This window comes from Leucoraja erinacea, chromosome 1 (assembly GCF_028641065.1).
Source record: "Leucoraja erinacea ecotype New England chromosome 1, Leri_hhj_1, whole genome shotgun sequence".
Lineage (NCBI taxonomy): Eukaryota > Metazoa > Chordata > Chondrichthyes > Rajiformes > Rajidae > Leucoraja > Leucoraja erinaceus.
The window spans coordinates 145,268,079-145,340,167 of NC_073377.1; positions in this window are offsets into that span (position 1 = coordinate 145,268,079).

Here is a 72,089-nt window from a genome sequence, read left to right on the forward strand (position 1 = left end):
GCTGGAGTTTAGAAGAATGAGGGGGGAACTCATTGAATAATACAGAATAATGAAAGGCTTGGAGAGAGTGGATGTGGAGACGATGTTTCCACTAGTGGGAGGGTCTAGAACTAGAGGTCATAGTCTCAGAATTAAAGGACGTTTTTTTAGGAAGTAGATGAGGAGAATTTGTTTTCGTCAGATGGTGGTGAATCTGTGGAATTCTTTGCCACAGTAGGCTGTGTAGGCCAAGTCAATGGATATTTTTAAGGCAGAGATAGATAGATTCTTGATTAGTAGGCATGTCAGAGTATAGGTGGAGAAGGCAGGAGAATGAGGTTAGGAGTGAGTGTTAGATCAGCCATGATTGAATGGAGGAGTAGACTTGATGGGCCGAATGACCTTTTTCTACTCCTATTCCTTTTGACCTTACGACGTCTGTCAACATCATCGAAGAAAAGAAGAGCATGCACTATAAGCAAAACCCAAACGCGGGAGGAACTCCGGTGGGTCAGGCAGCATCTGGTGAGGGAACTCTGCATCCTAACTCCCCACACCAGTATTCAGCGCCAAGCATCAACGATTTGGCTCACTGCTTCATTCCTTTTTACACATTTTATAGTGGCGGTCAAGGGAGCACCTGAATCCATTTTTTGGGGGCATTAACTCAGGACTGTAGGATTCGCTTGGACAAACATTTCACATGGCTAGTACCTTGAATACTTCTGCTGAAGTTAACGAGATCATATTTCCCCTGTTGCAATCAACAGCAGGGATACGAGGCCAGAATTCTTCAATGCTTACACCATGGTGCCCTCTTCCTGAACCTTCAGTGCCAACATTTATTTAGATCGAATAAGATCAAAGCCTGCGTTCATGAAAAAAAAAAGAAAATGAAGCATGTCTTTGGAGAAAATCAATTGAATATGAAGCATAGCAATCTGAAATCAAATTGAAAATGATTTTGCAAGGACCGCTGTTAATTTTTCACATTTGCACATTTAAGTGGATATCTTAATGAAAAATGTCATTAAATATTTAAAACAATTTTGTTTGTTTATACTTCAAGGACTGGTGTAAGATGAAAGCTTTTATTATGGTAGGAAAATATATTAAAAACACACTTTACCATCATCCTGTTTATCAGCATTCCTTTTCTGCATCCCAGTGATTCAATTTAGGACACGCAGCAATAAAATATAACAACACGGGCTTTCATCATGGGAGGAATAAGCAAAATGCTTCAATTTCATAACTAAAATTCGTGCTGCTACATAAAAATGATTTTTAGTTACCCTCGAGCCTTTCAAACAAATACTGCTATCAAAGAAAATCTCAAGCCTTCATTATTATCCTGAACTTGGTGTTTACCAACCAAATACTTCAAATCCTTACTCCCTTTCTGAGCCCACCTCACCACCATCAGAACATTATAGACTTGCTGTTTAGAATTACCCTGCCGCTTTCCCCATGAGAACTTTCTCTGCTAATGGGGAGCTTCAAATCATATTCTTGAAATTACTAATTCCAATGTATAAAACAAGTGTCTGAATTAATTTATGAGCATATAAACACTCTGTGAAATTTATTTTTGTCATAAGCTGAGAAAATACATTTTAAATCATTTTATACCCAAGATGATATATAACCACTTTTAAAATGGGCCCTACATTTTGCACAGCTGATAGGGACATTCATGATTTCTTATTCTGTCCTGTAGACTGTTTGAACCATTGTAAAACATAGAAACATAGAAAATAGGTGCAGGAGTAGGCCATTCGGCCCTTCGAGCCTGCACCGCCATTCAATATGATCGTGGCTGATCATCCAACTCAGTATCCTGTACCTGCCTTCTCTCCATATCCCCTGATCCCTTTAGCCACAAGGGCCACATCTAGCTCCCTCTTAAATATAGCCAATGAACTGGCCTCAACTACCTTCTGTGGCAGAGAATTTCACATACTCACCATTCTCTGTTTGAAAAATGTTTTTCTCATCTCGGTCCTAAAAGACTTCCCCCTTATCCTTAAACTGTGACCCCTTGTTCTGGACTTCCCCAACATCGGGAACAATCTTCCTGCATCTCGCCTGCCCAACCCCTTATGAATTTTGTAAGTAAAACTATGCAGCTTACAATATTTTTTTCTAGTTGCCACATTTATTATAAATCATTTAGAGACTGTAACAGATTTTAACAGAAAGAAAGAGAGAAGAGTACAACACGTTTTTGACCAAATTATTACAATAATATCAGTAATATCTAGTACATAGAACATGTACAGCACAGGAACACACCCTCCAAAGTCTATGCTGAACATGATGCCAAGTTAAACTAATTTCCTCTGCCTGCACGTGAGCAATATTCCTCCAGTTAATTCATAAAGGTTTAAATTGGGCGACATGTCACAAGGCTTTCAAAAGAATGTAGAAGAATTAATTACAAGATCATTGAGTTTAAGTGGCACCTAAACACCATGTACATGCTAATGTCAAATAGCAATACATGATGCACATGTGCACTCTCAACTTGATGGAGCACATCTGGGCAATTGCAATGATCCCATCTTCCCATCTAGCTTAGTTTAGTTTAGTTTAGAGATACAGCACAGAAGCAGGCGGTTCAGCCAACCAGGTCCACGCCGACCAGCGATCCCCGCATATTAACACTATCTTACACACACGAGGGACAATTTTGTTTTACATTTAACAAGCCAATTTAGCTACATACCTGTACGTCTTTGAAATGTGGGAGGAAACCGAAGATCTTGGAGAAAACAGAGGCGGTCACGGGGAGAATGTACAAACTCCGTACAGACAGCACCCACAGTCGAGATCAAACCCGGATCTCCGGCGCAACAAGCGCTGTAAGGCAGCAACTCTACCGCTGCGCCACTGTGGCCGCCTTAGTTGTAGGCAAGCCAAATTAAACATATGGCTACAATAATGCATTGTCAATTTTAGAACCTGTATCCCTCTGGGAACAGTGTAGTTATAACATTGTAAGATTATTGAATTGCCTTTTTATTGTGCTGACGTGAAATTACAGCAGCAGACAAAGTATTAACAAGTTCATATGCTAATGTGGCAATAAATGTTATATATTGACTAAAATAGATTTCAGACAGCAGAGTCCCACTGCTGTGTGAAAATGCAGCGAGAGCAATCAATGGATCAATATATCAGGCCTGTGGATTGACAATTAATAGATTAGATGGGTTTATTTTTATTGTAATGAGGTTTGTTGGAGGAGATGACATTTATTATGGGGTTTAAAAAAAATAAATTCAAAGTTAATTGGTGAATGAGCTGTATTTTCTGAGTAGAATCTTAACATTAAATGTAGATCTAAAATAATTAACAGTAAAAGAGCAAATGAGGACATTTTAAATAACCAACAAGAACACGGAAAACTGGTCCAATAGGGACGATCGTCTCTGAATACAATATGTAATAAAACCATACATAGATTTATAAGGAATGTGCTCACAATGTTTTACTCATCATACACAGTGGAAGGCATTTTTTTATTGTGTGTATAGGGAATTAAACATAGACCAATAGATACATACATATTCTACAGAATACAACCAAAGGTAACATATATGCATCTTAATATACATCTTACTTTTTGCATTATCTGCTTGCAATGAACCCCATGTCCTGCTCATCATAGTATCATATAAGTGACCACTCAGCCCACTCTGCCTCTGCAATTCCATTGTAAATTGCTTTCTAATATCTCATTCCATCAATCATCTCTTACAGTCTAATATTTTTCTCTTCAAAGATGTATTCAATTCAATTCTGAATGTCAGTATTGATTCATTCCACCATCATTTCAGGCTGTGTTTTTAGGATCGTAACTTTGCAAATAAAAACATAAAAACATAATCTCCTTGTCCCTTTTCACTGCCTAACTTCCACCTGCAGCTTCCCTGCAGCACCAGAGGATCAAATACCTTTGACCACTGCTATGCCACGATCAGAGATGCATATCGTACCATCCCTTGACCTCACTTCGGTAAATATGGCCACACAGCTGTGCTGCTTCTTCCTGCATGCAGGCAACAACTGAAGAGCACACCCCATGCAGTGAGGACTGTACAGAGCTGGTCAGGGGAGGCAGTGGAACAACTGCGGGACTGCTTGGAGTCAGTAGACTGTGCATTGTTCTACAACGGACCCGAATGAATACACCACAGTTGACTTCATAAGGAAATGTGTGGATTGTGTTCCTATGGAAACCATCCAGGTTAGCATGCAACAAAAGCTTTTCACTGTACCTCGGTAGACATGACAATAAACTAAACTGATCTCCCCTATCTGGTCGATCCATATCCCTCCATTCCCTGCATATCCATGTGCCCATCTAAAAGCCTCTAAAATGCCACTTTTGTATCTGGCTCCATCACCAACCCCAGCAGTGCATCCAGAATCCTGTTAGTACAGGACTCCAGATCTAGGCTCAAAATTAGTTGCAGAGAAGCAAATTATCATAAATTGATAGTAAATCTTCACACACAGACAACTAGATCTCATTGTGGGGACGGAACAGTGATGCAGCTGTTAGAATTGCTTCCTCATGGAGTTTGCAGGTTCTCCCTATGACCACGTGAGTTTCCTCCAAGTGCTCGAGTTCCTCCTACATACCAAAGACAAGCAGATTTGTAAATTAACTGGTGTCCATAAATTGCCCCAAGAGTGTTGGTAATGGGTGCAAAAGAGGGAAAAGATAGAACTAGTGTGAACCGGTGATTGATGGTTGGAATGGACTCGGTGAGCCAAAGGGCCTCTTTCCATGCTGTATATTTTCAATCAATCAATCAATGAATCAATCAATAAGAATAAGGAGTAAGCCATTTAGAACGGAGACGAGGAAACGCTTTTTCTCACAGAATGTGGTGAGTCTATGGAGTTCTCTGCCTCAGAGGGCGGTGGAGGCAGGTTCTCTGGATGCTTTCAAGAGAGTTACATAGGGCTCTTAAAAATAGCAGAGTCAGGGGATATGGGGAGAAGGCAGGGTACAGGTTGGGGATGATCAGCCATGATCACGTTGAATGGCAGTGCTGGCTCGAAGGGCCAAATGGCCTACTCCTGCACCTATTGTCTATTGCCTAATCAAAGTAAATGCATTCTGTTATATGATGATCTATTCATCTTTGAATAAATAGAAAGCTGCTTCCTCCACCACATTTATCACAGTCTTTATTTGATATTATGCACTGAATAATACTGCTATTAATCATAATAATTTTGACACAGTTCTCAGATGTAAATGAGCCTTTTGCTGAAAAGCCTCTTGGAAACAGCTTTGAAATGGGGAGTTTGCTTGTGCTGTATCATGGGGATTTTCTCACTGTACTAGGCTGATGAACTGTTGAGGCAGGCAGTAATGCTCTTCTTCATCCTATCAGTTCCTCCTATCATCTGAATAAGGGGATTTGAGCCTTTAATATATTTGCATTTTCTCCCATTTGCTGTTAGCTATTAAAATGAATTAATTTAACATTTTGTTTTTTTTTCATTATATTCACATACAAGCAGTCAGTCAATAGCCTTCAGAATTTGGTACTCAGCCTGGTTGCTGGGAAGGAGAAGCAGAATCCAACTTCTGCGTTTTCACAGAGCCGTTTCAGCTTTTGAAAGAACTGGAAGGAATGGAATACAGTATGCATCAAATTTACTTATTTTGTCCTGATGCTCCACTTCTGTCCTGAAGGGCAACTGCAGTATTAAATAGAATTGCGAAGATGGTGAGTGCAGATGGATATACAGTATATTCCAACATCTCTTTTTAAAATGGCCCAACTTTCCCATTTGTTAAAGTGTTTTCAGATTCCACAATCTTGTAACAGATGCTATCGGTCCAGTGGTTAAACAACTCAATCATACGCAGTGTGATCAGAATTTGTATTTGCTAATTGAGATCTGATGCTCTCCCGATAGTGATATGTAACGTTAGAAACATTACTGTCTGAAGAAGGGTCGCTGCACAAAATGTCGCCCATTCCTTCTCTCCAGGGATACTGCCTGTCCTGCTGAGTTATTCCAGCATTTTGTGTCTATTTTCGATTAGAAACATTAACGAGGGGTAACTGAGCATAGGATTAGTAACCAGAAGAAATATATATCTTAAATTTGCCAGTAAAGTACGACTAATAATTTCACACGCCTGGTCTTTTGATGGTATTACTTATCTAGAGATATCTGATTTCCCTGCATTTGGCTGCATATGTCTCTTTAGGTGTTCACATCCAGCTGAATTAGATTGTGTGTGGATGTTGGAGGATTGACGGCAATAGATGTCTGTAGACCATTTGTTTGGACAATTTGTGTCACTTACTTGGAGAAGAGATCTTTCGTTGTTCTTTGGATCATAGACTTCTTTCAGTGCCATCATTGACAGAGATTCCAATTCAATACATTTCAATATCTTCTGTGAATTTGTTCGCTGGCTCATGATTCTATTGCTAGCCACCTCACTTTAATGTAAACCTCTACAACTGGAACTACTCCTAACTACTCATCTTATGGAAATTTGTGCATCTCAAAGTATTTAGACAAAATATAAAGTGGGATGGCACAGGTCATAAGATTATAAGATCATGTGTTAGGAACAGTATTCTTGAGAAGGTGGTGATGAGCTGCCTTCATGAACCACAAGGGCCTGTCCAACATAGAGATGTTGGGGAAGTCCAGGACAAGGGGTCACAGCTTAAGGATACGGGGGAAATCCTTTAAAACCGAGATGAGAAGAACTGTTTTCACACAGAGAGTGGTGAATCTCTGGAACTCTCTTCCACAGAGGGTAGTTGAGACCAGTTCATTGGCTATATTTAAGAGGGAGTTAGATGTGGCCCTTGTGGGTAAAGGGGATCAGGGGGTATGGAGAGAAGGCAGGTACGGGATACTGAGTTGGATGATCAGCCATGATCATATTGAATGGCGGTGCAGGCTCGAAGGCCTGAATGGCCTACTCCTGCACCTAATTTCTATGTTTCTATGTTTCTATAGAGAATTTTTCAGTGGACTGCCGGCGACTGTCAAGTTCCCGGCAGTCGCCTGAAAAAACGGAAACTGGAATGGCGACTGTCAGAGTGGAACACACACACACACACACACACACACACGCACACGCACACACACACACACACACACACACACACACACACACACACACACACACACACACACACACACACACACACACACACACACACACACACACACACACACACACACACACACACACACACACACACACATCGCAAAGACAGGGGGCAGGGGCCAGGGGGCAGGGGGGGAAAGCGGGGGGAGCACTGTCTGAAATTCACACGGTGTAAAGCCAAGGTGATACAGACGCACACCGCGATGAACAGAAAGGTAAGACGGCTAGTTAAAAGAGCGGGGGTGGGGGGAGGGGAGAAGAAGAGGGGGGGGGGGAGAAGGGGGGAGATAGGGGGGGGGGGGGGGGGGGGTAGAAAGGGGGGGGAGGGGGGAAAAAAGACACTTTTAAGAAGTTTCACAACTTTTAATAAGCCAGAGATACAAAGCTGTGAAGTTTGGCGGGCATTTAACATTACCAGTCGGTTATCCTTGGTTCAGAAAACTATTGCTTACATTTATTTTCCCCAATGAGCCAATGAAAATGCCCGGTCAGCAAAGGCGATTAACTAAAACTACCTACGACTACCTCGACTATCCATAACTACATGGCGACCCCACTACAACTGCACCTATGACCACAGGATTATCGATTTTCCCCAAGGCGACCAATTTTTGATTGCAGAAAATTTTCAACATGTTGAATTTGCGGTTGCGATACTGAGGCCATGACTATTTCCAAGATTGTGGGAACTCCTCGCGACCATGAAAAAGACTCACCAGAGACCACCAGCGAACATGTGGCAACCATGTGGCGAGCGCAGAGTCTCCTGCACTCGCCCAAAAAGTCACCTAAGTGGGACAGGACAGGACGCCCTACAGAAGAACTTCTGGTGAAGACATCTCAGGATTTAACCAAGAAGCAATGAATTGTAATTGTAATTGTAATTCATTTATTAGCCAAGTATGTAAAAACGTACAAATAATTTGATTTGCCGCACAGTCATACCAGAAATGCAACAAGACACACAATTACATAAAAATTAACTATGATGGAAGGCAATAACATATTATCTTCTTCTCTCCTTTTCTCCCGCAATCGGGGCAGTCAAACCATCCACAGTCGGGATGATTGAAGCTCCTGCAGCCGGTGATCGAAGCTCCCACGTTGGGACGGTCGAAGCTCCCACAGTTGGAGCTTCCGAAGTCAATCCCTAACCAAGGGAACGCGAGCTCCACAATGTTAAGTCCGCAGGCTCCCGTGGTTGGAGCTCCCGAAGTCGATCCCCAGCAAAAGGACCGCCACTTCCATGATGTTAGGCCGCAGTGCAGACGGGGATATGATACGGAAAAAGTCGCATCACCTTCGAGGAAAGAAAAAAAAAAGTTTCCCCCATTCCCCCTCCCTCCACCCCACACATAATACAAAACTAAAGATACACTAAAACATACATTTAACAACAGAGTAAAAACAACAAAAGAAGAAAAGGACGAGACAGACTTTCACTATATATCAGTGTTGTATTTCCAAATCAACTTTGAGAGAAATCTACAGGCAATGATGCACCTGTGCCTCTACTTGGTGCCGATGGAAGTGAGATGATATTAAGTTGCATTGTGTGAGCCGCACCTGCTTCAATTAAGCCAACACAATATAATTTGTTATTATTTCATCTTTTGTGTTGTTTTCTTCTGTGAAAGTAAATTGTCTTCATATGCAGATGAGGCATATTGAGCAGCCTGCTTGCTGAACATGCAATGTGCCTCAATGTGCCACAGGTACATTAAGTAGTAGTCACACATTCACTCACTTGGTCAGAGGGTGGTGAATCTGTGGAATTCTTCGCTACAGAAGGCCGCCAATGGATATTTTTAAGGCAGTAATAGATAGATTCTTGATTAGTAAGGGTGTCAGGGATTATGGGGAGAAGGCAGGAGAATGGGGTTAGGAGGGAGAGATAGATTGACCATGATTGAATGGCGGAGAAGACTCGATGGGCCAAATGGCCTTATTCTATTCCTATCCCTTATGACCTTATGACATTAATATTTAGGGATGGTCTTACCACCATTGACCAGATCCAGAAAATGAATTTGAAAAGAAGTTTCTGAAATGCATATGACAGAAACAGCAACAAGATGAGCCCTTGTCACTTTAAGAGGCAGCCAGAATTCTTGTCACAGACCACTATGAGGTGCTCTGGCCATTTTGGGGATTTTCACAATATAGCACTGAGCAGGCTGTGTCACCTCCTCCAGTATACCCAATCCAGGGGCAGAATGTATTCATATACCAATGGTGAAACAAAGTTGCTCAGGACCCTCTGGTTCAGAGAAGGGGGGCCATGGTTACAAACTAAGTAGAATTAGATAAATACATATGCTTGGATTATGTTGGAAGAAAATAGTAATGATGAAGGGACATCTTCACTCCATATCACACAGGCATGCATCAGTTCAGTGTCTGACACTACACTAGTTTTATGGTTAGTTTTGTGGTGGCCAAGCAACTCCAGAAGCTTACAACTCCAGCAGCAAGGTGGCGCTGTGGTAGAATCGCTGCCTTACAGAGCTTGCAGCGCCGGAGACCCAGGTTTGATCCCGACTACGGGTGCTGTCTGTACAGAGTTTGTATGTTCTCCTCGTGATCGCATGGGTTTTCTCCGAGATATTCAGTTTCATCCCACACTCCAGAGGCGTTTGTTGGTTATGTGTAAATTGTCCCTAGTGTGTGTAGGATAGTGTTAATGTGTGGGGATGGCTGGTCGGTGCAGAGTCAGTTGGCCAAAGCGCCTGTTTCCGCGCATTATCTAAATTAAACTAAACTAAACTAAATCACATGCATCAGTGCAACAGTTCAGTGTCTGACACTGCACATAGTTTTATGGTTAGTTTAGTGGTGGTCAAGAGACTTTATAAGCTTACAACTTGGCAGAAATTAACAATAGCACTGGTGCCTGTTCCTTGGATGCAACAATTGTACTTGAGTTTGATTGCAAAGGGTTTGAGGATTCTGTAAGGTAAGTGACGATTACAAATTGCTGACTAAATATCCTGGTTGATGCGACAATGTATCAGAAGCAATGTTGCAAATCATCCTCAAATGATCACGCTCACGCACAAAATATACTACACATTATTTTCCATAGAAAAGTAACAAACCCTTGACAACAAAAACTACCAGCATATATTAAATTATCTCTATCAATTTTTTTACAAACAATGAAAAATGACATACATAGCTCAAATTTTACACTATATAAAGCTATCGACCATAAATTTAGCAAAACAGAAAGAAATAATGTTCTTATCCGCTAAACTACCACACAACTTTGATATAGGCTGGACATATATTCACCTGATATTGAAAGAAAACTTAAAATGATTTCACCAATAATCATCAGTTATAATGCCATCAAATTTGACAAATTCCCCTCGTTTTGGCCAATTTCCCTCTTGAGATAAATAAAGTTATTTCGTATCGTATCATAAAATATAGAAACAAATTAAAATAAGTAAATTGACCCAAATTTCCGGACCCTATAAATAAACATAGTAAGATAAGAAGAACTAGGATACCAGTTGACCTTTATAAGAAGGTGGGCATGGAGGGCACGTAATCCCTCGACGTAACTCCTCATAAAATAAAGTTCAAACTTCAAACTGGTAAGTTCCCGTTTAATCTTACTATTTTAGTTCGGAGTCACGTGAGTGACTACGTGAAGATTTTAAAGATCTGTGATTTCATGCCGTGGAACAAATCCATGCTTCACTCACTGCCGAAGTAATTTAAGGGAGGAAGTATGTTATCGTAATTAAACATGAATCAATTTTTTTTAAAACAATAACGATTTATTTTTTAACAAAGAAAATAATGCTCCCTCAGGCTAAATTATATTGCAGAACTTATAATACTTTCTGCAAACACCGCAGGTTTGGCGATTGGCTTATAATAAAACATTTGTAAAGTCTTTTCCATAGACCATCCTGCTGTCGCCAGGATATGGTCCATTGGTACCTCCATGTTTCTGGCTGCCGATGTTGCTGCTGCCCTGGTGGAGTGAGATTTAAAAATGTCAGTATCCACCCCAGCAGCCCCCAGAACCTGTCTCAGCCATCTTGAGATGGTCTGTGCTGACACCCAGCCATGAGGTTGTTTGAAGCATTCCCATGGTGCAATTTCACTTCCTCTTAAGGTTTTTGTTGTCTTAAGTTAAAGCAGTAGCTGTGTCATGACACACAAATGGAAGTCAGGTGTGTATGCCAGGAATTCCAAACTCAGTCCCAAAGTTCCTGGTCTACTTTGTTTGACCAACTCCAAGATCCGGAAGGTTATCTTGTCAGTTGATGTTTTCATATTGTCCAATCTTAATTTGTATAGGGACTGGACCCTTTGAGCTGAGACCAAAGCCATCAGCATGACTGTTTTTAGTGTGAGCTATTCCAGGGACAGGGACATTGCTGGTGACCAACCCCTTAGCAATATCAGTACAACACTGACGTCCCAGATCTGGGTGTACCTTGGTCTAGGGGGATTGGTGTTATAGATGCCCCTCATTAGTTTGGCAACTAGAGGGTGGGATCCCATGGACTGCTGTCCCGGTGCCTGCCATAAATATGCTGACAGAGCACTCCTAGCACTGTTAATAGTGCTGTAACTCAGTCCTTCATCAAAGTGAAGGCTGGATAGGAACTCCAGGACGTTGGTAACTGTAGCTGATTTGTATGCTACCCCAGTCCTTGAGCAGTACGATTCCCACTTCCGTATGCTGGAGAGGTACTGCTTCTTAGTCGATTCTCTGTAGGCCGCCGTGATCATGTTCATGGTCCTGTCCGATAATCCCAGATCCAACAAAGGTCTTTTCAAATTCTGCAAGCCAACAGATGTATCCTGTCATGGCATGGATGGCTTTCGCCCGTAACAGGATGAACCAAAAGATCTGGTCTTTTGGAAATGGTCATGAGTGGTTCAGAGACCATGTCGAGGACCACAGGGAACCATGGCTGTGTAGACCAATCGGGTACTGCCAAAATACCTGAAGCTGTGTCCATTTGTATGTTGCATAGGACCCGAATGATGAGGCAGAAGTGGGGGAATGGGATAGATAAACAATTTTCCCCAATTCAGCGAAAAAGCGTCCATCGCTGCTGCCTCGGGGTCTGGTTCCCAAGCGACATATGTTGGTAACTGGTGATTCAGTCTGGATGCAAAGAGATCGATATCAGGTGTATCATACACCTGTAATATCAGCAAATACTTTGTGGTTCAACATCCATTCGGAGTTGTCATTAAATTTTTGTGACCTGGTGTCTGCCACTGTATTGAGCTTACCTGGTAGGTAAGTTGCTGATAGCCAAATATGTCTGTAGACACACCATTGCCAGATTGGGTTGATCAGATTGTCACATGATATCGATTTTATTCCACCCATATGATTAATACAAGCCACCACCATGGTATTGTCAATTTGTAGGCGGACATGCAAATGGTGCATAGCTGAACAGTAAGCTTTTAGCCCATAAAACGCACTCAACATTTCTAAGTAATTTATACCCAGTGTTTGTAGTAGTGATGATTCTTGTATGTACCATCTACCACCAGTAGTACTAGATATAGTGTTAGTTGCTCCCCAGCCCTGAGCACTGGCATCCGTTTGTAATGTGAATGATGGGTTACTGATAACGATGGGGCTGGAATAATGCCAAATATTTTCCTTCCACCATTGTAACTACGAAATTGCTTTGGCTGGTAATTGCATAGATCGATCAAAATGACCTGCATGGTGTTTTAGCGCTTGCACCTTTGCCCTTTGTAAATTTTGGTAATGCAAAGGTCCAAATTGAGTAGCTGGAAATGCTGCTACTAATTTTCCAATCACTCTTGCCACCTGTCGAATAGATGGTTGATTATTAACGATCAATTTGTTGCAGGCTTCCACTAAATCTGCTGCTTTGTCCTTTGGCAATGTTACAGACATGTGGACAGAGTTAATTGGGAATCCCAGAGAGTCCATAGTTGTGGATGGTGTCAACTTAGATTTATCTGGATGGATGATAAACTCCAGTGTTTCAAACAGATGTTTGGTAGCTAAGCCGCTGATTTAGCTAATGCAGGGTTTTCCCCACAATCAAAATATCATCAAGATATGCCATAACAATATGTTTTTGTTTCCTTAGTATTGCAAAGGCTGGTGTCAATATCTTGATAAATAGTCTTGGGGCTGATGTTAATCCATTAGGCAATGCTTTATACTGCCATTGTTGCCCCATCCAGTTAAATTTTAGGTATCGGCGATGATCCTTCTGAATGGGTACTAATAGTATGCATCTTTTAAATCGATGCATGCCATGAAGTATCCTTCGGAAACTAATTGTTTGGCAGTAACAAATGTTTCCATTTTGAAATGTATATTGTTGACAAAAGTATTCAGTCTAGTTAAATCAATGATGATGCAATATCCACCATCTTTCTTGGTTTTTGTAAAAATGTTTTATAGAAATTCCAGAGAGTCATGCACTGTCCTCTCTCTAACTCATTTAGCATGTAACCTCACCAGTTCTGCATGTCCTTCCAACTTTTCCCGTTGTGACAGTACAAACTCCCTGTCAGGTACATGTTGAACTTGTGGCATATGTTTTTTGGATTAAATCAATTTTGTATCCCTGAATACTTTGTAGTATATATTTATCAGATGCAATAGTCATCCATGGTTCCCAAAGCAAGTGTAATTTTCCCCCTGTTAGTACTGGACCTACACCTTTTATGTTCTGGAAGGAACCAGACCCACCTACCTCCATGGTTACCGGTGGTATGTTCATTTATTTGGCCTCTGTTTCGTCACTGGTCAAGGCGCCGGAGTGTGGGGCTGGCGCATCTTCCATGAGGGCCGCTCTGGACCTTGGCCTAAAAAAGACCTTTGTGGTTGACGTGCGGCCCTCATGCTTTCAACAATGTTGATGCCTGCTGGTGGATGGATAGGGGTGCTGCCGTCTGGGTTGTGTGGTTTTGCTCGTTCCTGCAGCTGTCTCATAAGTCCAACAGCTTTAGACTCTTCGTCCAGTTATTTTACTTGCTTGGACAAGTCATTCCCAAACAGCAGTATCTGGGGTTGTGCCGTTGCAGTTTTGCACAACCCTGCGAATTTGGGGTTGAGGGCAGGTTTGATGGCGTTCTTTCGCAGGCAGTTTATTTCATACTGTGTATTACACAGTAGGGCCAGTGTGTCCTGCTGGTTATCCGTCATTTCGACCCCATCAACGGAACGAACATAAAAAGTTATGGCTGAAGCCAGAAGTTTTAATATTTTCTGAAGTTTCACCTCCTGGGCCCTAATGCCCATCCCAATGTACCCCCAGATTTGGCTGTTGACAGTGGGTACATTTAACGAGATGCAGTTCTCTGGAGGTATGTATTTGTCCATTGTTTCATTGAATACCTGTTCCTGCAGAGGTTGGAAGGATAGGTAGTCTATGCTGGCCAGCAGTTTGGCCTGCAACGGCTGTCCCGCTCGTGGTGGTACCGCAAACTTGTTGACCACTCCCAACTGCTGGTATCTTCAGCCATGAGCCCCTCTTCCAGGCCAGCCAAGCCCTGGCCCCTCACGCTCCCCTCTATCGAGGGAGATGCGATGGACAGCACCGAATACAGTGCTGTTGTGGGTGTGCGAGCACTCCCATGGCGAGCTTGCTCCATCTCCCGGAGCAAGTCTCGCTGGAGCATCTGCTCCATCAACCGCTCCATGCGGGATAGACGGTCACCTTTGCTGCTCTCGGGCAGCGCGTCATCCTGGCCGGACTCATCAGAGTCTTTCGGCCGGCCCGACTTCTGCTTTGCCTTGCCTCCAACCCGCTGGCTGGTTCGAGCTGAGCAGCTTGCGTGTTGGACTCGGCTGAGCATGGTGTAAGTCGGTGACAGTGGACCGCAGGGAATGTGGTTCAGATGCCGCCGGTCACCCCCCACTGCCGGAACCTACCTGGTCCACCGCAGTCACACGGGATGCGACCCTCTTCATTTTCTTTCTCTTGTCCATAGTTGCTGAAACGCAAAACACAGCAAAGGCAAGAAACAAACTACCTCAGAATAAGATTAACTTACCTGCCGGTCCCGTTTTATACGTTGCCGCGGGAGAGCTCTTCCTCCGCCCGTCCCTGTTGCAATGCGTGAGACGCTATGTCGCACATGTGTGCAGGCAGGGTCTTCACGTAGTCACTCACGTGATTCCGAAGTAAAATACTTGTCATTCATCATCTATCGCAACACTATATTCCTGCCCTCTCCCCATCCCACGATGCATTTTTCATGTAGAAGTATGTCTATCTTCTTCTTAAATATGTTCAGCACTTGGCTCTGAAGCCTTACAGGATGTGGTAACAAACTCCAGCCTCAGTGAAGAAAGGTCTTCTAATATCAGTCCTAAAGCTCTTGCCCTGTGGCAGTGACCTGATTAATTTCAATCCAACTGGAGAACGGTCTGTCTCCAATTTGTTTAGCTTTGGCAGAACTTTATACGTTTCAATGTGATCCCCGCTCAATCTTCTAAACATTAGATGCTCAGTAAACCAAAGTGTTTGCAATTATATATTGTTGCCAAATACTCACGTATCATAAACCCAACACAAAACCATTTGTCTGAAGAAGGGTCTCGACCCGAAACGTCACCCATTCCTTCTCTCCAGAGATGCTGCCTGTCCCATTGAGTTACTCAAGCATTTTATTCTATCTTCAACTGCTCGTTGGTCCAAAACCCAAAGCGGAATAGCTCAGCAATTCTCCCTCCAAGAAAGTGGCCACGGTGGCACAGCGGTAGTTCAAGTTCAAGTTTACATTTATTGTCACTGTATCAATTGGTACAGCGAGATTTGACATAGTCATACATACAAATAAAAAGAACACAACACATAATAGAATTTAACATGAACATCCCCACATAGCCGAATCAACGTTTCCCACTGTGGAGGGAAAGCAATAAAAGTTCAGTCATCTTCCTCTATGTTCACCCATGGTCGGGGGCTATTGTGGCCTCCGCTGTCGCCGCAATGGCGGCCCGATGTTCAGGCCCTCTCACTGGATGATGGAACTCCGGCGTCGGAAGAACACTCGCAGCTGCTTGGAATTCCGAGTCAGCCGCTTCCTACCGGAGACCGCGGCTTCTGAAGCCCACAGGCCGAGCTAGGTGGAGCTCCACACAGCAATCCTCAGCGAAGGATCCCAGGGCCTTGCGTTGTTAAAGTCAACGCCGCCCGTGTCTGGAAGCTCCGCAGACCACAGCTCCACGATGTTGGTCGGCAGTCCCAGCACTCCGGAGCTTCCAACATGGCGACCCCAGTAAGGCATTGCCCGCTCCGTGATGGTTCTCAGTGCTGTATCGCTGTTGAAGCTGAAGCTCTGACCAGTCTCCGGCAGGAAAGGCCACGCCAATCCAGATGGTAGGCGACCAGGAGGGGGCGAAAATGCGGCTCGGAGAAAAGACGCATCCTCGACCAGGTAGTGACTAAGAAAAACAGTTTTCCCTTCCCCCTCCCCCCTTCCCACACACAAAAAGACTAAAAGAGCTCCAAAACAAAACCTTTGATGGACTAAAAATGTTTTAAAAGATGAAAGGACAAACAGCTGCAGGTGGGGCAGCCATACTCAACGGCGCCACCCACCATGGTTGTTGTTAAGGCCTCTCAGCGCCGAAGACCCAGGTTCAATCCCGAGTACGGGTGCTGTCTGTAAGGAGTTTGCATGTTGACTGCATGGGCTTTCTCCGAGATCTTCAGCTTCCTCCAACAATCCAAAGATGAACAGGCATATAGATTACACAAAAAAGCTGGAGAAACTCAGTGGATGCAGCAGCATCTATGGAGCGAAGGAAATAGGCAACGTTTCGGGCTGAAACCCTTTTTCAAACCCCAAAACCCCGAAACGTTGCCTATTTCCTTCGCTCCATTGATGCTGCTGTACCTGCTGAGTTTCTCCAGCTTTTTTGTGTACCTTCGATTTTCCAGCATCTGCAGTTCCTTCTTAAACACAGGCACATAGATTAATTGGCTTGGTGTATGTGTAAATTGACCCTAAATTCCGGACTGTCAAAGCTGTCACAGCCAGACATAAAAACAGTTTTTATCCACGAGTAGTTGCTCTACTCAACAGCCAAAAATCTGTAGCCTCCCTTTGATCTGGTATTTTGTTGGTTCACATGCTTGATCAATGGTGTTTTATCATTAATGTTTTATTATTATTAATGTTTAGTGTTTTCTGAGTCATTCGTAATTGTCATTGTATGTCATGTTACTTGTCGGCGGAGCACCAAGGCAAATTCCTTGTATGTGAATACTTGGCCAATAAACTTACTTACTTACTTACCTACTTAGTGTGTGTAGTATAGTGTTAATATGCGGGGATCGCTGGTCAGTGCAGACTTGTTGGGCCGAAGGGCCTGTTTCCGCACTGTATCTCTAAACTAAACTAACCTAGACCAATGTCTTGTAAATGATGCTTGCATCCCACATGCAGCGTCGACATCTGCCAACTGGGCATTCAGTGCTCTGACCAACATGATCCTTGCTCTGATCTGCAACTTCACTGATCACCTTTCATTGTTCCCAGAAAACAATTGCGTCCAAATTGTATTATTTACTTTTGCAATTTCTTGGCACGTTGAGAAATTTGCCCTAATGTGCCAGTGGTGTTCATCTACACCAAAGAACCGCTTTGAGCACTTTGTTTCAAATTGACTGAGTGAAATCACTTACCTGCAGTTCCTGCTGAGTCAAGGTTGTGTTTTAGATTACAAAAAAGGAAGCTAGAAAAGTTGAAAATTGCATTTTCATCCCCACAGAGATTAATATGAAAACCAATAGATTTAATGTTCAAGATTTTATAAGAAACTTGTAAAACTGGTAGACTACTGAAGTTCCTGCACAAATTCTAGGTGCCTATTGATTTTATCGAAGCAAGAAAAACACAAATTAGCTTTCAGGAACTTATATATGAAGGTCAAGGCACGTTTAATCCAAATCAGAGGAGAAAATTAACACTAATTTTTAAAGGTAGAATGTTAAGATTGCCATACAAGTGATGAAAGAAAAAGACCTCAAATGCCATAAAGCAGATTGGAAACAAGATCCGCACATTAGTATACTGACCGCACAGAGCATGGCAGCTCAAGAAAGCTCCTCATCAGCACCAAGGGCAATTTCAGATGAACATTAAGTGCTGCCCTCGCCAATGACCTCCACATCCCACAAGTGAGTAATGAAATGGATGCTTTAAGTTGAGTGCTGACATAGCTTCTAGTTAATTCAAATACACTTGCTTGCAATCTTTGGTTGCATGAATCAATTATTCCTTACTTTGCTACTAACCAGCAAGGGCTGTTAATACCCTGGTCAATTTGAAGAGTGAGAAGGCAAAAGAGGTGCATTAAAACAAAATTAAAAATAGAAAATGCCGCCCAATAATGCATTCAACTTTCAGCTTAAAGAGGTAGATTGTTGAAGCAACTAATTTGATATTCCCTATTAATCTCACTCCACTTTTGTGATGCCCCATACAAATGTCTTCTCAGTTCAATGGAATGGGACCTCGATCATTGCCAGGCCCTTTCACACGTTCAGACCATTAAGTATCAACACCTTCTCTGGCTATTTTCACTCAAGTGATTTATTCACCTCTCCGTCTCTCACTTCCTCTCGCCAATCTCTCAACCACTGAGTGACTTGTTTGCAATGGGCTCTCAATCTGGTTAGTTGCCAATTGAGAAATTTAGAGCAGAATCCCATACTGTTGTTCAGTTCAAGAGTCAAGAGTGTTTTATTGCCATATGTCCCGCAGATAGAACAATGAAATTCTTACTTGCAGCAGCACAACAGAATATGTAAACATAGTGCACTGTAGACGATACAATAAATAAGAGAGAAAAAAAGGTCTATGCACACATACTCACGCATACATATACTGTATATACATATCATATACATACATATATATTTCATTTAAATATACACGCACACATCCTCAGAATAATTGCGAAACCTACATTGCAGCAGGTTTACCTCCACAGAAAACCATTCCTCCCACTTCCTTTCCACCATTGCAGTAAATATTAGTTCTCATGGTTTTATCTACAGATAAAGCCTTGAGTAGGTAGTTAACACTTTAACTCCACCTCCCATTCCCACATTCTGTCCTGGGCCTCCTCCACAGTCAGAATGAGATCCAACACAAATTGGAGGAACAGCACCTCATATTTCGCTTGGGCAGCTTACAACCCAGTGGTATGAATATTGTTTTCTCCAACTTTAAGCAACCCTTGCTTTCCTCCTATCCCCATCCTTCATCCACCCTAGTTTTCCAACTAGCTTCACTGTCCTCCTCATTAATTTTACGGAGTGTATGCCTCCTTGTCACCTTCCCCTCAGTTAACAAGGAATCATTCTACATTTCCTTATCATCGTCATATGTAACGGGAGCAGAATTAGGCCATTCAGCCCATCACGTCTGATCTGCCATTCAATCATGGCTGATCTATCTCCATCCTAACCCTATCATCTGCGTTGACCTGTTGTTTTCACACCATACCCTTCCATATCTCTAGCTACCCTCTTCCCTGACACTCTGTCTGAAGAAGGATCTCGATCCGAAACATCACCCATTCCTCTCTCCAGAGATGCTGCCTGTCCCGTTGCGTTACTCCAGCATTATCTGTGTATTTGGGTAGATTCCATTGGCCATTGGAAGATGTTTCTGATAATGTTATCCATGTTTCTGATAATACTGGGCATTTTAAGTGCCTGACAAAATGGAGGATTTCTGCCTTTGCAAAACCTGCTTGGCATCTTTTTGCAAAGGCTGCAAAGACCATGAGGATCATGGCTCCAGAATGTCTGTGGCCTGGGAGGAAGTTGAGTACAGGGTGATGTCCAGATGTCCTTTAATTGATAATATGTATGAGGGTTTTGCAGAAGGAGTTGGGTCCTGCTGCGGATCAGGATTGGCTGGGAAATGATGGTTTATAATATTATTGTCAACTATGTTGCATGGTCTTTGCACTGCTATTTGTGATTTGTCAAGGAGAGGGGCCTTGCCCAAATTGTTTACATTAACTGGTAAAATGTTTCTTTACTTAAGGGAACTGTTTTGCATTAAGAACGTTCTGTAGAATCAATGTTATGGGATATTCTGTGATTGGGTTAGGGAACAGTCAATTAATGTATTGTATGATCTTTATTTATGATTGGCTTGTAGAGGTTGCCCCCCATGTATTTCGTGCCAAAGGTCCGACAGTATAAAAGACGGGAGAGCACATGAGTCTGTGTCGATCTTCTGGGGTAGCACTTGGGACTGTGCTGACCATCTGGAGGTGTCTATTCGCACGAGGCTGAAGGGCTTTGACGAGTGGAGACAAGGATCGCAGTGTCGGTTAGGTATCGTATAGGTAGTGTGTTTGTGTTTGGAAAATAAAGTTAGTTGATCCAGTGATTGCCTCAGTGTTTTACTGAACCAGACTAATGGGGTGAGGTTAGGACCGGAATCACATTTGCACCAAGATGCAGTACAGAATGCCACAGGAGATCCTTCTTCCCTGTGCCTATCAAACTGTGCAACTCCTCCCCCTTATGTCGTGGGGTCGACTGACTCTCCTCCACAAAAATCTTTGCACATCCCCAATCCTTTCTACTCGTCACTTTAATTTAGTGTTTCATGTATTTTGTGGTTTATGACTGTTGGCAGATCAATTTCCCTCATATCTATCATATCGTATCATATCGTAACATTACGTGTCGTATCCTATCCTATCATATTGTATGTTTTAATGAACTTTAATTTCATATTTCATGTATCTCGTTGTGTTTTTATGTCTGTTGGCAGAACAATTTCCCACCTGAGGAAAATAAAATTCTATCATATCGTATCGTATAACAAAGTATGGTATGATATTGTATTGGATGTGTTCTGCTGTATGTGCTTATTACCTTGTGGGGACATTTTGGAGGTGAGTTCATCATGCTGTGGAAGTTATGCTATTTTTTTTGCTGACCTCCCAATTGAGAAAATTAAAAGCCACATTGACCAACTTAGGTGGATGGACATTAATGTTTCAGTGCTTCTGCTCAATATTTGTTCCTGTCATAGATGAATAAGCTGTTGATTCACAATTGCCTAGTTTTCACTACCACCTCAGTTAAATCCGTACAACAGGATGGCATGGTGGTGCAGCGGTAGAGCTACTGTCTTACAGCGCCAGAGACCAGCGTTCGATCCTAAATACGGTGCTTGTCTGTACAAAGTTTGTACGATCTCCCCGTGATCTGTGTGGGTTTTCTCCAGGATCTTCAGTTTCCTCCCACACTCCAAAGATGTACTGCTACAAAGATGTTTGTAGGTTATAAATGTAAAATGTAAAAATTGTCCCTAGTATGTGTAGGATAATGTTAGTGTGTGGGGTTTGCTGGTCGGTGCGGACTTGGTGGGCCGAAGGGCATGTTTCTGCGCTGCTTCTCGCAACTAAACTAAAAAGTAAACTACATTCAATATGTACTTTGTGAAAACAGAAAAAGCAAGAAGCTAAAGGCTATTGCTCAACTGAATTTTCATTAATGAAGTCTGCAAAGGTCATGCTTCAGCAAATACATTTAAACTTAAGATACTCATTCATTCAAAACTCGAGCAGATATCACCTATTCTGTGTGTGAGAATGTATTTCTCATTTCCATCAAGATTTTAGTTGTTAATTCCAGTACCAGGTTGATTTAAAATGAATTGCATCCTATAACTTTCCGGTTCAGCAATCCTTGAAGTATGTTCTAGCGTATCACTTATGATGTCCCACTAAACCTTTTTTATCCATGCACCTGTCCAAGTGCCTTCTAATGCTGTCATAATATCTGGCTCAACTACTTCCTCTGGCAGCTTGTTCCATATACTCACCAACCTTTTCTCCATGCTTTTACTTCTTTGACATTCAAATCAAACAAGCAACAATGCAACTTGAATGTATTGTGTGACCACATTAATCTTCCCATTTTAAACTCTAAAATGTGGAAATTTTGATTGTTTTACACCAATGTATCAATACAAATTCAGATTTAAAAACATCCTCCCACGTCATAAAGCACCGTGACAAAGAAAAAAAAACAAATCTCTGTTACATTGACAACTGCATCGGTGCTCCCTTCCGGACTCATCATGAACTTCATTAACTTCACTACCAATTTCCATCCTGCACTCAAATTCACCTGGATAAAGTCCGACACCTCCCCCCCTTTCTTGATCTCACCGTCTCCATCACAGGAGATAGACTATCGACTGGCATCTATTATAAATCTACTGCATCCCACAACTGCTGAGACTACACTTCTTCCCACAATGCCTCCTGCAAAGACTCTATCCCCTACCAATTCCTCCATCTATACCCTAGATGAGGAGATGTCCTATTCTTTAGAGAATGGGGGTTCCCCTCTACCATCATAGATGAGGCCCTCACTCGTGTCTCCACAGTACCCGATCCCTCTTACTCTCCCACCCCCCAGTCGCAACAGGGACAGAGTCCCCCTACTCCTCACCTCTCACCCCACACAGCACATAGTCCTCCAACATTTTTGCCACCTCCAACGGCATCCCACCACTAGTCACTTTTTATAATCTTTCCGCCTTCCGCAGAGACCGTTCCCTCGGCAACTCCCTGGTTAACTTATCCCTTCCCACCCCGTCCCCAGGTACCTTCCCCAGCAACCGCAGAAGATGCAACACCTGCCTCTATACCTCCTCCCTTGACTCTGTCCAAGGATCCTGGAAGTTCTTTCATATTAAACAGAGGTTCACCTGCACCTCCTCCAAACTCATCTACTGTATCCGTTGTTCCAGGTGTGGACTCTTATACATCAGTTAGACCAAGCGTAGACTGGGCGGTCGTTTTGCTGAATACCTTTGCTTAGTCCGCCTGGGCATACCTGATCTCCCGGTTGCCAAAAACTTTAACTCCCCTTGCCATTCCCACATTGACCTTTCTGTCTTAGGCCTCCTCTATTATCAGAATGAGGCCAAATGCAAATTGGAGAAACAGCACCTTATTTTCATTTGGGCACCTTACAACCCAGTGGTATGGGTATTATTTCTCTAACTTCATGTAACCCTTGCATCCCCTCTCCCTCCATCCCTCCCCCACCCGAGTTGCTGTACTAGTTTCACCGTCGTCTTGGTAAGTTTCATCATCTGTATAACTCATTTTCACCTTGCCATCAATGGATTGTTTCATTGATTATCATTTCATTTTTGCATATCTTTCAGTCATTTGTTCTATATCTCTCTATATCACTGTCTGTATCTCTCGTTTTCCCTGCCTCTGACTCTCAGTCTGAAGAAGGGTCTCGACCGTAAATATCACCTGTTCCTTTTCTCCAGAGATGCTGCCTGACCCGCTGAGTTACTCCAGCTTTCAGTGTATATCTTCGGGTTTAAACCAGCATCTGCAGTTCCTTCCAACACAAAATAAATAGTTTAATTGTATTTTATTTACGTAATCATGCCACATAAAGAGACATTAAGACAGGAAATAAAAGTTACGAATCTGCAGATGCTGGAAGTCTGAAATAAAGAAAGAAAATGCTACAAACAATAAAACAGATCAGCAGCATATGTGAAAGAAGAAACAGAGTTAACGTTTCAGGTTGAGGACATGGAGAGAAAAGGACAGTTTCAAGATGCATTCAAGAGGGAGTTAGAATTAGCTCTTAGGGATAACGGAATCAAGGGATTTGGGGGATAAAGTAGGAACGGGGTACTGATTCTGGATGATCAGCCATGATTGCATTGAACGGCGTTGATGGTTCAAAGGGCCGAATAGCCTACTCCTGTATCTATTGTCTATGTGTCTATGTTTCTATGACAGTGTCTAAGCAGCAGCTTAAGAAAGAGAAAGAAGTGTAGAGGTTTGTATTTACATTTGTCTGCTTTTGGCAACAACACTGAAAGCAATAGATATTGCAATCTCTGGACTACATTTCAAACTAGCCTACACGTGTAGCCATCAGCAGCACATCGTCTTCATTTTTTACAGCCAATTCAACATAAACTAATCCAAAAATATGAATGGTTTCAATCAGTATGTTTGTTTTCAAACCTCCCCCCTCCCCCCCCTACACACATGAATGGAAACTGCCTATTGATTGCTTTACTCGGAACCAATGTACCCATAAGATTGGACATTTCAGGCACTACATCAATGGCTGCGAGGCATTTTGCACTGAAGTCAACATTTTAATACATGGTCCTATGGCTTTTCCAGATAAGCAATAACTTTTTGGAAATGACTGCCATGTGCAAATGTGGGATATGCATGTAATGGGAGATAAGGAATGCATTGCAATTGGAACTAGTTTATATCTTACCCAGCAGAGTGTTTTCCTTGGAGGTTTTTAAAATGATTTTCTTCTACCTTTCAGTTTTGATATAGTGGGTTCTATTGTACATGCAGTCTTGTGATGATTGGACCGCCACCACTTTACTGTCTCTTTAATATGCCACCTGCAGTCTCTTTGAATTGCAGGCATGCTGCCTCCCTTTATAAACTGTGGTCAACACAATCAAGTAAAATTTAATTGCCCAAGATTTTTGCATGCATGCTGCAATAATCATGTATTAAACATCCAAATCTTTGTATTTCTAAATGCTGTAGCACGGACTTAATTAAACAAAAACATTTTGGGAAATGAGTCTTCAGAGGATTTTTTGAGCAATAAAATATAGGTTGCAATACATGTACTTTGTAATTCTCAAAAGGTTTTAACACCAGCTGTGCATTCAGCTAAGAGATGCCTGCAGCTATAAGTGTAAAAAAACACATTAAAGGCTTGGCTGAGAATATTCTTTTTCCAGTCATATGTCTATTAGAGTGTTATTTCTTAATTTACAGTCCATTTGACAACTAGATTGAAACATTATTAATACACTGCTGTATTTATACACAAGTCTAATGCAGTGTTCAGCAGACAATCACTGTTTTTCTTTACATGTCTATTATCTACTATTATCTTCTCAAATATTTAAATCTGATCTCAGGTTAAGTATGACAAAATGGTATGGTTTTCTAGCATTAAATACGTTTATACATACATATATATATATATATATATATATATATATATATATATATATATATATATATATATATATATATATATATATATATATATATATATATATATATATATACATACATATACATATATATATATATATATATATATATATATATATATAGTATATATATATATATATATATATATATATATATAATGGAGCGTAATATGATAAATAAATATAACAAAAGTTATAAGGAGAAATGTGTAGATATGCCTGCTCATTGGGAATTATTAGATTACAGTATAAACACAACTAGCTGTACTACTATCTAACTCATTGGTGACCCTCGGACTATCCTTGATCGGCCTTTGGTCATAAGGTCATAAGTAAGGTCATGTTATTGGAGTAGAATTAGGCTATTCAGCCCATCAAGGGAAATTGAAACGTTAATCAAAAACAAGAAGGATGCATGGGACAGGTATAGGCAACTGAGATCAAGTGCATCCCAGCTGCCTAAGGACAATCCAAAAGATTTTACAGTATAAATCCATAAGAGGGAAAAGGGTAACTAGAGAGAGAGTGAGACCTCTCAGGAATCGAAGCGGTCACCTCTGTGTGGAGCCACAGGAGATGGGCAAGGTCCTAAATGAGTATTTCTCCTCTGTATTTACCGAGGAGAAAGACAGTAGGACGGAGGAAGTGTCTTGAGAGCAGTCATGGTTACTGTCGAGGAAGTACTGAAGGTACTGTCGTGTTTGAAGGTAGACATATCTCCAGGTCCTGATCAGGTATATCCGAGGACATTGTAGAAAACCAGAGAGGAAATTGCGGGAGCCCTGGTTGAAATTTACGAGCCGTCCTTAAATACAGTAGAGGTGCCGGAATACTGGAAGGTGGCAAATGTTGTACCTCCTTGCAAGAAGGGATGCAGGGAAGATGATGGGAACTATAGGCCGGTGAGCTTAACATCTGTAGTTGGCAAGTTGCTGGAAAGTATTCTGAGGGATAGGATATACAGGCATTTGGACGGGCAAGGGCTGATTTGGGATAGTCAGCATGGTTTTGTACGTGGGAGGCCATATCTCACAAATCTGATTGATATTTTTGAAGACGTGACCAAAAAGGTTCATGTGGGCAGAGCTGTAACTGTTGTGTACATGGATTTCAGTGAGGTGTTCCACATGGTAAGCTGCTCTGGAAGGTTAGATCGCATGGGACCCAAGGAGAGTAGCTGAATGTATAGCGAATTGGCTCCATGGAAGGAAGCAGAGGGTGATGGTGGAAGGTTACTTCTCAGACTGGAGGCCTGTGACCAGTGGTGTACCTCAGGGTTCGGTGCTGGGCCCATTACTGTCTGTCATCTACATCACTGATTTGGATGAGAACATACAGGGCAAGATTAGCAAGTTTGTTGATGATACAAAAGTTAGTTGTTTTGCAGATAGTGAAGATGGTTGTGAACGATTGCAGCAGGATCTGGATCAATAGGCCAGGTGGGCAGAGGAATAGTTGATGGAATTTAATACAGAAAAGTGTGAGGTGTTGCATTTTGGGACTTTGAACAAGGGCGCAACCTAGGTAGGCCTCTAGGTAGTGTTGTAGAACAGAGGGATCTAGCAGTACAGTTGCATTTTCCTTGAAGGTCCAGTTGCAGGTAGATAAGGTGGTCAAAAAGGCTTTTGGCATTTCGTCCTTCATCAGTCAGAGTATTAAGTATAGGATTTGGGTGGTCATGTTGCAGTTGTATAAGACATTGGTGAGACCGCATTTAGAATATTGTGTTCAGTTCTGGGCACCATGTTATAAAAAAGATATGGTCAAGCTTGACTCGGTTCAGAAAAGATTTACGAGGGAGGATGTTGCCAGGACTAGAGGGTGTGAGCTATAGGGAGAGGTTGAGTAGGCTGGGTCTCTATTCCATGGAGGGCAGGAGGATGAGGGGAGATCTTATAGAGATCTATAAAATCATGCGAGGAATAGATTGGGCAAATGCACAGAGTCTTTTGTCCAGAGTAGGGGAATTGAGGACCAGAGGACATAGGTTCAAGGTAAAGGGGAACAGATTTAATAGTAGGTATGTTACAAAACCTACCTGAATCATGGCTGAGCATCTGCCCCACCCCTTGTGTGTGATTTTGGCGCTGTTTAGAGGGGGTGGGTTTAAAACGCGATTTTTACTAGGCTGTTGCAATCAAAAATGTTCAGCCTAGTAAATCATTAACGGAAAATCGCTGAAAGACCCCATCGCAAAAGGTATTATTAGTTTTTATGGCCTTGTAAAATAGTTAGAGTAGTTTAAAAAAATCACTCTCTAAACTCGCAACCTCTCGCGGCCCCAGGGTTTTATAAAGCAAACAATTAAAGGTATGTACCTTATTTTTACATTAAATGGGGCTTCTTAAGAACCCTGTCAATAAAGTTTTCTATAGCGAATAGTTCATTTTGGGCTCTTTATATCCCGCAGTATTTTTCTGGGAATTTGAGGGCACAAATCCAGTGCAATGTGAACGTTCGAAACCAGCGCGTTCACAGGAACCCACTAGAAACCCGATTTAAATTGACTTTAATTTACAGCAATTGAACACTAAATTCCTTCCATTTGGCCTATAAATTGATGTAAATGAGATTTAAAAATCATGTTTTATAGTGAATTATTTGTGAATATTATTTGGACACTTGGGCTATTTAAAAATGTTAATCATTTATTAAGAAATGGATAGATGTTTAGATCTAGTAATTGAAGTTTGAAATTAGCTACAATTGGGTAACTAACTAATTATATGCTTTAATTTCAGGTCATCCAAGTTAGATTATTTTACATTTGTTTCAGAATGGTTCAATCTATGATAACTGAAAATTTCATTCAGTTCTCTTAATTTTTAAGAAGGTTATGTGCTTTTGACTGTCCACGATCACAGCTTTTTTATTATGTCCCTAGAAAATCAATAGGGAACAAGATGCTAATTTCCGAGTATGAAAATGGCCATAACTTTTTTTATTACTTGAGATATGAAAGTGAATTGAGTGTCAAATTAAACTTATTGTTATGCTTTATCTGATGGGATAAATTGCAGACTTGATTTTTTAAATCTCAAAATTTTGTAACATTGCTATTAATAGGAATCCGAGGGATAACTTTTTCACACAAGGGGTGGTGGGTGTATGGAACAAGCTGCCAGAAGAGGTAGTTGAGGCTGGGACATATCCCATAGATATCTGCATGGATAGAAAATTAGTTTCATGGAAAGAAGCAGAGGGTGATGGTTGAGAGGATGTTTTTCGGACTAGAAGCCTGATTAGTGGTGTGCCTCAGGATTCGGCGCTGGGCCAAATTGTTGTTTGTCATCTATATCAATGATTTTGATGAGCACATGCAAGGCAAGATTAGCAAGCTTGCAGATGTCACTAAAGTGGGTGGTATTATAGATAGTGGAGATGGTTGTCAAAGATTACAGCAGGATCTTGATCAATTGGCCAGGTGGGCTATGGAATGGCTGATGGAATTTAATACAGAGAAATGTGAGGTGTTGCATTTTGGGAAGTCTAACACCAGCAGGACCTTCACAGTGAATGGTAGGGCTCTGGGGATGTTGTAGAGCAGAGGGATCTAGGAGTGCAGGTACATGGTTCCTTAAAGGTAGCATCACAGGTGGATAGGCTTGTTAAGAAGGCTTTCAGGACATCAGTCTTCTTCTGTCAGAGTATTGAGTACAGAAGTTGAGCGGTCATGTTACAGTTATGTAAGACATTGGTGAGGCCACATTTACAGTATTGAGTTCAGTTTTGGTCATCGTATAGGAAAGCTGTTGTGAAACTTGAAAAGGTTCAGAGAAGATTTACTATATGTTGCCAGGACTCAAGGGTCTGAGCTATAGGGAGAGTGTGAACAGACCAGGGCTTTATTCCTTGAAGAGCAGGAGGAAGAGGAGTGATCTTATAGAGTTGTACAAAATCATGATAGGAATAGATCGGGTAAACGCACAAAGTCTCTTGCACATAGTAGGGGAATCGAGAACTGGGGAACATAGATTCAAGGCGAGGGGGAAGATTTCATGGGAACTTGAGGGGTAACTTGGATAGGGTAGGTTTAGAGGCATATGGGTCAAAAGCAGGCAGGTGGGACTAGTGTAGATGGGGCATATTGGTTGCCAAGGGCAAGTTAGTTCGAAGGGCCTGTTTCAACACTGTATGACTCTATGCAAGCAGTGACCCCATTCACAATCATTATGTTAATTACAATTACATTCAGTACTGGTGGCATCAATGAGAACCAATGACAAAAAAAGTATGAGAATTTAGTAAGTTTACATTTATAGAGCAGCATCATGACCTCTTGACTCTTAAGGGCCTGTCCCGCTTGGACATCATTTATGCAACATCATTTACACATCACGAAGCATGACGAGTGCATTTTGAAGCACATGTGACACGCGCATGGCGTGCATTACGTGCGCATGGCGTGCATTGGCGTGCATTACACGCGCATGGCGCGTGGTGGCGTGAGCAGTGACGCGCGGTCGCGCACAGCTCCCACGATTTTGGGATTCACAAAATCTTCACACGCCACCTGATCCGTGATGCGCAAATGACGCCCAAGTGGGACAGGCCCTTTATACTCAATGCACATACCAATGAAGGCAAGTGCAGCATATGCCTAGTTTACCACTCGATCTATTTGTATTGCCACTTTCAGGGAGCTGGGGACCCTTAAGATCCCTCTGCACATCAACACTGTTACACATCTTGCCATCATTCATATACGTTCCCCTTATATTCGATCTCCCAAAGTGCAACACCTTTCATCTTCCTGTTTCATGCCACAATCCTGCTCCCTTTCCGACCTGCTTGTCCATCTTCAGCCTCCTCCAATGCCAAAGTGAGGACAGTTATTAACTACAAGAACAATGTCTTATCTTCCTTCTAGGCACTTTGCAACCTTTTGCAATTAATATTGAATTCTGCAACTTCTGGTAAAGTGCTCTCTCATTGATTCCCATTATTAAGCTTAAGATCCTTTCTTTTAAAAGCTTGTTAATGATCAGTACATTTGCTCCTTATCCCTTGATCTGAATTAACCTGTTCCTACGTGGTCTTTTTGTCTTATACCTGATTCTTAATCCCAGTTTTGCTTTTAAAACAGTAAATCTCCCACTCTTCCTTTATATCTGAGGAAGGGTCACTTACCTGAAACATTAATCGTTTCTCATGGGACAATAATGAACCAAAAGCAATTACAATTTCTATGTTTGATCAAGATCAAGTAGTCATGATGCAGCCTCATAAATGTAAACTTACTAAATTATCATACTATTTTTGTCATTGGTTTTAATTGGTGCCACCAGCACTTATGTTATTGTAATGAACATAATGAATATAAATCCCAATTGTATTGGTACATTTGGGAGGTGGAAAATAATTGTGCAAAGGGAAAAAATATTATCACTTATGAAAAGAATGACACCTCATCTTTTGCATAACTGCTCTATGTGACCTATTGAAATGACAGCTGCATGATCCATGGAGGTAAAGGTACAGATATTGTGTTGAAGATAGCCACAATATGCTGGAGTAACTCTGTGGGACAGGCAGCATCTCTGGAGAGAATGGGTGACGTTTTGGGTCGAGACCCTTTTTCAAACCTTCATAGTCTGAAGAAGGGTCTCGACCCGAAATGTCACCCATTCCTTCTCTCCAGAGATGCTGCCTGACCCGCTGAGTTACTCCAGCATTTTGTGTCTACCTTCGATTTAAACCAGCATCTACAGTTCTTTCCTACTAATAAATGGGATTAGCATAGATCAGTACTTGATGTTTGGCATGAGCATGTGGGCTAAGAGCCTATTTACATTCTATATAATTCCAAGACTCTGTTCTAATCACTGCTTGGGACTTTAAATTCAAGTCATTAGACATATTCTGAATGTGGAACGTTCGTGTCAATAATGCTAATGTTGAAACTACTGGACTGATTCACTAATATCTGGTTTTGCAATATATTTCAAGAAAGGAAATCTGCTGAAGATAGACACAAAATGCTGGAGTAACTCAGCGGGCCAGGCAGCATCTCTGGAGAGCAGGAATGAGTGACTTTTTGGGACAGAAGAAATTGTTCTGTTTGAAACTCCAAACTCCCCAATGTAGCTTCCTCAGTTCGGCAGCACGAATAGAGTGACAATAAATCATTATTAATCAAATAAGAAAAATAACATGTTTTCATCCTGAAGAGTGAACATGCAGCCCCATTCTTTATGCAAAAATCAAAAATCTTTAATGTGACTATCATATGCAATAACTATTGACATCAAAACAATTTTACATGCTGTGACGTCCAAAGGCAGATTAAATATAAAATGTAAAAATGGTAGACTTTAAAGATATGGTGTGGAAACAGGCCCTTCGGCCCACCAAGTCCACGTTGACCAGCGATGCGCACACACACTACCACTATCCGACACACCAGAGACAATTTACAATTTTACAGAAACCAATTAACCAACAAACCTGTGCGGCTTTGGAGTGTGGGAGAAAACCGGAGCACCCGGAGGAAACCCACAGGGTTACAGGGAGAACGTATACATTCTGTACAGGCATCACCCAATGTCAGGATTGATCCAGGGTCCCTGGTGCTGTAAGGCAGCAACTCTGCCAATGCACAACAGTCTCGCCCCATTTGCTGGATAAGGACAATGGGTAAACTCGACATTTCTTTTCAACCACGCTTTATCCAGGGAATGACACATCCAAAAATGTTAGGTCGTTCAGCTCAATTCCGGACTGTATGTATTCAAGTTCCAGAGTGGGAATGAGTGACATCCTGACTCAATTAATAACAAATCCTACTGTGTACTTTTGAGGATGTGACCTTGGCAATACTAAGGTAACTGGCCATTGCATTGTGCGGGATGCAGGTTACCCCTGAGTTACGAATAGTTGACTTTAGGACTCATGAGCCAAGAGACTCAAAAGTGATTTAATGGCTTTTGTCCCAAAACAGAACCATTAAATTCTTACATGCAGCAGCAGCAGCAGCAGCATAACAGATTTGTAAATAGAGTACACAATTATTAATGTAATAAACACACAAGAAAATGGTTTGGGTTGAGATACAAAACGTCACCCATTCCTTTTCTCCAGAGTTGCTGTTTGACCCGCTTCAGTTTAAACCAGCATTTGCAGTTCCTTCCTACACAAGATATTACTCCTGTTGACTTTTATATCTCAGAAATTTATTTCAATGGATCTTCAATCAGAACCACAGAAGATTGGAAAAAGTCAATTGCTATCCACGCCAAACCTAATTTTCATGCATTTAAAAATATTTAACAGACTGTTCAAGGATTCAAGACATTAAATTTAAAATTCCTTGAAGCAGCAACTTGGATTGAACCAATTTTACCCCAGCTCCCAATGTAGAAACACAGTGGTGGATTCTAGGAGGTGGAGAGGCACTAGCAGTTGTTCCATTGTCTTCTCATAGATCTCAATTTTAAAACACACTTTAAGTGCGATTAAATAGTCTGTCAGCAATCAACACAATCTTCCTTTGGATGTTGGAACTCTGAAAATAACCCAGGAAAAGTGGGACATACTCAGGCAGGATAGCCTGTGATTGTGGAGAAGGAATAGAGCCAACAGTTGAGATCAAAAATATTTCACCAGTTCCTGATGAATGATGATGCCCACCAATTGAAATGAATTTCAGCAGCAGAGTGCAACTACCACCTGCAATTAAATTGTTCATCTCAAACAGTTGATTGGGAATGATTCTCCATCACAAAGTTCCTGCGGCTCAGGTTGTCTATGTTGGACTGCTTTGCTGTTTGCAATGGCACCTCTACAAGACTGGTGTCCCAAGTCAAAGTCAAGACATTAGCATCACATATCAGTTAAAGCATAGTAGACTAGTAGACTAGTAGACTCAGTCTGAAGAAGGGTTTCGGCCCGAAACGTTGCCTATTTCCTTCGCTCCATAGATGCTGCTGCACCCGCTGAGTTTCTCCAGCATTTTTAGGTACCAAAGCATAGTAGATTAGCAGGTTTAAGCCAATGGGATAGAAAGTGGAAAGCTATGTCTGCCTCTTTATAGGGTACATCGAACATTCCCTGTTCCAGGTTTACACCGGCCCTATCCTCAAACTCTATCTCCGCTACATTGACACCTGCATCAGGGCTACCACCTGCTCCCATGCATAGAAACATAGAACGTAGGTGCAGGAGAAGGCTATTCGGCCCTTCGAGCCAGCACCACCATTTAATATGATTATGGCTGATCATACCTCATGATCATAATCAGACCTCAGGAGATGCAATACCTGCCCCTATACCTCATCCCTCGACTCTGTCCAAGGATCCCAATATCCTTTTGGGTGAGGCAGAGGTTAATTTGCACCTCCTCCAACCTCATCAACTGTATCCGCTGTTCCAGAAATGGACCCGTATATATCGGCGAGACCAAGTGCTGACTCAGCTATCGTTTCACTGAACACCTTCGCTCAGTCGGCCTAGACCTATGCAATATCCCGGTTACTAAACACTCTAACTTCCCCTCCCATTCCCATACTGGCCTTTCTGTCCTGGGTCTCCTCCACTATCAGAGTGAAGCCAAATGCAAATTGGAGGAACAGCACCTCATATTTTGCTTGGGCAGCTTACAACCCAGCAGTGTGAACATTGATTTCTCTAACTTTAAGTAACGTTTGATTTCATTCTCTCTCTGTCCCTCACCCACCCTAGTTCTCTGTCTAGTTTCACTCTCCACCAGATTAATTTTACTGTGTATGCCTCATTGACACCTTCCCCTCAGCTGAAAAATGAACCATTCCACAGTGCATTTCCATGATCAGCATCTGCTTTGATCTGTCATTTTCACACCTTAAATTCCCTTTATACCCTTCCATTTCTCTACTTCCATCTCCCCTGACTTTCAGGCTGAAGAAGGGTCTCGACTCGAAACATCACCCATTTCTTCTCCCCAGAGATGTTGCCTGTCCCACTGAGTTACTCCAGCATCTTGTGTCTATATTTGGTGTAAACCAGCATCTGTAGTTCCTTCCTGCACAGGAAAGAAATGTTAATTGCCCTTCATGCTAAAGCATTTAACCAAAATTCTGAAAGAAAAAAAATAATCACTTGAAATAGGAATTCACAGCATGGCACTGCTATTAAGCTGTGGGATATGTGTGCTCATAAACATGGGCTGATTGATTCATTAAGACAGCCAAAAGAGTTCTTCTTGCATGTTTTTCGCTTTCTTCTCTCCTCAAAGTGACGTTTCATGACAAGGAGATTAAGCTATAATTCTTTTCACTGCATTTTTACCAAATTTGTCAATGTGTCTACCAGCCATGAATTTTTCCTCAGATTGACCTCTCCCACAATTTATGATCAGCAAACTTGACAACCTGCATTATATCCATTCCAGACAATACCCAACAGGAAATGTCCTCATTCTTCATGGAACGGGGCTCCCCTCCCCCGCTTTAGATAAGGCTCTCACCAGGGCTTCTTCGATACCCCGTAACACTGCCCTCTCTCCCCATCCCCCCACTCGTAACAAGGGCAGAGCCCCCCTATTCCTCACCTTCCACCCCACCAGCCGTCGCATACAACAAATAGTCCTCCGTCATTTTCGCCACCTCCAACGTGACCCCACCACTCGCCACATCTTCCCATCTCCCCCCCTCCCCCTGTCTGCTTTCTGCAAAGACCACTCCCTCCATAACTCCCTGGTCAATTTGTCCCTTCCCACCCGTGCCACCCCCTCTCCGGCACTTTCCCTTGTAGTCGCAAAAAATGCAAAAAAAGTTGCACTTTCCCTTGCAGTCGCAAAAAATGCAAAAAAAGTCGCACCTGTTGCTTTACCTCCCCCCTCGACTCCATTCAAGGACCCAAGCAGTTGTTCCAGGTGCGACAGAGGTTCACCTGCACCTCCTCCAACCTCATCTATTGCATCTGCTGCTCTAGATGCTGATCTACATCAGTGAGACCAAGCGTAGGCTTGGCGATCGTTTCGCCGAACACCTCCACTCGGTCCGCAACAACCTACCAGATCTCCCAGTGGCTCAGCACTTCAACTTCCCCTCCCATTCCGAATCTGACCTTTTTGTCCTGGGCCTTCTCCATGGCTAAAGTGAGCACCAACGGAAATTGGAGGAACAGCTCCTCATGTTTCGTTTGAGCAGTTTATACCCCAGCGGCATGAACATTGACGTCTCCAATTTTCAGTAGCCCTTATTTTCTCCTCCCCTTCTCAGCTCTCCCTCAGCCCTTTGGCTACTCCTCTTCCTTTCTTCTTCCCGCCGTACCCCCGCCTGCCACCTTACATCAGTCTGAAGAAGGGTTTTGGCCCGAAATGTTGCCTATTTCCTTCGCTCCATAGATGCTGCCGCACCCGCTGAGTTTCTCCAGCACTTTTGTCTAACACCCAACAACCTTCCCTTTAATAATGATGAAATAATTATGACAGACTTCATTTTCTCGTGGGTTTTAGTGGTAGGCTGATGCCTTCAGATTGGCTTTCCTTCCATCCCATCTTCTATCTGATATAGACACTAAATTAGCAGCACAGCATACCAAACCCTTCAAAAACAAGTAGAAGATGTTTTTGAAGATATTCCCAAACAATGTCTTGGAATGTTTGGGTTTGCTGAGCAAAACACCGCAATAGTTGGGCGGACCACCTATGCCCGTTACGGCAAGTAGTGTGGAAACGTTGCGCACAGCGGTCTAAGTGTGGCGCGGCCTGATTGGACTCATGGGAGGGGGAATGGTCTGATCAGATGAGAAACGCCGTAATGATCAGACGAGAAACGCCTTCCATAGGAGGAGTGAACCCCGACCTTGGACCATGTTGCCGGACGGTGTCTTGAATGATGGTTCTGAGAATTGTATTTTGCCAGGAGATTGACAACAAGTCCAACAACCTGGAGGCACAGTTTGCTGTGTACTCGGGGTTTATGAGTGGGTACGCGGATACGTGAGTTTACGTGCAGTGTTTTGTAGTGTAACAAAATGTTATACAAACTCTGCTGCCTGAATCCGTTGATTGATCGAACACAACACCCACCCAGCTATGTTTTATAGTAACTCAGAATTTATTGCTTTCTTGTGTGAACACAAGTCTACTTCATGGATGTAATGCTGATGGGGTTTTTTCCCCTGTTGTTAACAAATTATTATTTTCATTTTACGAACGTGTGTGAGTTTTCTCAAGGGAAAACTAATGTGTTAAGCATAAAATTAAATGTTGTGAAAGTAGAAAATGAGCTTTCCACATTAAAGTTAAAAAGAACGTCCTTTAATTCCGAGGCTTTGATCCAAGATCCTAATTTGGTTGATGGTCCCCTCTCATGTCCTCGAGAGGCTTTTAAGATAAGTACATGGATTAGTGCCGACAATGCTCATCAACCTACTCAGTCCTGCGGATCATTATTTGATTAGGCATCTCAAATAATCTGTTTCTTTCCCTATACAGCTAACAAAGCCTAAAGGGCCTGTCTCACGAGCATGCGACTGCATGCGGCAAGCGCGACCTAATGTGGTCGCTTGAGCCGTACGCAGCGGCAACGGCAAAAATTCCGCGTGGCAACGGCCTGCCGGCCCGCAGCTGCATTGAGGCCGTACGCACCGCCTCGACGGGCGTGCGCAGCGTCTCAACGCCGTACACAGCGTCTTGACGCCGTACACAGCGTCTTGATTCCGTACGTCACGCGCGATCTTCCCGCGGTCTTCGCTCGAACTTCACGTCAACTCGTACGGGATCCAGTTTAGTGGCGCTTGCCGGATGCAGTCGCATGCTGGTGGGACAGGCCCTGTACGGGGATCACTTGACCTCTGCGCAGCCCCCGCTTCCGGTTTGGTGGCACTTGCCACATGCAGTTGCATGCTCGTGGGACAGGCCCTTTAGTTTAGGTCATATGGAATTTCTATTTTCAGAGAATCTCTGCATTAATCACAATGCAAAGTTTTTTGAAGTACATAACAGAAGAATTGATTTTACCTAAAATGTTATGTGTTTTGAGCTTTCAATAGGATTATCCTCGGAGGGGAGCAAAGCAGATTTAATTTTAGTTGCAGTTCGCAGTATTATGGGGAATCTAAGTGATTACTTTAAATCAAGGTGAAAGCTTATTAAGCTACATAAGGTACACCAAGAACCCTGTTGTGCAAGTACGGGCTTCATTTGAAAAATGTTTAGTTGCATAATCTTGAAGGAAAGTTTGCTAAACTTTGCTTAAATTAAATCTGCAGGTTCATCATAATGCCAAAAGTTACTCATTTGTGTAATTCGACTCTTACGCTGCAAGATTCAGCTATAAATTGTTGTCGACGTAAAGAGAACATTGTGGAAGAGAGATTAATCTATGACCGTGGAGATCCTGAGCTCTACTTCATGGGCTCACTGCCATTTTCTTGCACTAGATAGAGGAATTATTCAAGAAGAAAAAGTCAAATCTTCCTAACTAAATAAAACTCAAAACCCTTAAATACAGGTTAGTTTATTGGCATGGACACCTAGGTGCAATGAAATTCCTTATTCTCATGAAACCTATATGGCACTGAGTTCACATGTTAATGATTAAAATACAGTGAAGTAAAATCAAATACTGGAGCAAATGCATAAGGTGTAAAGGTGCTGTCCCACTTGGGTGACCTAATTGGCGAGTTTAGAAGAGTTTTTAAAAATGTCATGTTGAAGACCTCCTTCGACTATGTAGAAGACCTCCTTCGACTATGTTGAAGACTAGCTTTGACTAGCTTTGACTAGCTATGACTATCTTCGGGAAAATTGGACACCGAATAGTGGAGGGTGAAGCTAACCTCCTTCAATCTCCTTCGACCTCCCTTCGAACTATGATGAAGACTACCTACGAGTGCCTACGACTACCTTCGACTGCCCTCGATTACCTACGACTAACATGCCCACCTACTACAATCTACGAGTAAAAAAAGTATCAATTTTTTCCATGGTGACCTTTTTGTACTCGCGGGCATTTTTTAACATATTGAAAAAAACGCCGTGACCTAGCTGAGGCCTCGAGTATGCGGAGACCACTCTCGAGCATGAAGGAGAGTTACGAAGACCTCCTACGACCTCGTGGCGGCCATGCTGCGAGTACGAATCAAGGGCAAACTCGCCAGAACTCGCGGATTGGGTCGCCCAAGTGGGACAGGCCCTTAAGACTACAAGGCAGCCCCTGATCAGGGTCCCACCTTCATCTGGGCACTGACTTTAAATAAGGTTCCCACTTTTCCCAGTGGGATGTGTGCCTTGATATCTCCCGTTGACAAAAGGGGTTTGGAATGATGGCTACAGGTGATTAGTTCAGGGGACACAAGGAACTGCAGGTGCTGGAATTCTGAGTAAAACGCAATGTGCTGGAGTTGCTCAGTGGATCTGGGGGAGGGCGTGGATAGGCAATGTTTGGGGTCAGAAAGTTCGGGTAGTCATGCTGCTTGTGTTATGGATTTTTGAAGAAGGAACCCCACCTCTAGCTTTGCCGGTCCATGTTCTCCAGCGATGCTGCCTGATTAGTTCAGGATTCTGATAGCAGTGAGGACAAAGCAGTATTTAAATAAATCTGGCTTTCATTTTTTACACAGAGAGTGGTGAATCTGTGGAATTCTCTGCCACAGAAGGTAGTTGAGGCTAGTTCATTGGCTATATTTAAGAGGGAGTTAGATGTGGCCCTTGTGGCTTAATTGATCAGGGGGGTATGGAAAGAAGGCAAGGTTGGGATACTGAGTTGGATGATCAGCCATGATCATATCGACTGGCGGCGCAGTCTCGAAGGGCCGAATGGCCTACTCCTGCACCTATTTTCTATGTTTCTATGTTTCAAGTTCCTGTATCTTCTTGCAGAAAGTAATCACGAAAAATAGGTCAGGGTGGCAAGCATCTTTGACAATACTTCCAGTCTTCCTGATGCAACGCACGGTGAAAATGTACTGGATGGCAGGAAGGACGGTTACGGTGGCGTAGTGGTAGAGTTGCTGTCTTACAGCACTTGCAGTGCCAGAGACCCGAGTGCGTCCCGACTACGGGTGCTGTCTGTACGGTGTTTGTACGTTCTCCCCGTGACAAAGTGGGTTTTTCTGAGATCTTCAGTTCCTCTCACACTCCAAAGACGTACAGGATTGCAGGTTAATTGGCTATGTGTAAGTGTAAATTGCCCCTTGTGTGTGTAGGACAGTGATAATATGCGGGGATAGCTTGTCGGTGTGGACTCGGTGGGCTAAAGGGTCTGTTTCCGCACTGTATCTCTAAACTAACCTAAATTAAAGTGACAAGCCTATGATGAACTGGGCTGTATTCAGCACTCTCAGCATATTTAACTCATCCATGCTGACCAAGATGCCCCATCTAAGCTAATCCCAATTGGCCCATAGTCCTCCAAACCTATCCTATTCATGCACCTGTCCAAATGCCTTAACATATTGCAAAAGGTATTCTGAATCACACTAATGGATTGAATGTAGCTTTACTTCACAGCTCACTGTGTTCTGAAAAGTCAAATTAGCATTATTGATAAGGGAATGCCTTAATGCCTGAAAATTTTAACGCATGCCTTCCATTGGGAATCTGTTGAGAGCAGATCAGCTGCCTGGCTCAATTTACTTTCCATTGATTTGAGCTGCATTTATTTGAGTGTACTTGAACATGTGTTGATGCCAGCATAACTGTTAACTAATGCAAATGAGCAACAATTAAAAATGTGAATAATGATTGCAATGTGGGGGGTCAGAGAACAACATGGCTTATGTAAAAAAGGAACAGCCGGAAAAGAAAAAATAACATATCAGAGAACAGCACTATGTGTGTCATTATTGGAGTGTTTACCAATTTATAAACTTTTAAAATATTCCAGTCCCATATTGTGCATTCCAACTATAATTATTCTGCTTTTAGTCCTTCAAATTCCACTGTAGAAGCCTAAAAGTCTTGCATGGAAGTATTATCACTGCTTTTAAATCCATCTGATGGAAGATAGTTCAATGGAACTGCACTATTCTGGTAAGAGGGTAACAAAGCTGAAATAAGTGTGATTTAAAAACGTGCGGTTAGCAAATTTAACCAATGCAACTTTTTTTGGGGGTGGGGGGGGGGGGGGGGAGGGGTGAATTAATGCAAAAATAGACTATAGTTCTCAATGAAAATTGGAAATAATATCTCAAAACTAGTTTTTCATGGATTCTACTTAAAATAACAGGATATGTAAATATTGGCTAGATTATGGCAAAGAGTAGGAGTAAACGGGTCCTTTTCACAATGGCAGGCAGTGACTAGTGGGGTACCGCAAGGCTCAGTGCTGGGACCCCAGCTATTTACAATATATATTAATGATCTGAATGAGGGAATTGAAGGCAATATCTCCAAATTTGCGGATGACACTAAGCTGGGGGGCAGTGTTAGCTGTGAGGAGGATGCTAAGAGACTGCAAGGTGACTTGGATAGGCTGGGTGAGTTGGCAAATGTTTGGCAGATGCAGTATAATGTGGATAAATGTGAGGTTATCCATTTTGGTGGCAAAAACGGGAAAGCAGACTATTATCTAAATGGTGGCCGATTGGGAAAGGGGGAGATGCAGCGAGACCTGGGTGTCATGGTACACCAGTCATTGAAGGTAGGCATGCAGGTGCAGCAGGCAGTAAAGAAAGCGAATGGTATGTTAGCTTTCATTGCAAAAGGATTTGAGTATAGGAGCAGGGAGGTTCTACTGCAGTTGTACAGGGTCTTGGTGAGACCACACCTGGAGTATTGCGTACAGTTTTGGTCTCCAAATCTGAGGAAGGACATTATTGCCATAGAGGGAGTGCAGAGAAGGTTCACCAGACTGATTCCTGGATGTCAGGACTGTCTTATGAAGAAAGACTGGATAGACTTGGTTTATACTCTCTAGAATTTAGAAGATTGAGAGGGGGATCTTATAGAAACTTACAAAATTCTTAAGGGGTTGGACAGGCTAGATGCAGGAAGATTGTTCCCGATGTTGGGGAAGTTCAGGACAAGGGATCACAGCTTAAGGATAAGGGGGAAATCCTTTAAAACCGAGATGAGAAGAACTTTTTTCACACAGAGAGTGGTGAAATCTCTGGAACTCTCTGCCACAGAGGGTAGTTGAGGCCAGTTCATTGGCTATATTTTTGAGGGAGTTAGATGTGGCCCTTGTGGCTAAGGGGATCAGGGGGTATGGAGAGAAGGCAGGTACGGGATACTGAGTTGGATGATCAGCCATGATCATATTGAATGGCGGTGCAGGCTCGAAGGGCCGAAGGCCTACTCCTGCACCTAATTTCTATGTTTCTATGTTTCTATATCAGCGTTGTAACAGCTTGATCATGGGTATGGGAAGTCCCAGAGCATAGGTGTTCAGTACTATTGCGTGAATATTGTCAGGCCCTATAGCTTTATTGTATCAAGTTAGTTTAGCCATATCTTAATATCATGTGGAATGAAACAAATTGGTTGAATATTGGCATCTATCAAGCTGGGTACCACTGAATGGGAGCTCATATGACTTAGAAGCATAAATACTATGTTAACTATTGTTAAATCTTACTAATGTCTTTCAAATGCAACAGGTTATTTGCAATATTCTTCTGCAGATATTTTGAAATTATATAACTAATTAAAAAAAAACACAAGAGATTACAGTTTCTGAAATCTGTAGCAAAATAACAATCTACTGGAGGAATTCATTGGGTCAGGCAGCATCTCTGGAGGGAAATGAACAGACAACATTTCAGGTCGGGATCCTTCTTCAGACTGATGGAGTAGAGGGGAGAGAGCTGGTAGACAGAGATAAATAGAAGGGATGAAGTAAGAGATGCAAGTGATAGTGGATCCAGGTAAGGAGCGGTTGACTGGCAGATGAGTTAGGTGGAGGAGAAAAGGGTGGAGATAGTATTTAAGAATGGAGATGATAAATGTACAAGGCAAAAGGGTGTAAATGGTGTAACCTGATATTTAAAAAAAAGGAGCATGAGGAGTAAATGTAGCACTAGAGACAATAGACAATAGACAATATGTGCAGGATTAGGCAATTCTGCCCTTCGAGCCAGCACCACCATTCAATGTGATCATGGCTGATCATCCCCAATCAGTACCCCATTCCTGCCTTCTCCCCATATCCCCTGACTCCGCTATCTTTAAGAGCCCTATCTAGCCCAATCTAGAGGGAGGGATGGTGGGTACAAAGCGGGAGGAAGATACAATGGGAATCCAGAAAAGAAAGAGATGGTTGATGAGTGGCTCGAGAAGATGGATGAGAGGAAAGGAACTGGGTGAAAGGGGTAGATGGTGAAAAGAAAATTATGTACAGGATGGAGAGGGAGCTTGGTAGAAGAGGAGAGGGGGGGGAGTGTTTTATCTAAAATTGGAGATCTCAATGTTCAAATTGTTGAGTTGTAACTAGCCAAATGGAATATGAGATGTTGCTCTTCATTTGGCAGCGTGACCTCACTCTTGTGGTGGAGATGGTGAGGACAGATGAGTTGGTAATGGGAATGGAAAGGGGATTTGAAGCAGCTGGCAACTGAGGAGTCTAGCTGGCTTTGGCGGATGAGGTTGGAGAAAGTGCACGTGAACCTCTGTATCAGCTGGAAGGGCTGTTGCGTTCTCTGCATGGAGGAGGTGTAGAGGCAGATGTCATATCTACTGTGGTTGCAGTTAAAATGTCTGGGGAGGCAGAGGGATTTGTGGGGAGGATGAGAGAACCAAGGAGTCAGAGAGAGAGAGTAGTCTCTGCAGGAATCAGAGGGATGGGGATTAAAAGTTGTGACTGGATATGGTACATGTTGAAGCTCAGGGAAATGTTGGAGAATGATATGGTGAATGCAGAGGCTGGTGGAGTGAAAGGTGAGGATTCGGTGAACTCTACTTTCTCCTGACCATCTGCCTTGAATCTCTCCACTCCATCCCATGGTGGATACAGGATGAGTCCCTTTCTTTCCGCCTCTTACAAAAAGAACGGCACAATGGCGCAGCAGTTGAGTTGCCGCCTAACACCGCTTACAGGTGCTCGTCTGTACAGAGTTTATATATTGTCCCAGTGACTTGCGTGGGTTTTCACTGAGAACTTCGGTTTCCTCCCACACTCCAAAGACATGCAGGTTTTGTAGGTTAATTGGATTGGTATCAATGTAAAAAATCTCCCTAATGGCACATTAATGTTAATGTGCGGGGATCGCTGGTCGGTGCGGTCTCGGTGAGTCGAAGGGCCTGTTTCCGCATTAGATTAAAATAAACTATAGAGCATTGTCGGATATGCTTAATCTTGCTCATTTGCGTGTTCAGCCATTTATCTAGCATCACACTGCACATTCACTGTTCAAAATACTACCATCCACAACCCAGGCTAGCCATTCATACTATAGAATGCATGCATTTCATACTACTCGATGCAGCCTGCTAACAGCAAGGTAAGTACTGGCTGCATTCAGAACTCGTTTAACACAGCAGCAGCACCCCAACCATTATGCTGCCAACACATTGAGTGGGTCTAGGTTAATTATGTGCCACAATTCCCACGACTGACATTACAAGGAGCCTATTTAATCCACGTAAAATCTAGCCTGTCTCAAACCTTTAAACATCTATTTGATTAATGGATGTTCTCTGTAAAGGCAGTCAAGGGCAATCAAGCAAACTCCAGGTTATTTATCTGTGTTCATGTCTTTGGTATTCGACATTCTGTAGATAAACTCCTTTCCCAAATCCATTTGCACAGGGATAATTATGTTTATTTGAATAATATACCTGCAACCAGACTGACATTTTTGAAGCAGCTTATGGCAGAAGATAATTGATACAGTTTTGACAGGCTACCTTGTTCCACATGGCTGCTTCTTGAAGAGAAAACAGAATTATACCTCTTGTCTCACTTGAATACATGGGGTTTATTTTGTGGAAATGGATAAAATATGTGCTGAATGTGTGCTGCATTGATGAGATGTTCCGGCTTAGAAGTTTTCTTTCAGCATGTAACAATGTGCCGGCCTTCGATTGGTGCCATTTTTAAATGTCCCTGGAGATTTTAATACTCGTCCATTTCAAGGTTTCAAGGTCTGTTTATTGTCACATTTAACACCCGTGCCATTTAGTAGCAATTTTCCCAGAACGTTACATACAGTCTCCATACAAGATCTTGAACGGAGATGTGGAGTGCAACTGCAGAGCAGAGTGAGGAAGGATGGCTCAGTGACGGGGAAACAAGGGTGCAGTTTAACTGAAGCAACACTCAATATCTTAATGGGTAGAGGACAGAGGAGGACGGATTTCTAATGTTCAAAAGTGGGGGTAAATAGCAGATGTGGGAGGAGGTTATTATATATTTCTTTGTCTGCAGGTTAGCCCTGCCATAGTCAGCAAATCATGACACATTTTTTCAATTTGAAGGCATGTCCCCAAAAAGGAAATGGCACCAACGTTGGATTTGCAGGAGAATTGGGCACTAAGTACAGTGTTGATAATGATCCTATTGGTGATACAAGTATTGAGCAATGTCCTAGCCATTCAATAACATGCGGCATCACATGCACTCACCTCATAAAACACACATTCACAATCATCACTTTTTTCTCTTCTATGAAAGCAACACTTTAAAATTGAGAGTGAATGGAGGTGACATTTATGTTAAACTGAAAGAGGAATAGACAGGTTATTGGTCTGCTAATTGTAATATAAATAAGCTCAAAAGCATAAAATAGAGATTTTCATGAGCAACATGAATCAGATTGAGGTAGCATCTATGGAGAGAAGGAATATGCGACGTTTCAGGTCGAGACACTTCTTCAGTCTCAACCCGAAATGTTGCCTATTCCTTCTCTACATAGATGCTGCCTCACCCGCTGTTCCTCCAGCATTTTTGTCTACCTTCGATTTTTCCAACATCTGCAGTTCTTTCTTAAACATGAATCGGATTGCATTTGAGGAGAAATTGGTGGCTGTGAGGTACTGTAGGAAGAAGAGGGTGAAAAGACCAAGGTGGAGGACAAGAGAGAAATGGACAGAGGGGCAATGGAGTACCTGAAATTGGAGAATTTAATATTCATGTCATTGGGTAGCAGACTACCGAGTGGAATATGAAATGCTGTTCCTCTTGTTTGTGTTTGGCCTCACTCTGGCAATGGAGGAGGAAGATGAGGACGGATAGCTTGTTGTGGGAATGGGAAGCGGAATTGAATTGGCCAGCACCAGAAGATGCAGATGACCACGACAGACAGAGTGCAAGTGCATGGCCGAGCAGTCGCCTAGTCTGTATTTGGTCTTACCGATAGAGAGGAGGCCACATTGAGATTGATCATCAAGCACTTCTCTGGTAGATAAATCTCCATTATCTCAAGACTCCACTTTAAACTCTCTGAGCTAGTGAAGGCCCAAATATCCTAATTGCCCACATAGCTTTTCAGTTGATAGTGAGAGAATGGATGTGAGAAAATAATCGACTTGAAATATCTGTCGTGCATTTGACCATGAAGGGGGCGCTGTTCTGGCGGCAGCCATGGCAGCAACGCGTCAGCCTTTCAATTTTATTTTTTATTTTTAGTATATTTTAAAGTGTGTATTTAGTGGGGTTTTTTGTGTTTTGTGTGGGGGGTGGTGTGGGTGGTGTAAGGGGGAAACCGCTTCGGTCGCCTACTCCATGGAGAGGCGACTTTTTCCAGGTCGCCTCCCCCGTGGCCTACCATCAAGGATCGGCGAGGTCTTTCCCGGAGACGTGCCCGGGGCTTCAGCGGCAGGCACAGCGTGGACTCGGCGTGGAGCGGGTGAGCCCTCGCTGGGGCTCGCCGGAGGGGAGTGCTTCGTTTCACTGGCCCGAGGCAGCCGGCAGCCTGAAGTCGCAGCCTGAAGCCGCGGAGTTCCAGCTGCTGCGGCGTCTACAGCCCGGGATCCCTCGTGGGGGACCCGGGGGAAGAAGAAGCCGCCATTGCCGGACCGCGGATAACTTCTACCGCGGGCCCGGCATGGACTTACCATCACCCCTGGAGGGGAGCTTCGACCGCCGGCCCTGCAGTCTACGGTGCTTCTGGCTGTGGCGGGGACTTTAAATCTCAACCGCCGGCCTGTGACCCACACAATCTTGAAGCCGCGGTCTCCGGTGAGGAAAGACCGATCCTGGACTGCTCTGGACTCTGGTCTTGTCCACGGGGGGGGGGGGGGGGGGGGGGGGGGGGGGGGATGGAGGAGGACAGCCAAAATTTTTTGTGTCTTCCACCACAGTGATGAATGCTGTGGTGGATGTTTATGTTACATGTTGTGTCCTGTTTATGCATTTTATTATTTTGTTAACCCATCTTTATGCTTTGTATGGAACTGATTTTTAAATTATGTAAAGCACTTTGGGGTCAATGAAAATTGACTATAAATGTGCTATATAAATAAACTTATTATTATTATTATTATTATTATTATTATTATTATTATTATTATTATTATTATTATTATTATTATTATTATTATGATGATGACAGGGTTGTTAGAAGAAAAACCTACACAGTAATTTAGAGACTTGGTCTTGGGATTGTAGTAAAGGTATCCTGCCTTGTTTGACGCTGTGCCTTTGAAAAGAGATTAAGAGTAGATATAGCATCTCAAAACAGGGATCCTTTTTTCACTGGTTCTTCACTCCTTCATTAATATCAAGTTAAACATCCGGTGAGTTGTACAAGAGAAAATGTTTGAAAATTGTGAAGGAATACCATCTGACACTGATTTTTAATTTCTTTTTAATTTGTATTTTTATTAGAAGCAGTGTACAATAGCATAGACCGCGGCATATGACAATATACATTTTGTGTACAACTTCCATTTTAATTTTAACAAGAAAAAGGTAGAGCAAGAGAAAAAAGAGCAAGAAAAAGAAAGAGTGAAGGAAGTGGTGATGTGTAAACCCCTAGAGTACCAGATGGGCAGTCCAGGAGTGAACAAGTGATAGCCTGTAGAAAAATAAAGACAACAACCCATAACATTATTTTTTTTAAACGAAAGGAAAAAAAAGAGAAAAGAACATGAAAACAAGAGAAAAAAAAGGGAGCCTTATGTAGGGATATACTTGCTTCATATCTTACCACACCCATCACCCAGTTCGTGAATCGGTTTATTTCTAGAGTTGTGTTGCACCATACTATACTTGAAATAAATCAATAAAAGGAGACCATGTCTTTAAGAATTGCTCTGATTTTCCTGCCGACGAGTCTCACATCTTAAAGATGTAGCGTCTCTGACATGCTTGTGATCCACATTTTAAACGTTGGGGTGGATGAATTTTTCCAAAATGATGATGTCAGATTGTGAATGAGGAGAGAGAGAGAAAAAGTAGGTGATATCAGACTTGGAGACAGAGGCAAGCAGCTCAGGTGATGGAAGCAGTGAGGCAAACCAACAGCAGTGCCAAGAAATGTGGTCAACCAGGAATGGTGCAATCATGAAAGTGGAAGCTCCATTCTTTTCTAGTTCTTCACGGGAGATCTTGGAGGAGCGAGAGAGAATGAATGACACGGACACAATCTCTCCTTTGGTGCCAGGATTGCAGTTGTGAAGAGATTTTGTGGATCTGGATTCCATTTAAGAGCCTCATTCATTCCAGCAACGTGCCTTTCACATAATGCCCAGGATTGCTAGGATGTGCTTCAGTGAAACATCTAATGACCATCCTGAGATTAACAATTATTGTGATCCACTTTGGGTATGCTGGGCAGTGCCCTTGCTCAGGTCTGCCAGCTACCCACACAGAATGCTGCCCCTAAAGCCAAGAAATTATGGTTTAATTTCTGGGCGGCACAGTGGCACAGTGGTAGAGTTTCTTCTGCCTTACAGTGCCAGACATCAAGGTTCAATCCTGACTACAGGTGCTGACTGTACGGAGATTGTATATTCTCTCTGTACCGCGTGGGTATTCTCCGGGTGCTCTGATTTCCTAGTTGGTACGGACTTGGTGGGCCAAATGGCTTATGTACCGTATTTTTTAAATCTAAAGTCTAAAATATTAGAATAAGAGGATGGTATTCCAGAAAGTTTTCTGATCACAGCTCTACAGTCTTGGCACATCCAGTGAATGGCGGTGGACAAATGTAGATCTGATAATGGAAGCTGCATGACAATATTATTCCTAATTGGTGATACAATAATTGAGGTTGTATGCTAGATGAATACTCATCCTCACCAAAGATCAGAAGTACCGAGGTCTTCTCCTTCATCCTCCTGAGACACTCACAAAATGCTCACTGAACGTACCAGACACAGCAAAGACCATGTGCATCGTCCACCTTCTAAGTGTACTTCTGAAGAACCATGCCACAGAACCAGCTGTGTCTCTAGCCTGTGTCTCTAATGTATCTGTGTCTCTAGCCGGGTCTGAAGAAGGGTCTCATCCCAAAACGTCACCCATTCCTTCTATCCATAGATGCTGCCTGTCCCGCTGAGTTGCTCCAGCATTTTGTGTCTATCTTCATGTCTCTAATGAAGTTGTTCCTGCACAGATGCAACACTGGGATTTACTTGACAATGTGGAAGATTAAGTGCATCTTCTCTACAAACAGCAGGATAAATACAACACATCCTATTGCCACCCTGTCAGCATGTTCCTAATTAATAGTTTCTCAAATGATGAATCAGCCTTTTTTGTTTCCGTTTAGTTTAGAGGTACAGTGCAGAAACAGTCCCTTTAGCCCACCAAGTCTGCGCCGACCAGCGATCCCTGTACACTAACAGGATCATACGCACCAGGGATAATTTACAATTTTTTCCGAAGGTAATTAACCTACAAACCTGTAAGTTTTTGAAGTGTAGGAGGAAACCGGACCACCTGGGGAAACCCATGGGGAGAATGTACACATACCGTACAGACAGCACCCGTAATTAGGATTGAACCCAGGACTCTGACACTGTTATCTACTCTACCATTATGCCACCATGCCGCATGTGTGTGATATAACCTTTGTTTATAAATAGCGTTTTACATTTGATTCACACAAGCAATGTCCATTTGCACCTGGTAAGAGCTTGAGACTCGACCTCATTGCCAATATACCCTATATCCACAGTGTGGGACTCACTATTATTAAGAATGATTAAGAACCGGCAGTGTGTATACTGTAGATCCTAAAGCAGGTCAGATGCTGGAAATTCAATCCTGTCTCCCTAAGCTTCTCTGCCACTCAGATTGTGTAGGAAGGAACTGCAGACAGATACAAAATGCTGGAGTAACTCAACGGGACAGGCAGCATCGCTGGAGAGAAGAAGAAATGGGTGACGTTTTGGGTCGAGACCCTTTTTCACATTGATGTCAGGGGAGTGGGTGGCACATAGATTAGGTAGTGTAAGGTGTAAAAACAGTATCAAGGGAATGCAGATCAAGGAAAATGCAGAATAGATCATTGTTAGCTGGGAGAAGGTAACAACAAAGCAAAATTGACCAGGCACTGGTCGGAAAATTGGGAAATGGGAGGGGATGGAGAGAGAGGGAAAGCAAGGACTACTTGAAGTTAGAGAAGTCAATGTTCAAACCGCTGAGGTGGAAGCTACCGAAGCGAAATATGAGGTGCTGTTCCTCCAATTTGAGCTGGGCCTCACTGACAATGGAGGGGCCCAGGCCAGAAAGGTCAGTGTGGGAATGGGAGGGGGAGTTGAAGTGTTGAGCAAATGGGAGATCAGGTAGGTTTAGGCAGACTGAGTGGAAGTGTTCAACAAAACGATCGCCAAGCCTGCGCTTGGTCTCGCTGATATACAGAAGGAACTGCAGATGCTGGTTTACACCTAAGATAGACACAAAATTCCCGAGTAACTCAGCGGGACAGATAGCATCTCTGGATAGAAGAAATGGGTGACGTTTCAGGTTGAGGCCCCGTTTTCAGACAGAACCCTCTCCAATTAAATGATTATTGCAGATAATTTTATATTAGAAATTGGATATCCCATGATATTAATAGGAGATTGCCATCTTGTTTCTGAAATGATGAGAACATGGCCCTTTAACATCCGAACAAGTTCAATGAATGGTGGACCAGAAATTATTCAAAGTCATGCATGTATAGTGAAAGACCGACACTTCTTCAGTACGCAAAGAATCTCTAGGCAGTTATCAACTGGAAGCCGCCCACCACCATGACCGTACCAACCTTACCTGCGATGAATCTTATGGTACAGTTCAGCTCTCACTTGCAGTCCAACTTGGAGCATTGAATGATATCTTTGAATTATATCTTTATTTCGAACGATTAAAAAAAAGAAGAAAAGAAAAGATGAAAATGATTAAATAAAAGGAAAATTATATATATACATATATACATAAATACATACACACATACATACATATACATGTACATATATACATACATATACACATATACACACATACACATATACATAACATATATGTACATACATAAATTAAAAAATCAAAAGCCAATTTCAACATAATACACATTAGACTCGTTCGAAAAGGGATAGGAAGAAGCCTATGCTTGTCAAGTCCTACCCCCATTCTTCACCATTAACAAATGCAAAATTCAATAAAATAAACTAAACAGACAATTCAAATAAAACTACTCTAATCAAGCTATTGAGAAAAAAAGAACAAAAAAAGAAAAGAACAAAAATAACAAGCACCATTAACCTCTGTGAGATTTACATTCTCCTTCCTCATTACTTTACTTTTCAAATGTATATCTTTTGTACATTTTTAAAATTGCATTATATTCATACTTTGTTTAATCGTTTCGTCAAGACCATTCCACAAAACCACCCCACAAATGGAAATACACATACTTTTTATAAATTGGTCCGAGCAAAATGCTGTTTCAAGTTTAGTTTCCCTCTAAAGTTATAACCCCCCTCTCTGTCTTTGAACAGTTTTTGTATGTTTACAGGTAGCTGTTTATTTTTTGCTTTATAAATTATTTGTGCAGTCTTAAATTCTACCAGATCCTTAATCTTTAAGGTGTGTAATTTTAAATACAGTATATTGGTGTGTTCATGATATCCTACATTGTTTACTATACGAATAGCTCTTTTTTGTAGTGTGCTTAGTGATTGTAAAGTGGTTTTGTAGGTGTTGCCCCATACTTCCACACAGTAATTTAAATACGGTAACACAAGTGAGCTGTACAGAATATACAGTGCTCTCCCATTCAAAACATGCCTTGCTTTCCCCATAACCCCAATGCTCCGTGCTACTTTTGCTCTCACATGTTTTATATGGGGTTTCCAGCAGATTTTGTGATCAAGAATCACACCCAGAAATTTATTTTCATACACTCTTTCTATTTCAACATTATTTATCATTACTTATATTTGTTTATTTATTTTGCGGTTTCCAAACAGCATAAGTTTGGTTTTCTTTAAATTTAATGATAATTTATTCAAATCAAACCATGTTTTTAGTTTACTCATTTCTGCTGTGACCACCTCCAAAAGCTGTTGCAAATTGTCCCCATCACAGAAAATATTAGTGTCATCTGCAAATAACACAAATTTCAAGAGGTTTGACACCCTACATATATCATTAATATACAAAATAAATAATTTGGGGCCCAAAACCGACCCCTGTGGGACTCCACAAATTATTTCTAAGCATGTTGATTTGCAGTCCCCTATTTGCACAAACTGATGTATTTTACTTATGTAGCTTCTCATCCACTCTAGTACAACCCCTCTGATTCCATACTTTTCCAGTTTTTTGATTAGCAAATGATGATCAATTGTATCGAATGCTTTTTTCAAATCTATAAATACACCCACTGCATATTTCTTGTTATCTATAAAACTGGTAATGTCTTCAATTAACTCCATTAATGCCATGGATGTCGATCTGTTTGACCTGAATCCATATTGACTATCAACTAGCAATTTGTGCTTCTCGATAAAGTTATCTAATCTACTTACATACAGTTTTTCTAATATTTTTGAGAACTGAGAGAGTAACGACACCGGCCTGTAATTTGTAAATTGATTTCTGTCTCCAGCTTTGTATAGTGGGATGACTTTGGCAGTTTTCATTTTACATGGAAATACACCAGTTTTGAAGATAAATTGCAAATATAAGTTAAGGGTTTTACAATTACACCAATGACTACCTTGATTAAAGCCATATCAATGTCATTCCAGTCTGTAGACCTTTTATTCTTACAATTACTAACAATGTCAATAATCTCCTTTTCATCAGCTGTTTTCAAAAACATTGAGTTTGGGTTGCTGTCTAACAAATCCACAACCTTCCCCTCTCCTTCTTCTGACTGTGGATTATCAATTTCTTCTGCCTGTTTTGGTCCCACACTTACAAAAAATTTGTTAAACCCATTAACCACATCATTCATATCGCTTGTATCATTGTCTTTAAAATACTGAGGGTAGTTTATATTCATTGATCCATTCCTGATAATATTATTTAACACATTCCATATGCCCTTGATATTATTTTTATTATCGTTTAATATTTTATTATAATAATCTTTCTTACATATCATCAGGACCCTTACTTGATCCTGTGCTACAATGGAAAATATAATCAAAGCCAACCCTAAAAATCCCAAGAGTAATGTCACTACCAGGATGAGCAACCGCAATGTGAACTTAGTTGTGTGGAGATCAACGTCAAAATTCATCCTATTCTAAAAAAAAAGACACAGTACTGGAGTAGTTCAGCAGGTCACCCAGCATCTCTGGAGAATATGGATAGATAACCCTTGGGTCTGGACCCTTTTTCTGAAGAAGGGTCCCGACCTGAAATGTCATCTGTCCACGTTCTTCAGAGACGCTGCCTGACCCACTGAATTAATCCAGCATTTGACTCTTCTTCTCGCGTATGGCGTGCACAGCCTAAAGTTGTAGGACAGCTTGTTCTATTTGATCTTATTTGAATGTGCACACCAGATTGATTGCATTTGTCGAAACAGGGCGGACCATGTAAAGGTTGCAATCTCACACCCCAGCATTTGAATGAATTAATTGATACCTTATTATCACATGTGACATGTCACAGTGAGATTATTTGTCTTGTATACCCAAGGGTATACAAAGAGTCACCACATAGAGGGGCCAGCCAAAGCTACAAAGTATTCCATTTAGTCCCCAATGGCCCCCCTTTGTTCTCGGTGGCCCATCCGACCTCCAGCACCCACGTGGTCCGTCCATCCTCCTCGCCCGATCGCGACCGCTGCCGGGTCCTCTGCTGATGGCTAAGCAGCGTCGACCCAGAGCCCAGTGGTTTCATGTATATGAAAGATGTTGTCAAGCTGGAAAGGGTACAGAGAAGGCGTATGAGGATGCTGCCAGAACTAGAGGGTCTAAGCTTTAGTTTAGTTTAGTTTAATTTAGAGATACAGCGTGGAAACAGGCCCTTCGGCCCACCAAGTTCGCGCCGACCAGCGAGTCCCGCATATTAACACTATCCTACACACACTAAGGACGATTTTTTTATATTTACCAAGCCAATTTACCTACATAACTGTACGTCTTTGAAGGGTCGGAGGAAACCGAAGATCTCGGAGAAAACCCATGCGGTCACAGGGAGAACGTACAATCTTCATACAGACAGAACCCGTAGTCAGGATTAAACCCGGGTCAAGCGCTGTAAGGCAGCAACTCTACCGCTGCGCCACCGTGCCGCTTATAGGGAGAGGTTGAGTAGGCTTGGACTATACCTTGGAGCACTGGAGTAGAGCTTTATGAGAAAGGGGAAGAGATTTATTAGGAATCTAAGGGTTACCGTTTTCATACAAAGGGTGGTGGGTGTATGGAACAAGCTGCCAGATGAGGTAGTTGGGGCTGGGACTCTCCCATCGTTTAAGATACAGTTAGGTAGGTACATGGATACGACAGGTTTGGAGGGATATGGACCAAATGCAGGCAGGTGGGACTAGTGTAGTTGGGACATATTGGCCAGTGTGGGCAGGTTGGGCTGAAGGGCCTGTTTTCACACTGCATCACTTTATGACTGTGACTCTACTGCAAAAATGAATACTAAACCTATTAGTAGAAAGTGCATAAAAAGCATTAATTTTATTAATATGGTTTGGTGATACAAATGCTTAATGACTGGCTTTCTAAACTAACACAACTGAGTGCCAAAACAAAGAATTACAAATAGTTTTAACATATTCGAGTGAGTTTAAAATTATTTATTTATGATGTTATCAATAATGTTTTGCAATAAGACCACAATGAATATTTTAATGTGACATGATAAATGTCTGCTTTTACTGATTATACGGGTGCATTAGCATGTTTCAAGGCACTCGAAAGAAAACCTATCAATGATCGCAGCCATGGTTTACAACCATTTACTGATTTGAGGAGCTCTGCTCTGCTCTGCTTGATGATTGGTTTAACTAAGTAGCAGCTGCTTGATCTGGAGGCCACAATAGGGAATTTCAAACTAAAATCAACGAATGACAAATAGTTTTTAACATATTCGAGTGAGTTTAAAATTATTTATTTATGATGTTATCAATAATGTTTTGCAATAAGACCACAATGAATATTTTAATGTGACATGATAAATGTCTGATTTTACTGATTATACGGGTGCATTAGCATGTTTCAAGGCACTCGAAAGAAAACCTATCAATGATCGCAGCCATGGTTTACAACCATTTACTGATTTGAGGAGCTCTGCTCTGCTTGATGATTGGTTTAACTAAGTAGCAGCTGCTTGATCTGGAGGCCACAATAGGGAATTTCAAACAGGGTATGAAAACTCAAGGGTACACAAAAATGCTGGAGAAACTCAGCGGGTACAGCAACATCTATGGAGCGAAGGAGATAGGCAACGTTTCGGGCCGAAACCCTTTTGTGTACCTTCGATTTTCCAGCATCTGCAGTTCCTTCTTAAACACTTTGTCTACTACACTGCAAAATCTCTTCAAGGTATGCCTACTTTGAAGAACTTCTCCTCCTCCCTCCGGAGATCAGAAGAAGGGTTTCGGCCTGAAACATTGCCTATCTCCTTCGCTCCATAGATGCTGCTGCACCCGCTGGGTTTCTCCAGCATTTTTGTGTACCTTCGATTTTCCACCATCTGCAGTTCCCTCTTAAAAACAATGAAAACTCAAATTGGATGTAGAATATCAACCTGTCAGTCTATAAGCAAAATAAAAACAAACTGCTGGAGAAACTCACAAGGCCAGGCTGCATCTGTGAAGGGAAATGGACAGATAATATTTCAGGTCTGGAGCCTCTTCCCTCGGTCTGAAGAATGGTCCTGATCCGAAACATTTTCTGTCCATTTCCCTCCACAGATGCTGCCTCATTTGTTGATTTCTTCCAGCTGTTTTTTTATTGCCCAAGATTCCAGTACGTGCAGTTTCCCGTACCTGCCAATCGGTGATCTTGGTTGATATTGAACTGACTGCAATGGCACTACAAAGGAAACAAAAGGGATGATAATATTTTCTGCCATTTTCAGCAGGAGTACCAAGGTCAGTACTAGTCTGAAGATAGACACAAAATGTTGGAGCAACTCAGCGGGACAAGCAGCCTCTCTGGTTAGAAGGAATGGGCGACTTTTTGGGTCGAGACTCTTCTTCAGAATGAAGACGGGTCTTGACCCAAATCGTAACCCATTCCATTAAATCCAAAGATGCTGCCTGTCCCACTATGTTACTCCAGCATTTTGTGTCTATCTTCAAAGTAAACCAGCATCTGCAGTTCCTTCCTGCACATTACATCAGTAGTAATCTCTCTGGTGCAAGGACTATAGATCTTAAAGATCTTACCATAAGGCTGAAGAGGAATTTGGAGTGGGGAGAGGAAAAGTCCAGTTTTCATGATCCATGTTAGAATCAAGGCGTAGAGAGGACTAAAAAAAATGAGATTCTGTTGAAAAAATGTAAGCACTTGAATCCAAATTTAAAAGCAGGCTCATAATGGTAATAATCAAAACACAAGGTTCTGCAGATGCTTAAATCTTTATCAAAACACAAAGTGCTGGCGGAACTCAACAGGTCAGGCAACATCTCTGGAAGGAATGGATAGGCGTATCTGAAGAAAGACCCTAACCCAAAATATTGCCTATTTATTCCCTCCACAGATGCTGCCTGACCCGCTGGGTTGTTCCAGCACTTTGTGTTGTGCTAAAGGTAATAATCATTGGATAACTGCTTGAGCCACATGAAATTGTAATAAAGTGAATAAGATCAGAGAATGGAATGTGTAGTTTGACGATTTATAGTTTCAGTTCAGTTCAGTTTCAGTTTAGTTTATTGTCACGTGTACCGAGGTACAGTGAAAAGTTTTTGTTGCATGCCATCCAGTCAGGAGAAAGGCAATACATGATTACAATCGAGGCATTACAGTGTATAGATGCATGATAAGGGAATAACGTTTAGTGCAATGTTAAGCCAGCAAAGTTCCATCAAGGATAGTCCGAAGGTCACCAAGAGGTAGATAGTAGTTCAGCATTGCTCACTGGTTGTGGTAGGATGATTCAGTTGTCTGATAACAGCTGGGAAGAAACTGTCCCTGAATCTGGAGGTGTGCATTTTCACTCTTCTATACATTTTGCCTGATGGGAGAGGGGAGATGAGGGAGTGGCCAGGGTGCGACTCATCTTTGATTGTGCTGCTGGCCTTGCCGAGGCAGCGTGTGGAATAAACAGAGACAATGGAATGGAGTTTGGTCTGGGCTGCGTCCACAAGTCTCTGCAATTTATTGGATGGAGCCGTTCCCAAACCAAGCTGTGATGCATCCTGATAAAAAAGCTTTCTATGGTGCATCTGTAGAAGTTACAATACAATACAATACAATACAATTTATTACAATACAATTTATTTGTCACTTGAACCTCATAGAGGCTCAAGTTGGTGAGAGTTGTAGGGGACATGCTGAATTTCCTAAGGTTTCTAAGGAAGTAGAGATGCTGGTGTGCTTTCTTGGTCATTGCTTTAATGTACGTGGTCCATTAGTACCCCAATGTAAACTGGGCTATGTGTACTTCTTCGCTTCATGAAGTTGATCACTATCTCCTTTGTCTTGCTGACATTGAGAGAAAGGTTGTTGTCTCCACACCAGGTGTACAAGGAGTAAAGAAGGGGACTGAGAACACATCCTTGTGGAGCACCAGTGTTGAGGATTAATTTAGAGAACGATTTGGCTCCTATCCTCACTGATTGGAGTCTGTTGGTCAGGAAGTTGAAAATCATTTTGCCGACATGAGTGCTGACACCATGTCCCGTGAGTTTTGTGATAAGCTTGGGTAGTATAATGGTATTAAAGGCAGAACTGTCGTCTATGAATAGAAGTCTGACGTAGGTGTCTCTCTTATCCAGGTGTCCCAGTGATGAGTGTAGGGTCAAGAAGATGGCATAGTCCATGGGCCCGTTGTGGCGGTAGGCGAACTGCAGTGGGCCAAGTACTGCTGGGTAGACTGGATTTAATGTGTTCCATAATCAGCCTCTCAAAACATTTAATTATGGTGGACGTCCAAGGCCACTGGACCATAATTGTTTGTCATGAAGTAGCGATGTTACAAAACCTACCTTCAGCAGCGTTGCAGATCTGCCACTGGCTGTGTGTGTGACTCTGGTGCCTTTGAGGGGGCTGGGGGGGGACGGGATTAAAGATTAAAATGCAAGTTTGTATTGCTTGCCGAAGAGGGATTTCCTCGGGCTGCTAGTTGATGAAGAAAAATCGATCTGACTTCCTTATCCGTTTTTTTTTTTTTAATCGCTGGACAATGTAATAGTTGGATTAAAGTAAAACGCAACTTTGAAAGCCCTCAACGCCTTCAATGTGATGGATCACAATATCAGGACAAAACAAAGGGTAAGTCATTTATTTCACATATAATCTTGCTTCTTGCGGTGGCTTTAGTCTAATTTTATGATGCGAAAATGTTAATTATTCCCCAAATGATTCGGCCGTGTCACGCCTGCCGATATGGGGGTTAAAATTCACGGCAACGGCAAAGTTCCAATCGATCGCATTCCAGAAACACCCTCTCGCAAGATGATTAGAATTCTCTTTTTTTTGGGACAATCATGTCATAAGGGCATCGTCTATGTATGTGTAATTGTCTATCCATAATCAATATTTTTATATTAAATATCCACAACAGTTTTAGTCACATGTATTGTGCAAAAAAATAATAATTTTGATTATATTGAGAGTGGATATTTCTAGATTAATTTATGAGAATTTTTTATTCCTTTACATTTTAAACAGATGTCTCCGAAGAAGAAATGTGAAATTGTCAATCCAAATGCCCAGCAAAAGAGACTGAGTTAGACAGCATTCGCAGAGATTATCCGAATTTGGACTACTCAAAATGTGATGATCTCCAGGACATTCTTACTGGGAATGTAGTGGGCTGAAAGGCATATCATGCGTGATTTGAAGAGCAAAAACTTGTAGTTGACAATGCCAAAATTGAAAAGTTGAGGAAAAACAAGGTGTACAGAGTTGCTTATTGGTTACAATCTGAGGAGTATGATGATGCTACTGATTATGATATGCCAATGTACCAGCTAGCAACTGATCTTCTCCATAAAGACTTGGTCTATTGCTAGAAATTGTAATGTATTTACCTACCTGTTACGGACCTACAGCATATAACACTATAATACTAAAGTTTTGATCTTGAGAATATCACATTTTTGAATTTTCAAGGCAGTCTGGGTGTTTATTACTATTTCCGTCACAACGGTCAATTTTGTAATTAGCTACAATTAGGTAACTAACTAATTATATGCTTTAGTTTCAGGTCATCCAGGTAAGATGTTTTATATTTGTTTCAGAAGCTATAATCTATAATAACTGATCATTTCATTCAGTTCTCTTAATTTTTAAGAAAGTTATGGGCTTTTGACTGTCCTCGATCACAGCTTTTGTGTTAAGTCAATGGAAAAGCAACAGGGAATAAGATGCTAATTTCCGAGTATGAAAATGGCCATAACATTTTTAATACTGAAGATATGAAAATGAATTAGGTGACAAATTAAAGTTCTTTTTATGCTTTATCTGATGGGATAAATTACAGGCTTGATTTTTTAAATCCCAAAATTTTGTAACATTCCTACATGAAGGCTTGCTTTACTTCAGTACTGGGTGACATTGACAGCATTGACTACTGGGGGAAAGAAAATCTGTTCCATTAGACTAATCCATGTGAATTAAGGGCAGCACTGTTGCACAGCCGATAGAGCTGCTGCCTGATAGTAGGTATGTTACAAAACCTACCTGAATCGTGTCGATTCTGGCGCTGTTTAGAGGGGGCGGGTTTAAAACTCGATTTTTACTAGGCTGTTGAAATCGAAAATGTTCAGCCTAGTAAATCATTAACGGAAAATCGCTGGAAGACCCCATCGCAAAAGGTATTATTAGTTTTTATGGCCTTGTATAATAGTTATAGTAGTTTAAAAATCACTCTCTCAACCCGCGACGTCTCGCAGCCCCAGGGTTTTATAAAGCAAACAATTAAAGGTATGTACCTTATTTTTACATTAAAAGGGGCTTCTTATGACCCTGTATATAAAGTTTTCTATAGCGAATAGTTCATTTTGGGCTCTTTATATCCCGCAGTATTTCAATAGGGAACAAGATGCTAATTTCCGAGTATGAAAATGGCCATAACATTTTTAATACTAAAGATATGAAAGTAAATTAGATGTCAAATTAATGTTCTTGTTATGCTTTATCTGATGGGATAAATTACAGGCTTGATTTTTAAAATCCCAAAATTTTGTAACATTCCTACATGAAGGCTTGCTTTACTTCAGTACTGGGTGACATTGACAGCATTGACGACTGGGGGAAAGAAAATCTGTTCCATTAGACTAATCCATGTGAATTAAGGGCAGCACTGTTGCACAGCCGATAGAGCTGCTGCCTGATAGCACCAGAACCTGGACCTCAATTCAATTCTTACCCTGGATGCTATCTGTATGGGGTTTGCACATTCTCCCTATGGGTTTTCCTCAAGTGCTATGGTTTCCTCCCATATTCCAAAGACATGTGGGTTTGTGGGTTAATTATCCTTTGTAAAAATAAAAAGCCCCAAATGTGTCTGTAGTGGATGATAAAGTGGGATAAACTAGAACTGTTATGAATGGGTGATCGAAGGATGGCGTGGACTTTGGACCTGTTTCCATGCTGTATCCCAAGAAAGATGACATCCAGTTTCTTCAGAGATGACAACCTTCAATGACAGTGGACCACACTACAGGACAATCATCTTGTTAATTGCTGCTAAAAAAATATGAGTGACTTGGAGCTCAGAATTTAATGTACATGCTGCAAAGGACATGTGCTTTTTGGTACTGAGAGCACTGAAATATTGCTGGTTTTATTTGTTGGAATTTTTTAGTGCAATCCAATATATCATTGCTGTTTTAGTAAGCAATTTTATTGTTGATCTATTTCAAAATCGATCCATCAATCGTTATTAAACTGTTTGTCAGATATGTTCCATCACCTTTCATTCATTTTCAAAAGTAGTTGCCACACTTCAAAGGACGATGATGTACGATTAAAGACTTATGGGTATAACAAGATCCCATGTAAAATCATGTTCCTTCATTTGCATTGGCAAGTATCTAATTTTGGATCTATGAAGTATCATGGAATCAAATAATCAATCGGTACAGAAGAAACCCATTTGATCTACCGTCAGCAATATCTCTTTGAAAGTGCTGCCTAGTGCAGTAAAAGTCATAGAGTCATAGGATTATACAGTGTGGAAACAGGCCCTTTGGCCCAACTTTCCCACACTGGTAACATGTCCCAGCTACACTCGTCCCATCTGCCCGCGTTTGGTCCATATCCCTCCAAACCTGTCCTGTCCATGTACTTGACTAACTGTTTCTTAAATGTTAGGATAGTCCCTGCCACAACTACCTCCTCTGGCAGCTTGTTCCATACTCCCACCACCCTCTGTGTTAAAAAGTTTCCCCTCAGATTCCTATTAAATCTTTTCCCCTTCACCTTAAACCTATGTTCTCTGGTCCTCGATTCACCTAGTCTGGGCAAGGGACTCTGTGCAGGTATCCAATCTATTCCTCTCATGACTTTATACACCTCTACAATATCACCCCTCATCCTGTACTCCAAGGAATAGAGTCCTAGCCTACTCAACCTCTCCAATTAACTCCTTATAACATAACATAGCCTCACCCATAACTTTATAAATTTGTACACCTGAAGTGCATGATAATTTACCTATTTGGAATTGAATACTACTGGATTTCCACACTGTGTAATCCAGAACTTAACAAACTTCTGTAGAAAAATAAAGTCCTTTCTAACTTCCTCTGTAGATCTTCTGCTAGCTGTGATATGAGATGCCTGTTTGCCAGTGGAAGTAACTATTCCCTTGTTGCTTTCTTAAATTCCCTTCTCAATCTTGAATATCTTCATTAGGCATTCCTCAAAATGGTCCGGCTCAGAGGAAAGCAATTGCAACTTCTCCAGTCTCATGACACATTGAGCCTCCCTTGTCTCGGGGTGAAAAATGAGAAAATTTTCGAAACTCTCAGCAGATCAGGAAACATTTGTGAGGAGAGAAACAGACCTAACCTTTCAGATCAATGGTGTTTAATCAAAGGCTCGGTGAGATTTCAATGTTTTTTAGGATTGCAGTAATTTTAATATACTGAATCTCTGCATCCCTTTACTTTCTTGAAAAAATATAAAACTATGTTATGGTAGTTCATAAACTGTAAATATTAAACAAGAGGATCAAGTTTCCATTCAAATAATTTGTTTTATTTAGAATCATAGAGTGATACAGTGTGGAACAGGCCCTTCGGCCCAACTTGTCCACACCGGCCAACATATCCCAGCTACACTAGTCCTACCTGCCCGCATTTGGTCCATATCGCTCCAAACCTGTCCTATCCATGTACCTGCTTCTTAAACGTTGAGATAGTCCCAGCCTCAACTACCTCCTCTGGCAGCTTGTTCCATACACCCACTACGCTTTGTGTGAAAATGTTACCCTTCAGATTCCTATCAAATCTTTTCTCCTTCACCTTAAACCTATATCCTCTGGTCCTCGATTTGCCTAGAGACTCTATGAATCTCTGTGCATTTGTGAGAGATTTTAGAGATAAGATTAAAGTTAAATAGTTGATTTAACAAATTAGTTAAAAATACTGCGAGCCCAAAATCTGTATATTTCCTAGTCAAATAAAGACCATCAATCTGTACAAGCAGCCTACCTGACCCCTGTAAAGAGCAGGGCGCATGTTTGATACCTGAGGCTATTTAGTTATCATTACTTTCTCTAGAATAAATTCCATAGTTTCACTTCCGGACTCAACAGTCATTTTAGCTTTATGACCATCTCATTTGATGTGAAAGAAAATCACAGAGAATCTGGCAAGAAGTGGATGGACACCGAGCAGGAGGTGAGGAAACTTGAAAGGGGAGATTAATAAATCATCAGAAATACAAGTTAACCGGCGTAGAAGGCAAGGGAAGCAGCAGCAACTGACAACTTACATGCGGTTTTCAGAAAGAAAGAAAGACTTCCATTTGAGTCTGAAGAAGGGTCCCGTCCCGAATCGTCACTCATCCATGTCTACCAGAGATGCTGCTTGACCCTTGAGTTACTCCAGCACTTCATGTTCTGAGCATGACTCCAGCACCTGCTGCAGTTGCTCATGCCTCCATTGTACACCATAGGTTTGGTTGAGGTCTGTAGATTGTTGAAGATGCATACCTTGGCTTCCCACAGGAAAATGTGCATTCCTGGGCCTCTTCTTCTTGTCAATATATGCTTCCTGAGAAAATCAATCTACCAGCTTAGCAAAGTAGTCCAAGTTTTCTTGTGCTTGGTCATTAATCTTCGGCACTTGCAGGTGGTGAAGCTGTGCAGTGGGTATGGGATATAACACCTTTTTATTCTCAATATTAATGGTGGATCCTGAGCATCAGTATGGATTTCAGGTTTCAGTTAATCCTCTTTGTCCTGCTTTGCAGGTACTGCAATGTATTCAGGTTTACCGATCTATATCTATTTCTGGCTTTGGATTTGACATAAAGATGGACTAAGCTCAAAGGTTTCCTTAGTATAAAATGATGATCCTCGGTGAAATCCCTGATGGGATGCAGAATGTCTTCAAGCAAAATGAATCAAAGGCTTGGGACAATAATACAGCACACTGACTTTGATGTTGATGACAAAAGGTTCTGTCTCCAAATCAAGCTTTGGATAGTGCAGGAGGCTCTTGATGTTGACTCGGCTCAGTGGGCAGCAAAGCCTAAGCAGAAGTGCCCCAAGGCTCTTCAGAGTAGGCAGTGAAAAACTTCAGAGGGATCAGTGAACTCCACAAGGAACTGCTGGTGATGCGCTGAACATCAATTTATGAGATAGAGAAAGCTCCTCAATATAAACGAAATGTTTTAAATTGCATAACAATGACAATAGACAATAGATAATAGACAATAGGTGCAGGAGGAGGCCATTCGGCCCTTCGAGCCGATGGATGTATAGGGGGAGAACAAATGTGGCCGAATGTCATAAATCATGGTGTTGCTGCTCAGAAGGGAGAATAAAGGGTTGTTTATTGCTATAATATTTCTGCAGAGCATGTAAAAATGAACAGATAAAGAGTTGCACATTGCAAACGGAAGACAAACGCAATGTTATCATTTATTTCAGGCAATGTGAGCATTTATTTCAAGAGGGCTAGAATACAAAACCAGGGATGTAATGCGCAGGCCAGGCCGCATTTGGAGTATTGTGAGCAATTCTGGGCACCATATCGGTGGAGGGATGTACTAGCACTGGAGAGGGTCCAAGGGAGGTTTACAAGAATAATCCCAGGAATGAGTTGGTTAACATATGATGAGCGTTTGACAGCACTGGGCTTGTTCTCACTGGAGTTTAGAAGAATGAGGGGGGACCTCATTGAAACATACCGAATAATGGACGACTTGGATAGTGTGGAGAGGATGTTTACCACTAATGGGAGAGTCTAGGACTAGAGGTCATCGCCTCAGAATTAGAGATATCTCCTTGTAATGATTGAATGGCAGAGTAGACTCGATGTGCGGAGTGGCTTAATTCTGCTCCTATCACATGACTTTATGACCTTAGTTGCAAATAACAAAGGTCTGAAGCAAAGTAACTGATGTTAACAAGACTTTGAGAACCTGACACTGTATGAGGTTAAGCATTTATTTTGAGCCAGCATCAGGAAATTCAGTGATGCAAAATGATGCTGATATTGTCCATTTTCCAGGTAAACCACCTCCCAAGACATGATTTCAAAAAGTCATCAATGGCATTAGATACATGTTCACATTAGGTACATGTTCACATTGCCCATCATCCATGGGAAAATGTGCCCTAGAGATCTGCATGAACCAAAACATTCTCTACCTAAGCATGTGCCTAGGAATCAAGCCATGATTTTGGATGCAGATAATTTCCTAACCAATGTGTACAGATGCATAAGGTGTCATGAACAAGGTTAGTAACTGGGCCAGAAGAATGCAAAGGAATATGATGTAGCAATTATATCTAGGACTCTCCTTTGTTCTTCAGTTCTTAAATATTTATTGCACCCACATGTTTGGGACCAGTGAGGCGTGAAAGGATACTTAAATCTCTTTGCACATGAACACTTTCTTCTTCTTCTTCTTCTTCTTCTTCTTCTTCTTCTTCTTCTTCTTCTTCTTCTTCTTCTTCTTCTTCTTCTTCTTCTTCTTCTTCTTCTTCTTCTTCTTCTTCTTCTTCTTCTTCTTCTTCTTCTTCTTCTTCTTCTTCTTCTTCTTCTCCTTCTCCTTCTCTTCTTTCCTCTCCTCTCTCTCCTCCTCCTCTCTCCTCCTCCTCCTCCTCCTCCTCCTCCCTCTCCTCCTCCTCCTCCTCCTCCTCCCCCTTCTCCCCCTCCTCCTCTCCCTCCTCCCCCCTCTCCTCCTCCTCCTCCTCCTTCTTCTCCTCTTCTTCTTCTCCGTATGACGTGCACAGCCTAAAGTTGTAGGAGAACTTGTTCTATTTGATCTTATTTGATTATGCACGCCGGGATGATTGCATTAGTCGAAACAGGGTGGACCACGTGAAGGTTGCAATCTTCCACCCCAACACTTCCTAATTTAACACCATTTAAATAAAACTCGTCTTCTCTGTTTTTTCTACCAAACTTCACATTGATCTACATTTACCATATCTGCCCAACATATGCTTTTCCCCCTTACTCACTCACTCCATCTTTAATCTTGAACGCTCCTTACATCCTGCTCACATTTGTCACATTTTGGGGCGGCACGGTGGTGCAGAGGTAGAGTTGCTGTCTTACAACGCTTACAGCGCCAGAGATCCAGGATCGATCCAGGGTATGGGTGCCTGTCTGTACAAAGTTTGTATGCTCTCCCTGTGACTTGGTGGGTTTTCTCCAAAATCTTCGGTTTCTTCCCACACTCCAAATACGTACAGTTTTGTAGGTTAATTGTCTTGATAGAAATGTTAATTGTCCCTGGTGTGTGTAGGAAAGTGTTAATGTGTGGGGATCGCGGGTCGGTGTAGTCTCGGTGGGCCGAAGTTAACCTTTTTCTTTTTCATCCAGATATTCTATATTACTAAAAGTCTGACCTTGACTACTTCCTGAAGTTCTGTATATTGATTTTAGAAAAAAAATGCTGCCACTTATGGCTGTGATTTTTGGCCATCATACTCAGAATCCCCCGCTGCGCAGGACAAGAGAATTTTTCGCATTAATGAAAAATTATTAGTGGTTAAAAAATGTTGAGATTCTCTCTCCTCAAGACCACGTCCCTTCCAGAGGGACTATAAAACCCGGATGTGTTGAGTGCCTCAGTCAGTCTCTGCAAGATGGGGAAGCGAGAGGGTCAGTCTCTCAGTCTGAACTACGAATAACACTGAACACATGTGTACTAAACTGTGAGAGCCCTTAATGTGGTTTGAAAATGCTTGCTAAAAGTGTTATTTGGTTTGGAAATGATTGCTAAAAGTGTTTTTTGGTTTGAAAATGCATGCTAAAAGTGTTTGGTTTGAGGATGCAGAAGTTGCCTTGCCTAATTAAAGTTGCCTTGCCGAATTAAAGTTGCCTTGCTTAAAGTTGCCTTTTAACTGTGCCTTATTGAAAAGTGTGCAGCAGTTTTTGGAAGGAAAAACCATGAATAAACATTTTATTAGATCAGGACTGTGTTTAATGCAAAATTGCCGCTCATTCCGTGACTTCCGCTTAGTGGAGAGGTGGCGCTGAGTGCTGAAGGCGGCACGGAGGCGGAGAGGAGAGCTCTTCAGCGCGTCATCCACAGAGCTTCTGAAGTTACTTGGCATTTTAGTAGCAGCAGCTGTAGGGGAGTGTTTCAGAGTGAAAATGGCTTTAAATGTTTGAACATTCGGTTTAGACACAACTGTGTTATTATTTTGAAGGGAGGAGTGAAGGGAGGAGGGGTGACTGAGTGAACTGCCAGCGTACCAGCCATGAGTGACTGCACTGCCAGCCCACCAGCCATGAGTAAGTGAACTGCCAGCCTACCAGCTATGACTCACTGAACTGCGAGCCCAATAATCTATTCAGTCCACCCTCCCCCCTTTCTCTCACAGAGTCTGTCACCTGTTTTGGGCAGAATTTCTGGCAGTTTCTCAGCTGTCAGCCTGCCAGGTCTGAGTGACTGTACTGCCAGGCCTTGTTGACTGAGCCGCCAGCCCAAGAATCCATTCGGCCCACGATGTCCACACTAGCCCTCTGGAAACCAGTCCCTTCAGCGCACAACACCCATACTAGCGCTCCAGAAAGCCCCCCCCCCCCACTAGCCACCAATATTGGAATTGGTGGAGAGGTGCAATATTGCGTTGGGGGACCACCCATCCTGTGTGATGCTGGGACCCAACGGGTCCCACTTAAACCCCTGTCTCACGGTGCGAGTCCACCCACGAGTGATCCCGAGTTAAAAACAAACCAAACTCGTGGTAATCACAACGTGGTAATCATGGACTCTCACCGTGAGACAGGGCCATTAGTCTAGTTAATACATATAATCAATAGTTGAGGGCCAAACACTGGTGCCCCTTCCGTTTAAGTTGTAATATGTTTCATCTTTATTTTCTCCATTTGGATCTTAAAATTTGGTTTGAACCTAATCAATCAAACTACTCTCATGTGCTTGAGAATACATGATCAGAGAAAACTGCAAAGTTATAAACCATTAAGTAAGTATACACAATAAAACAATCTAGAAGATGGCAGCGCGTTTAGACGCAGCGGCTTTGCGCTCCCAAGTTCGAGTCAATTCGCAGCAGCCCGGTACCGAACGCGGCTGTGAAAATAAGGTATTTAAAAACTTCAGAACCCCGAGAACCCCTAGAACCCCTAGAAACCCCAGTACCCCCAGAAACCATAGTAAGTAACTCACCCCCAGGACGAGGAAATCCAGGACCCACATCACAATCCCGACAGGTCGCACATGGAGCCGCACGGAACTGCTCAACATCGGACGTGGCTGCGAGAAACTGGCTTGTGAGTACTACAGCACCCTTACCAAAATCCCGATGGAGCTTGGCAGAACAGCCCCCTGGATCACCACTCCAGAGGGTAGGAGACGGAGCAAGCGCCGGGAGCGAAAGCAGAAACGTGGAAGGCGAGCGGGGGTGCAGGACAGGCTACGGAAGGCTCCACAAAGACCATCGCTCCCAAGCGTCTTTCTCGCAAATGTCCGGTCACTCACCAACAAGCTGGATGAGGTAAGGCTCTGGATCAACACCCAGCGATCCCTGAAAGACTGCTGTGTGCTGATCTTCACAGAGATCTGGCTCAGCACGCTGGTTCCCGATGGGGCAGTGGACCTAACCAACTGGTCACTGCATCGTGCTGATAGAACAAAGGACTCCGGTAAAAGCAAGGGCGGCGGGCTCTGTATCTATATCAACAATGACTGGTGCACCAACCACACTACAGTAGAGAGCTACTGTTCCCCAGACCTGGAATACCTTGTGATTAAATGGAAGCCGTTTTACCTGCCTCAGGAGTTTACTGTGGTTATCATCATGGCACTCACATTTCAGAGGACCACACATGGTCCACCAACACCGCTGCGCTGGTCAAGAAGGCACAGCAACGACTGTTCTCCCTGAGGACATTAAAAAAGACTGGTCTGCCCCAACAGCTGCTGACAACCTTCTACCGCTGCACCACAGAGAGCATATTAACGTATGGCATCTCTGTGTGGTATCTCATCTGCACGGAGGTGGAGAGGAGAGCTCTTTAGCGCGTCATCCACAGAGCGCAGAGGATTGTTGGGACACAGTTACCAGCCTTGGAGGGCATCTAACACACACGGTGCCTCAGGAAGGCCGTCAGCATCCATAAAGACTCCTCACACCCATGTAATGGACTGTTCGAACTACTTCCCTCCGGCAGACATTCCAAGGCCTTCTAGGCCAGAACCTCCAGACTCAGAAACAGTTTTATTCCCAGAGCTATAGCGGCTCTGAACTGGCCCTGCTGATTGCCCCCCATCCCCCCTGGACTGTCTCCCTCAGATGGTCACGTTGCTCAGTTTATTTATTTATCTTACTTTTTTGACATCGGTTGGAAGCTGCATACTATATCTCGTTGCACTGATGTGCAATGACAATAAAATATATTATTATTATTATTATTATTATTATTATTATTATTATTATTATTATTATATTATTATTATTATTATTATTATTATTATTATTATTATTATTATTATTATTATTATTATTATTATTATTATTCTCACACTCATCTGCACCATAGCCATGTTAGAGTGTCTTACCTCCAATAGCCCTTGCGCCACTCGCGATCTGATCTGAAGGTGTTTTCTCTGTTCAAGAGAAAACTACCAGTATCCTCAAGATAGACTCAGAATGTTGGAGTAACTCAGCGGGCAGGCAGCATCTCTGGATAGAAGCAATGGGTGACGTTTCGTGTCGAGACCCTTCTTCAGATTTTCTATCATCGGTGTAAACTAGCATCTGCAGTTCCTTCCTAACAGTATTCCCACATCCTTTCTCCTGTTTGGGTTGAAAAGTACAGATAGGAACAGGCCCTTCAGCCAACAATGTACATGCCGAACATGATGCTATGTTAAACTGAACTCATCTGCCAGCACATGATCCATATCTCTCCATTCCCTGCAGATCCAAGGTTGAATGCAACTTTCAGTGAAAAATGTCCTTCCATTCAATAAAGAACAAACAATTCCTCATCACGCGACAAATAACAACAGTTATCAACCTTTCCCAAACCGTATTCTTGGAACAGTAGTTTACTTTAGTTTAGAGATACAGCGCGGACACAGATTCTTCGGGCCCACTGAGTTTGTACCGACCAGCGAATTCCCACACATTAGCACTATCCCACACACACTGGGGACAATTTACATTTATACCAAGTCAATGAACCTACAAACCTGTACATATTTGGAGTGTGGGACAAAACCAAAGATCTCAGAGAAATCGCACACAGGTCATGGGGAGAACGTACAAACTCTGTGCAGACAAATAACCGTAGTCAAGATGGAACCCTGGTCTCTGGAGCTTTAAGGCAGTAGCTCTACCCTTATGCCAACGTGCCATAGTCAGTGAATTTTAGAATGTTATTCATGCGTGTATTTTGAAATTCAAAGACTTCTAACAAACAAAGGTAGAATGTACAATATCACCACGCCAGACTGATTATAATGCTCGTGCTGTCTTCCACATCGTACCTCACCACTGAAATGAATCACTTCATACATCATGCGTTAAATTGTACTAGTCAGATGTCTCCTGAAATCTGTAACATTCTCCTCGCTATTCGGAACATTCTTTGGTGTCAGCAAACATAGAAATTATGCCTTATCTGCAAAATGCAGATGGTTAAAAGTAACAAACAGAACTGTGGTCGGACCCCAGCAGATATCATTGTGTGCATCCCATCAGTCTGGAACTTTCACCATTACTCTGTTTTCTCCCTCATTGCCAATTTCCTATACACCTTCCCACAGATCCTGTAATCCTATGACATTCAGAGAATGTAAGAGGACGAGGTCAATCCAAAAATGTTGTATAAAGATAACGTTACAGTTTTCAGTGTAATGTTGATAATCTGTGGTTAGTTTTATTCATACAAGGGATCTCTGCATGAACAGCAACACCAGCATTCATTGCCCATTATTCATTTCTTTCGAAAGGACATGTGTTCTGGCCTTTTGTGAGAGCAGTTTAACTTGGGTCTTAACTCCATTTGTGCCATTCTGGGACCTCAGGATAGTGTTGTACATTCCAAACTGAATGATACCAATGGCATTCACTTTGGTTTTTGCAACATGGTATTCCTGAAGCTACCTATTAGAAGACAAAAATTTTAAAACAGCTGATAGCAGAGATTCATTGCCAAAAAGTTGCAATTTTTACAGATGTCTGTGTCGACTATGTAAGTAAATGGCACAAAAGCATATAATATGGTAACAATACCTCCAAATATTGTGATCAATAGCATCACAAGCACATACGACTGGTAAGAAAGAACAAATACTAAAAGTGGAGATAGTGAGATGAAACTAGTTCTGCAGTTCATAGGGACCAACATATGTAAGTATGTCAGACTTTTGATTTTATGATGGGAGCTCGCGTGTATGTTGGGGTGTCCATAGGTTGGACATTTGTAACTCGGGCCTGAAAAATGTTTAGATACTTCTAATTTTTACACATTTTAATTCTTGCGAAACTCATTATTTAATATCTATTTGTCTATTATGTTCAGCACAAGAGCACAAAGCTCACAGAAGTTATTTGGCCACTGTTTCCTTTCACCTGATTCACAATATCTGTCTCCAGAGAAACTTCTTCATATTGACCTGCAGCCAAGACTAAAGAGTTTTTGAATGTATTTTATTAGAAGCGATTGTACAAGGATAAGGCGATCAACTTGACAGTTATACAATTATTGTACAGCTTCATTTTTAACATTAGAACTTAAATTTAAAAAAATGAAAAAAATGAAAAAAAGAGAGAAAAAAGAAGAGAATGAAGAAAGAGAAATAAGAAAACACAAGAAAACGACCCCTAAGCTACCAAAGAAGCGCAAGAGAAAAGAAAAGAAATAAGAAAAGAAAAGATGGAGAATTTGGAAGATCGGAATTTGCTCATACATTGATTTATTCAGATGTTGGAGATAGAAGAATCGCACCTATATTAAAAGGCAAACAATCTTCCCTCCCCTTTTTTTAACCAGTTTACCTGTTGGCATGTGTCATCCATCCAGTAGATTACGTTTTTAATATTAGTCGCCCAGTAATAGAAAAGGAAATTAGGAAGTGCTAAACCACCATTTTCTTTAGATTTACATAAATGTCGTTTGTGTATTCTATGGGTTTTATAGTCCCAAGTTTTTTTTTTTAACTTTTGGGGCGATAAATCGGTATTGATTAAAATAGATATAGGAGTTGTGGAAGGAAAATCATCTTTATGACATTTACTCTATAAGGGAAATAGGGAGTGTTTTCCAAAATTGAATGAGGGCATTTAATTTTGTAATTAATGATGGGAAATGTGTTTGAAATAGGGAGGTCTATTTTCTAGTCACATAAACTCCAAGGTATGTAAATTTTTCAGTAACAATTCTGAAAGGGAATTTTTTGGAGATGTGAAGGGTCTTCAGCTTTTATTGGCATAACTTCATTTTTATTCCAGTTTATTCTATACCCTGAGAAATAACCAAATTGTTTTATAAGGTTTAAAATATTTGGGATACTGACTTGAGAATTGGTGATGCATAAATGTACATCGTCTGCATATAACGAAATCTTGTTATTGGTATGTTTAGTATTGTATCCATGAATGCCCGGTTGTACTCTTATGGTTTCTGCTAAGGGTTCTATGGCTAAGGCAAATAACATTGGTGAAAGGGCACATCCTTGTCTATTACCCCTGGATAATTGAAATTTAGGTGACAGAATTTGATTACTCAATATTCTGGCGGTCGGGTTATTCAGTGATTTAATGGTCTCTTCAATATCTTTTAT